Source organism: Pelodiscus sinensis, chromosome 5 (assembly GCF_052426305.1).
Source record: "Pelodiscus sinensis isolate ZL-2025 chromosome 5, ASM5242630v1, whole genome shotgun sequence".
Lineage (NCBI taxonomy): Eukaryota > Metazoa > Chordata > Testudines > Trionychidae > Pelodiscus > Pelodiscus sinensis.
The window spans coordinates 135,199,711-135,260,385 of NC_143056.1; the positions used below are offsets into that span (position 1 = coordinate 135,199,711).

The 60,675-nt window shown below is 66.6% G+C and overlaps 6 protein-coding genes across 10 annotated transcripts; 3 read left to right on the forward strand and 3 right to left on the reverse strand.

The window, feature by feature from the left end:
• The first annotated feature begins 1,680 nt into the window (after positions 1 to 1,680).
• Positions 1,681 to 6,908, forward strand: TNFRSF12A (TNF receptor superfamily member 12A). Its single transcript, XM_075917344.2, has 5 exons — positions 1,681 to 1,925; positions 4,561 to 4,662; positions 4,843 to 4,974; positions 5,220 to 5,274; positions 5,821 to 6,908. Exons 1-4 carry the CDS (start codon positions 1,853 to 1,855, stop codon positions 5,270 to 5,272), a joined length of 360 nt encoding a protein of 119 aa, XP_075773459.1. The 5' UTR covers positions 1,681 to 1,852; the 3' UTR covers positions 5,273 to 5,274; positions 5,821 to 6,908.
• Positions 6,909 to 14,362: 7,454 nt separating this feature from the next.
• On the forward strand, positions 14,363 to 27,456 carry DOC2A (double C2 domain alpha). The gene is made up of 11 exons (XM_089779076.1): positions 14,363 to 14,515; positions 15,897 to 16,137; positions 16,981 to 17,060; positions 18,302 to 18,376; positions 18,672 to 18,781; positions 23,283 to 23,409; positions 23,623 to 23,682; positions 23,922 to 24,079; positions 24,412 to 24,493; positions 24,600 to 24,696; positions 26,807 to 27,456. Exons 2-11 carry the CDS (start codon positions 15,906 to 15,908, stop codon positions 26,944 to 26,946), a joined length of 1,161 nt encoding a protein of 386 aa, XP_089635202.1. The 5' UTR covers positions 14,363 to 14,515; positions 15,897 to 15,905; the 3' UTR covers positions 26,947 to 27,456.
• On the reverse strand, positions 27,354 to 31,468 carry INO80E (INO80 complex subunit E). The gene is made up of 7 exons (XM_089779104.1): positions 31,317 to 31,468; positions 31,055 to 31,125; positions 29,281 to 29,333; positions 28,645 to 28,720; positions 28,384 to 28,501; positions 27,894 to 28,010; positions 27,354 to 27,708 (listed from the first exon to the last, which is right to left on the reverse strand). The coding sequence occupies exons 1-7, from the start codon at positions 31,395 to 31,397 to the stop codon at positions 27,490 to 27,492; spliced, it is 735 nt and encodes a 244-aa protein (XP_089635230.1). The 5' UTR covers positions 31,398 to 31,468; the 3' UTR covers positions 27,354 to 27,489.
• A 617-nt stretch (positions 31,469 to 32,085) lies between these two features.
• HIRIP3 (HIRA interacting protein 3) lies at positions 32,086 to 40,100 on the forward strand. Of its 4 annotated transcripts, none has more exons than XM_089779043.1 (7): positions 32,086 to 32,245; positions 35,473 to 35,593; positions 35,815 to 35,956; positions 36,292 to 37,160; positions 38,879 to 39,056; positions 39,157 to 39,230; positions 39,547 to 40,100. In XM_089779043.1, exons 1-7 carry the CDS (start codon positions 32,181 to 32,183, stop codon positions 39,841 to 39,843), a joined length of 1,746 nt encoding a protein of 581 aa, XP_089635169.1. In that variant the 5' UTR covers positions 32,086 to 32,180; the 3' UTR covers positions 39,844 to 40,100. The 4 variants fall into 4 exon arrangements, with proteins under 4 accessions (XP_089635169.1, XP_089635171.1, XP_089635172.1 ...); XM_089779045.1 differs by having other exon boundaries at positions 39,157 to 39,255; positions 39,547 to 39,839; XM_089779044.1 differs by having other exon boundaries at positions 32,118 to 32,332.
• A 99-nt stretch (positions 40,101 to 40,199) lies between these two features.
• LOC149524441 (dual specificity protein phosphatase 14-like) lies at positions 40,200 to 46,474 on the reverse strand. Its single transcript, XM_089779105.1, has 2 exons — positions 46,327 to 46,474; positions 40,200 to 41,426 (listed from the first exon to the last, which is right to left on the reverse strand). The coding sequence occupies exons 1-2, from the start codon at positions 46,402 to 46,404 to the stop codon at positions 40,785 to 40,787; spliced, it is 720 nt and encodes a 239-aa protein (XP_089635231.1). The 5' UTR covers positions 46,405 to 46,474; the 3' UTR covers positions 40,200 to 40,784.
• On the reverse strand, positions 41,285 to 48,098 carry PAGR1 (PAXIP1 associated glutamate rich protein 1). 2 transcript variants are annotated; one of them, XM_089779106.1, is made up of 4 exons: positions 47,707 to 48,098; positions 47,511 to 47,593; positions 47,141 to 47,318; positions 41,285 to 41,426 (listed from the first exon to the last, which is right to left on the reverse strand). In XM_089779106.1, exons 1-4 carry the CDS (start codon positions 48,081 to 48,083, stop codon positions 41,393 to 41,395), a joined length of 672 nt encoding a protein of 223 aa, XP_089635232.1. In that variant the 5' UTR covers positions 48,084 to 48,098; the 3' UTR covers positions 41,285 to 41,392. The 2 variants fall into 2 exon arrangements, with proteins under 2 accessions (XP_089635232.1, XP_089635233.1); XM_089779107.1 differs by lacking the exon at positions 41,285 to 41,426 and having other exon boundaries at positions 46,795 to 47,318.
• Between the last annotated feature and the right edge of the window lie 12,577 nt (positions 48,099 to 60,675).

The following is a 60,675-nucleotide window of genomic DNA, read 5'->3' on the forward strand; positions in this document are numbered from 1 at the left end:
CGAGAGCACTGGGCCGGCTTCCGCCTGTCCACAAACCAGCCAGCAGGCCTGTGCCCCACTTGCAGACTAGCCCAGCCATCGGCCTAAGCACGCCTGGCTCAAACCCGCGTCAGCAGAGCCATGGAGCTTGGCTTGCCCCAGGAAAGACCCTGCCCTGTTGTCTGCCAGGGGCCACAGGACTCCTCCTCGTTCCTTCCAAAGCAGTGAGGGGCACCAGCAGGGCTGGGGGCGGGTCCGGGCTGGCAGGGGCTGTGGGGCGGGTGTGAGGGACACCGGTAGGGCTGGGGGGGCAGGGTCTGTGGGGGGACAAGGCAGGGCTGGGGGGGCAGGGCTGTGGGGTGGGAGTGAGGGACGCCGGCAGGGCCTGGGGGGCAGGGGCTGCAGGGTGGGAGTGGGGGACCGGGCAGAGCTGGGGGGCAGGGCTGTGGGGTGGGAGTGGGGGACCGGGCAGGGCTGGGGGGCAGGGGCTGTGGGGTGGGAGTGGGGGACCGGGCAGAGCTGGGGGGCAGGGGCTGTGGGGTGGGAGTGGGGGACCGGGCAGGGCTGGGGGGCAGGGCTGTGGGGTGGGAGTGGGGGGCAGGGCTGGGGGGCAGGGCTGTGGGGTGGGAGTGGGGGGCAGGGCTGGGGGGCAGGGCTGTGGGGTGGGAGTGGGGGACCGGGCAGAGCTGGGGGGCAGGGCTGTGGGGTGGGAGTGGGGGACCGGGCAGGGCTGGGGGGCAGGGCTGTGGGGTGGGAGTGGGGGACCGGGCAGGGCTGGGGGGCAGGGCTGTGGGGTGGGAGTGGGGGACCGGGCAGGGCTGGGGGGCAGGGCTGTGGGGTGGGAGTGGGGGACTGGGCAGGGCTGGGGGGCAGGGCTGTGGGGTGGGAGTGGGGGACCGGGCAGGGCTGGGGGGCAGGGCTGTGGGGTGGGAGTGGGGGACCGGGCAGGGCTGGGGGGCAGGGCTGTGGGGTGGCAGTGGGGGACCGGGCAGGGCTGGGGGGCAGGGCTGTGGGGTGGGAGTGGGGGACCGGGCAGGGCTGGGGGGCAGGGCTGTGGGGTGGGAGTGGGGGACCGGGCAGGGCTGGGGGGCAGGGCTGTGGGGTGGGAGTGGGGGACCGGGCAGAGCTGGGGGGCAGGGCTGTGGGGTGGGAGTGGGGGACCGGGCAGGGCTGGGGGGCAGGGCTGTGGGGTGGGAGTGGGGGACCGGGCAGGGCTGGGGGGGCAGGGCTGTGGGGTGGGAGTGGGGGACCGGGCAGAGCTGGGGGGCAGGGCTGTGGGGTGGGAGTGAGGGCACCGGCAGGGCTGGGGGGCAGGGCTGTGGGCTGGGAGTGGGGGGGGTCCCTTGGGGCAGACTCCAGTGAGGCCTGTGATGGGAAAGGTTCAGGGGATTCAGCTGATGGGCTGGCCCAAGAAGAAGGGCCCAGAGCTGGGATCTGAGGGGGCCCAGTGGAGCCAACACAGCTGGGCAGGGGCAGGGGCAGGGGCAGGGCCCGGAAGGAGCTGCCCCCCCTCCCGCCGGGACAGCAGGGCCCTGCCTGCCAATAATACAGCTTGTTGGAGCCTTAAAACCCTCTTCCCTGCTCCACTGGATCAAAGCAGCCCCCCCCCCTTCCCGCTCCTCCCCCCCCAGCCCCCCCTTCCCGCTCCTCCCCCCCACCCCCAACCCCCTCCTTCTCCCCCCACCCGTTCCTGCCTCAATCCCCTCCCCCCGCTCTTCTCCACCCAGAGCCCCCACCAGAGCGCAGAGAACCCAGGAGTCCGGGCTCCCCGCCCCGCCCCGCCACACACCGGCCGGAGCCGCGGGGGCGTCGCTCGGGCTGCGCGAGGAAAGTTTGGAGACTTGAGTCACCGGCTCAGAGCCCGCCCGGAGCGATGGAGCCTCGGTGGAGCCTCGTCCCGCTCCTCCTGCTGCTGCTGCAGGGCGCCCGGAGCGAGCCGGCCGGAGGTGCGGGGCTCGGGCTGTGGGTCTGAACCGGGCGCGGGCAGGGGCTCTGAGCAGCTGGGTTGGGATGCGGTGGTGGGGTGCGTGTCCCGTACGGGCGCTGTGGGGCTGGCCGTGTCCTCCCCCCCGGGAGGTGCTGTGTTGGGGGGCGCTGTGGGGCTGGCCGTGTCCTCTCCCCCGGGAGGTGCTGTGTTGGGGGGCGCTGTGGGGCTGGCCGTGTCCCCCCGGGGGTGCTGTGTTGGGGGGCGCTGTGGGGCTGGCCGTGTCCTCTCCCCCGGGAGGTGCTGTGTTGGGGGGCGCTGTGGGGCTGGCCGTGTCCTCCCCCCCCGGGGGTGCTGTGTTGGGGGGCGCTGTGGGGCTGGCCCTGTCCCCCCGGGGGTGCTGTGTTGGGGGGCGCTGTGGGGCTGGCCCTGTCCCCCCGGGGGTGCTGTGGGGGGGCGCTGTGGGGCTGGCCCTGTCCCCCCGGGGGTGCTGTGGGGGGGGCGCTGTGGGGCTGGCCCTGTCCCCCCGGGGGCGCTGTGGGGCTGGCCCTGTCCCCCCCGGGAGGTGCTGTGTTGGGGGGCGCTGTGGGGCTGGCCCTGTCCCCCCGGGGGTGCTGTGTTGGGGGGCGCTGTGGGGCTGGCCCTGTCCCCCCGGGGGTGCTGTGGGGGGGGGCGCTGTGGGGCTGGCCCTGTCCCCCCGGGGGCGCTGTGGGGCTGGCCCTGTCCCCCCCGGGGGTAGATGTATCCCGCAGGGGGCCGGCTCAGACTCGCCTGTTACTTTTTAATGAACGGAACCAGGTGGCCACGCCCCCTCCTCATTGGCCGCAGCTGGCGCGTGGGGCGCCGCCTGGAGGGACCCCGTTTTCCTGCCACGTGCCGGGGGACCCTGGAAGTCCCCCCCCCCCAGCCGCGACTTGGGGGTTCAGGCCCCTCCCGCACAGAAGCGGAGGCGCAGCCCCTAGAAACCCCTTCTCGGGGGGGCGGGGGTCCCGGCGGCTCCACGTGCACGTGCGCGGGCGGGGCGGGGCTCCGGGTCCCGGTGATTTCATTCATGGGATATGCCGGCCGGCGGGGGAGGGGCGTGAGTCACTGGCCGCGTGACGTTACGTCACTGGGTCGGGTTGAGCAAGTCTGGAGTGTCCAGTGTGGTTGGGGGAGGGGCGGCTGCCCCCTCAGTCTTGAAACGCCCCAACCCCCCCCCCCCCCAAATTCCCTGCCCCAGAATAATTCTCCCGCATCTCCAGATGCCCCGGACCCATCCCCAAGAGCATAACCCCACAGCCACCCTCTCCCCACAGCGCCTGCCCCATGGCCCCCCATTCCTCCCCCCCAAAGGTGTCCTCACCGGGACCCCGGAAACGTCCCTCCCCCACCCCCAGGCAGCCCAAGCGCCAGGCTTTGGGCCCAGAAAGGGCTAAAAACCAGCAGGTGGGCTGGAAGGGGGCACCCCAGGAAAACACCGAGCATCTCCTCCCCCGCCCTGCCAGTGCCCCCCACTCTGCCCCACAGCCCCTGCTAGCCCAGCTCTGCCGGTGCCCCCCACTCCGCCCCACAGCCCCTGCTAGCCCTGCCCTGCTGGTGCCCCCCACTCCGCCCCTCAGCCCCTGCACCCCACCCTGCCGGTGCCCCCCACAGCCCCTGCCAGCTCAGCCCTGCCGGTGCCCCCCACTCCGCCCCACAGCCCCTGTGCCTAGCCCTGCCGGTGCCCCCCACTCCGCCCCACAGCCCCTGCCAGCCCAACTCTGCCGGTGCCCCTCACTCCGCCCCACAGCCCCTGCGCCCCACCCTGCCGGTGCCCCCCACAGCCCCTGCTAGCCCTGCCCTGCCAGTGCCCCTCACTCCGCCCCACAGCCCCTGCCAGCCCAACTCTACCGGTGCCCCTCACTCCGCCCCACAGCCCCTGTGCCCAGCCCTGCCGGTGCCCCCCACAGCCCCTGCCAGCCCTGCCCTGCCCTGCGGGTGCCCCTCACTCCAACCCACAGCCCCTCTGAGTTTTGGGGTTAATTTCTTCCCCCGTAGGCTGGGGTGAAATGTGACCCCTGGCTCCATCTGCCCCTGACGTGGAGCAGCTGGAAATAGGCCCCTTGTCATGGGGGGATCTGAGCCCAGTGAGGGGGGAGGGGTTGCCAAGTTACAGTCTCCCTGCTCAGGTTTGTACCGTGAAGAGTTTAACTTGCTGTTTTCTCTCTTCTCTCTTTCCCTTGCTCCCCTCCCCCTGCCTCCTCCCCCCCCCCCCCCCCGAACTTCTCCCTGCCCTTCCCGGTCTCTCCTGCTCCCTCTGAATTGGCTTTATTCCTCCTTTTCTGCTGTTCCCTTCACTCTGTCATTCTGGGGGCGGAATTGGCCCATTTTCCTTCCCTGGTCCCATTCATGCCTCTGCCCCCTTCCCGCCTGTCCCCCGGTCCCATTCATGCCTCTGCCCCCTTCCCGCCTGTCCCCCGGTCCCATTCATGCCTCTGCCCCGTTCCCATTCATGCCTCTGCCCCCTTCCCGCCTGTCCCCCATTCCCATTCATGCCTCTGCCCCCTTCCCGCCTTCCCCCGGTCCCATTCATGCCTCTGCCCCATTCCTGCCTGTCCCCATGTCCCATTCATGCCTCTGCCCCGTTCCCATTCATGCCTCTGCCCTGTTCCCGGCTTTCCTTCTCCTGCCCCCAGGACCCGCCTGCCCAGGGGGTCACTCCTGGAGCCCAGACTTGGACAAGTGCATGGACTGCACCATCTGCCTCCACCTCACCAAGAACGATTTCTGCACCACGTGTACGTGTCCCACCCTGGGCCTCCGGCCAAGGCAGCCAGGGGGTGGTGGGAGGAGACATGGGGAGCTGAGTGGAGGGGAATCTTTGGGGGGACTCAGGTCTCGGTAGCAGGTGCTGTGGGGGGGCTCAGGAAGCCATGGGTGCCAACCTGCAGCCCCGTTAACCATCTCTCTGTCCCCAGGTGGGGAGCCCCGGCCCCAGGACACCCGGCAGTGGCTGGTCGTGGGCGGCGTCTTGGGGGGCGTCGCCGTGCTCGGCCTGGTGGGGGGGGCGCTGCTGTGGGCTCGCTGCCGGAAGAAGGAGAAATTCACCAGTGAGTGACTTGTGTTCCCAAATCCCAGAGCCCCTCTCAGCCTCAAACTCATCCACCATCTCCAGCCCCCCAACCCAGCCCCACACGTGCTGAAACCCCAAACCCTCAGCCCCAAATGGAGCCCCCAATGCCCCAGCCGTGGATCCCAACCCCCCTTCTCGACTTGCCTAGTCGCCAGGTCCCTGGTTCCTGGCCAGGGCCTCCAGAGACTCCCCCATAACTGGCTCCTTGCTTCTCCTTTCCAGCCCCCATAGAAGAGACTGGAGGTCACTCGGGTGAAGAGTCACTGATACACTGATGGTAAGAGACGTCTGCGGTGCTCACAGCCCCTGCCAGCCCAGCCCTGCCCCTCCCGACCTGCAGCCCCTGTCCCCAGCCCTGCCGGTGCCCCTCCATCCCGACCCACAGCCCCTGCCAGCCCAACCCTGCCCCTCCCGACCTGCAGCCCCTGTCCCCAGCCCTGCCGGTGCCCCTCCATCCCGACCCACAGCCCCTGCCAGCCCAGCCCTGCCCCTCCCGACCTGCAGCCCCTGTCCCCAGCCCTGCCGGTGCCCCTCCATCCCGACCCACAGCCCCTGCCAGCCCAACCGTGATGGCACCCCCCCCATGCCCACTCCACAGCCCCTGACAGCCCCACCCTGCTGGCACCCCCCATGCCCACCCCACAGCCCCTACCCCCCCACACCCTGCCGGTGCCCCCCGCACCTGACCCACAGCCCCTGCCAGCCCGGTCCTGCCCCCAGCTCTGCCGGTGCCCCCCACTCCCGCCCTGCAGCCCCTGCCAGCCCAGCTGAGGCGCTCTGGCCTGTTCTCCCCATTGGTTTGTTCCTTTGCTCTCTCTGGCAGGCGGCGTGTCTGGCCTGGGTGCTCACGGGGCAGAACTGGAGCCGATCGCTCAAATCGCTGCAGCGGCCCGATCAGCTGCCTTTGCCCAACGCCCCCCGGTGCCCCGCCGCACCCCAGCCCGGGATCTTCCAACAGGGCTGTTCCATTTTGCACAGCTAGGGGGGCTGGAGCCCCCTCACCCTTCATGTTGCTAGCAATAATGGGGGCTCAGAATCCTGCCCCTAGCCACTGAGTTGGGGGCAAAGGCCTTCCCCGTTAGTGCCCCATATTGGGGCTTCCCCAGAAGCATTGACCAGCTGCAGCTCCCTGGCTTAGGGTGGGATTGCTCTGTAATCACAGGGCCCTCCCCAGCACCCCAGAGCTCAGATCTTGGGGTTCCTCGTCCTGTAATCCAGGGTATCTTGGAAATGCAGTGGATCCCTGTGATCCTGAACCTCAGATTTTGGGGCTGCTGCATAGGAATCTGGGGTCCAGCAGAGGCAGTCTAGGGTGCCTTTCAGTCTCCAGTAGAACTGCCCCCCCAGCTCTCTGCCTCCCAAAATGGGGGACAGTATTCCAGGCCCCCCACTTTGAAAATAACTAATGTAACTGTTTCACATTGGGGAGGGGATCAGCCGATGGTACCTCAAAACGTGTGTGTGTGTGTGTGTGTGTGTGGGCACTAACCCAACGGGGTCGGTATTGCTGGGGGGCTCCCGGGTCTAAGCCCCTGCTCCCCTTCACCTAATACCGTCCCCTCCCCTCGACCCCAGAAACACCAGCCTGTGCCCTGGCTGCCAGCGAGTATCTGTGTGCGGCGATGAACCGGTTAATTCCCCAAGCGGCGGGGTGGGGGCTGCCAGTCAGGACTTCTGGGTTCCCTCCGGGCTCCGGGAGGAGACTGGGGCTCTGTCCCAGGGACGGGAGTTGGCCCCTATCTTGGCTACCTGCTGCCACCAGGGCCCGGGGGGGGGGAGCGTCGCCATGTCTGTGGTGCCCAGGGGAATGCCCAGCCCCCACCCCTGTATTTATGGCAACACTAATGGAGCTTGGTGCTGGGCTCTAGGAACAAGCAGGAGCATCACAATAAAATCGTCATTTTAAAATTGTGTTGAGCGTGAAAGTGACTCGCAGAAGCCCCCCAAGTCCCCCCCTTCAACACAGGGCCCCTTCCGCCTTTGCATCCCTTCTTCCCATCCCCCTTCCTTCCCTGGCTTCTCCCCCCTCCCCCCGCATTCCTGGCCCATTGGGTCAGCCTCCCCCTCCAGTGACTCAACTGCCTTGGGAGGCCGGGACTGGAGCCAGCCAGAGGCAGGAAGCCATGGGCACTGCTGGGGGAAGCTCACAGCACCGGCACATGGGCGCCCCTGTTCCAGGGTTGGAGCCCCGCAGGAGGAGGCGCAGCTCTAGGAGGGACCCCCGCGGAGGGCACGGCGCGCTGGGGGCACTGCGAGGGCGCTCACGGCACTAGGAAGGAGGGGGCGGGCGGGGAAGCCGGGCAGAGCCGCGCGTCAAGCCGCAGGAATGCACCGGCCTGACGCAACCCACGAGAAAGCGGCGGGCGAAGGAATGAGGCAGACTGAGAAGAGCTATTTATAGAAACGGCCGGCCCGCGCTACCCACTAGACACCACTGCCCTCCCGGAGCCGGGGCAGAGCCCAGGCGAGCGGGCTCCCCGCCTGAGAGGGTCCCAGGCCCGAGCCCCTGGGGCGGGCTCCGAAGGGTTGACTCCCTGCGAGCCAGCAGCGCCCTAGCCAAGGGGAAATTCCAGAGTCCGGGACTTTGTGGAGCGGGGATGAGTCAGGGACCGGGGCGGGACCGGGCGCCTAGGTCCTCCCCCGGCCTGGGAGGGCAACGGGGTCTAGTGGTTAGAGGGGCGGGCGCCTGGGTCTGGCCCTGGGGACAGCGGGGTCTAGTGGTTAGGGCGGGAGCGGGGCGCTGGGTCCGGCCCTGGCCCTGGGGGGAGGGGGACGCTGGGTCCGGCCCTGGGGGCAGCGGGGTCTAGTGGTTAGGGCGGGCGCTGGGTCTGGCCCTGGGGACAGCGGGGTCTAGTGGTTAGGGCGGGAGCCGGGCGCTGGGTCTAGCCCTGGGGACAGCGGGGTCTAGTGGTTAGGGCGGGAGCGGGGCGCTGGGTCCGGCCCTGGCCCTGGGGGGAGGGGGGGTCTAGTGGTTAGAGCGGGAGCCGGGTGCTGGGGGCAGCGGGGTCTAGTGGTTAGGGCGGGAGCCGGGCGCTGGGGGCAGCGGGGTCTAGTGGTTAGGGCGGGAGCCGGGCGCTGGGTCTGGCCCTGGGGGCAGCGGGGTCTAGTGGTTAGGGCGGGAGCGGGGCGCTGGGTCCGGCCCTGGCCCTGGGGGGAGGGGGGTCTAGTGGTTAGAGCGGGAGCCGGGCGCTGGGGGCAGCGGGGTCTAGTGGTTAGAGGGGCGGGCGCCTGGGTCTGGCCCTGGGGACAGCGGGGTCTAGTGGTTAGGGCAGGAGCCGGGCGCCTGGGTCCGGCCCTGGCCCTGGGGGGAGGGGGACGCTGGGTCCGGCCCTGGGGGCAGCGGGGTCTAGTGGTTAGGGCGGGAGCCGGGCGCTGGGTCTGGCCCTGGGGACAGCGGGGTCTAGTGGTTAGGGCGGGAGCGGGGCGCTGGGTCCGGCCCTGGCCCTGGAGGGAGGGGGGTCTAGTGGTTAGAGCGGGAGCCGGGTGCTGGGGGCAGCGGGGTCTAGTGGTTAGAGCGGGAGCCGGGCGCTGGGGGCAGCGGGGTCTAGTGGTTAGGGCGGGAGCCGGGCGCTGGGGGCAGCGGGGTCTAGTGGTTAGGGCGGGAGCCGGGCGCTGGGGGCAGCGGGGTCTAGTGGTTAGGGCGGGAGCGGGGCGCTGGGTCCGGCCCTGGCCCTGGGGGGAGGGGGGTCTAGTGGTTAGAGCGGGAGCCGGGCGCTGGGGGCAGCGGGGTCTAGTGGTTAGGGCGGGAGCCGGGCGCTGGGGGCAGCGGGGTCTAGTGGTTAGGGCGGGAGCCGGGCGCTGGGGGCAGCGGGGTCTAGTGGTTAGGGCGGGAGCGGGGCGCTGGGTCCGGCCCTGGCCCTGGGGGGAGGGGGGTCTAGTGGTTAGAGCGGGAGCCGGGCGCTGGGGGCAGCGGGGTCTAGTGGTTAGGGCGGGAGCCGGGCGCTGGGGGCAGCGGGGTCTAGTGGTTAGGGCGGGAGCCGGGCGCTGGGGGCAGCGGGGTCTAGTGGTTAGGGCGGGAGCCGGGCGCTGGGTTCAGCCAGGGCGCTGCCCACAGGGGCTACGGCTCCGCCCCGCCTGTTCGAGTTCTCGGGTCCCTGGCGCCATCGCGTGGCCACCTCGTGTCACTGCAGCTGCCCGCAACGCCACCCCCTTCGCGCGGCGGGGACCCAGCCCCTCTGGACTCCCACCGGGCGCGGGCCCGGCTCCCCGGATCCTGGGTCCTTGCTCAGGCGCAGGCCGGGCCCCCCCGGGGGGCAGAACCTGGCAGCGGCGGGGGAGGCCACGTTCCGCATGGGGGGTGCCGGGCCAGGAGCCCCCTGCAGGAACAGGCGCTGCCCCACCCCAGAGCTGGCTGCATCCCCTGAGCCCGGCGGGCTGGCAGGACCCCCGCAGGGGCGGGGTGGGGGGAGTTTCTGCCAGAGGATGTAAAGGTCAGACCGTCTGGGCCCCACACAGAGAAACAGCCTCCCGCTCCCCCCTCCTCATTAGCGATGCCAGGCACGGCCAGAGCCAGCGTCTGTCTGCGACCCACCCAGGGCCTGCTGCTGGGGGTCCCTGTGTCCCGCATCGGCCTGTACCTGGCTCGCCCTGGGGACCAGCCTGGCCCCTTGGGCTCTGTCCCCACTTGGGGCATGGGGGGCTGGGTGCCAGGACCCCTGGGCTCCATTAGTTTGTCTTCCTGGGGGCCTCTGCCTACTGCCTGGACCCAGCACCTGGGAAAACTCCTGTGCCCCAGAGCAATAAAGGGCCAGTCGGCCCCTGCTCTAACCACTAGATCCCACTCCCCTCGCTGGAGACATAGAACCCAGGAGTCCTGCCTCCCGGCCTGCCGGTCCCTTCCCGAGACCCTCGCCAGGCGCCCTCCCCTGCTGCTCTGGCATGGTTCTGGAGCCGTTCACCCCCCCAGCTCTGTGTGACCCCCACTGCTGGAGCCGGTCCCTCGGCCTTCGCTCTGGAGCTCTTCTGGAGCCTCTCCCCCCCTCCTGGGCGCGATGCCAGCTGTGGCCAGGCCTGGGCTGGGCGCACGAGGTGACTTTCCCCCCAGCAGGGGACGGGGCTGCAACGCGACACACCACAAGCCACGTCTCTTTGTGCTGCCTGAAGGCTGGCGTGTCCCCGGCATGGCCTGTCACCCCAGACACGGCCTGGCCCTGCCTTAGCAATGCAGCCAGACACAGTGTGACTGACCGGCCAAAAGGAGCCAGGCGGGAGTGAGGGGCACTGGCAGGGCTGGGGCAGGGGCTGGGAGTGGAGGGCACTGGCAGGGCTGGGGCAGGGCCGAGCGGGCAGGGGCTGTGGGGCAGGAGTGGGGGACTCCGGCGGCGCTGGGGGGCAGGAGTGGGGGGCACCGGCGGGGATGGGGGGGCAGGGCTGGGCTGGCAGGGGCAGGAGTGGGGGGCACCGGCGGGGATGGGGGGCAGGGCTGGGCTGGCAGGGGCAGGAGTGGGGGGCTCTGGCAGGGCTGGGGGGGCAGGGCCGGGCTGGCAGGGGCAGGAGTGGGGGGCTCTGGCAGGGCTGGGGGGGCAGGGCCGGGCTGGCAGGGGCAGGAGTGGGGGACTCCGGCGGCGCTGGGGGGGCAGGGCCGGGCTGGCAGGGGCAGGAGTGGGGGGCACCGGCGGGGCTGGGGGGGCAGGGCCGGGCTGGCAGGCGCAGGAGTGGGGGACTCCGGCAGCGCTGGGGGGGCAGGGTCGGGCTGGCAGGGGCAGGAGTGGGGGGCACCGGCAGGGCTGGGGGGGCAGGGCCGGGCTGGCAGGCGCAGGAGTGGGGGACTCCGGCGGGGCTGGGGGGGCAGGGCTGGGCTGGCAGGCGCAGGAGTGGGGGACTCCGGCGGCGCTGGGGGGGCAGGGCCGGGCTGGCAGGGGCAGGAGTGGGGGGCACCGGCAGGGCTGGGGGGGCAGGGCCGGGCTGGCAGGGGCAGGAGTGGGGGGCACCGGCGGGGCTGGGGGGGCAGGGCCGGGCCGGCAGGGGCAGGAGTGGGGGGCACCGGCAGGGCTGGGGGGGCAGGGCCGGGCTGGCAGGGGCAGGAGTGGGGGGCACCGGCAGGGCTGGGGGGGCAGGGCCGGGCTGGCAGGCGCAGGAGTGGGGGACTCCGGCGGCGCTGGGGGGGCAGGGCCGGGCTGGCAGGGGCAGGAGTGGGGGGCACCGGCGGGGCTGGGGGGCAGGGCCAGGCTGGCAGGGGCAGGAGTGGGGGGCACCGGCAGGGCTGGGGGGGCAGGGCCGGGCTGGCAGGGGCAGGAGTGGAGGGCACCGGGGGGGTGGGGGGCAGGGCTGGGCTGGAAGGGGCACCGGCAGGGCTGGGGGGGCAGAGCCGGGCTGGCAGGGGCAGGAGTGGAGGGCACCGGGGGGGTGGGGGGCAGGGCTGGGCTGGAAGGGGCACCGGCAGGGCTGGGGGGGCAGAGCCGGGCTGGCAGGGGCAGGAGTGGGGGGCACCGGCGGGGCTGGGGGGCAGGAGTGGGGGGCTCTGGCAGGGCTGGGGGGGCAGGGCCGGGCTGGCAGGGGCAGGAGTGGGGGGCTCTGGCAGGGCTGGGGGGGCAGGGCCGGGCTGGCAGGGGCAGGAGTGGGGGACTCCGGCGGCGCTGGGGGGCAGGGCCGGGCTGGCAGGGGCAGGAGTGGGGGGCACCGGCGGGGCTGGGGGGCAGGGCCGGGCTGGAAGGGGCACCGGCAGGGCTGGGGGGGGCAGAGCCGGGCTGGCAGGGGCAGGAGTGGGGGGCACCGGCGGGGCTGGGGGGCAGGAGTGGGGGGCACCGGCGGGGCTGGGGGGCAGGAGTGGGGGGCACCGGCGGGGCTGGGGGGGCAGGGCCGGGCCGGCAGGGGCAGGAGTGGGGGAGATGAAGCCGCCCACACCCTCTGCATTGCCCCAAGCCCGACAGTCTCCAAACACCCCCACCAACAGGTGTTTCTAAGCAGAATCTCGCAGCTTCTGCCCAGGCGGGTGCATTGTGAAAACGCATCAGGGGGTTGGTGTGAACTAACTTCCAGGAATAGCACAGCAAAGGGAATCCAGGGGAGCCCAGGGCTGGGCTGGCAGGGGCTGTGGGGTGGGACTGACGGGCACCAGCAGGGCTGGGGGCAGGAGCGAGGGGCACCCCCAGGGGTAGGGGGATGGGGGCGGGCAGGGGTGTGGGAGGGGCACCGGAAGAGCGAGGGGTCAGGGGAGCACTGGAAGAGCGAGGGGGGATGGGGTGGGGGGGCACTGGGGGAGCGGGAGGGGGATGGGGCCGGGGGGCACGGGAGGAGCGGGGGGATGGGGCCGGGGGGGCACTGGGGAGGCGGGGGGGATGGGGCCCAGGGGGGCACTGGGGAGGCGAGGGGGGATGGGGCCGGGGGGGCACTGGGCAGGCGAGGGGGGATGGGGCCGGGGGGGCACTGGGGAGGCGGGGGGGATGGGGCCGGGGGGGCACTGGGCAGGCGAGGGGGGATGGGGCCGGGGGGGCACTGGGGAGGCGGGGGGGATGGGGCCGGGGGGGGACACTGGGGGGGATGGGGATGGGGCAGGGGGGGCACTGGGGAGGCGGGGGGGATGGGGCCCGGGGGGGCACTGGGCAGGCGGGGGGAAAGGGCCTGGAGGGCACTGGGGGGATGGGGATGGGGCCGGGGGGGGCACTGGGCAGGCGAGGGGGGATGGGGCCGGGGGGAGGCACTGGGGGGATGGGGATGGGGCCGGGGGGGGCACTGGGCAGGCGGGGGGGAAGGGGCCGGGGGGCACCCAGGCAGGCGGGGGGATGGGGCCGGGGGGCACGGGGGGATGGGGATGGGGGCGGGGGGGGGCACTGGGGGGCAGGGGATGGGGCCGGGGGGCACAGGGAGATGGGGATGGGGGCGGGGGGGCACTGGCAGGCAGGGGGGATGGGCCCAGGGAGTACGGGGAGGATGTGGATGGGGCCGGGGGGGGGCACTGGGCAGGCGGGGGGGATGGGGCCAGGGGGATGTGGATGGGGCGGGGGGGCACTGGCAGGGGGGGAGGGGCAGGGGGGATGGGGATGGGGCCGGGGGGGGCACTGGGCAGGCGGGGGGGAAGGGGCCGGGGGGGCACTGGGCGGGCGGGGGATGGGGCCGGGGGGGGCACTGGGCGGGCGGGGGGGGGTATGGGCCCGGGGAGTACGGGGGGATGTGGATGGGGCCGGGGGGGGCACTGGGCGGGCGGGGGGAAGGGGGCCGGGGGGGCACGGGCAGGCGGGGGGATGGGGCCCGGGGGGCACGGGGGGGATGTGGATGGGGCCGGGGGGGGGCACTGGGCAGGCGGGGATGGGGCGGGGGGGGGGCACTGGGCAGGCGGGGGGATGGGGCCGGGGGATGTGGATGGGGCCGGGGGGGCACTGGGCGGGCGGGGGGAGGGGCCGGGGGGCTCGGGGGGGATGGGGATGGGGCCGGGGGGGGCTGGGCAGGCGGGGGGGAAGGGGCGGGGGGGGCACTGGGCAGGCGGGGGGATGGGGCCGGGGGGGGGCGCGGGCAGGCGGGGGGAAGGGGCCGGGGGGGGCACTGGGCAGGCGGGGGGATGGGGCCGGGGGGGCACGGGGGGGATGTGGATGGGGCCGGGGGGGGGGGGCACTGGGCAGGCGGGGGGGAGGGGCCCGGGGGGGTCGGGGGGGATGGGGATGGGGCCGGGGGGGCACTGGGCGGGCGGGGGGATGGGGCCGGGGGGGGGCGCTGGGCGGGCGGGGGGGAAGGGGCCGGGGGGGCACTGGGCAGGCGGGGGGGATGGGGCCGGGGGGCACGGGGGGGATGTGGGGCCGGGGGGAGCTGGGCAGGCGGGGGAAGGGGCCGGGGGGGCCACTGGGCAGGCGGGGGGATGGGGCCGGGGGGGGGGCACTGGGCAGGCGGGGGGAAGGGGCCGGGGGGCTGGGCAGGCGGGGGGATGGGGCCGGGGGGGCACGGGGGGGATGTGGATGGGGCCGGGGGGCGCTGGGCGGGCGGGGGGAGGGGCCCGGGGGGGCACGGGGGGATGTGGATGGGGCCGGGGGGGGCACTGGGCAGGCGGGGGGAGGGGCCCGGGGGGCACGGGGGGATGGGGATGGGGCCGGGGGGGGCACTGGGCAGGCGGGGGGGAAGGGGCCGGGGGGATTTTCTCTCATTCCCGGGTCCAGCGCCGCCCCCGCGAGCTGCTGTCCTCCCTATTTAGCCGCCCCCGTGGGGTTCCTGAACCGGCTGCGCCGCCTCTTGGCCCGTCAAGAGCGTCGGGTCCCGCCCCCCTTAGCGCCCCCGCCCGGGAGCGAACCCGGGAGCCCGGGCCCCGCGGGCCGCAGCGTCTGGCGGGGGGGGGCGCTTCCCGGGCTGGAAGTGGACCAGGTCCGGGGTTGCCATGGCAACATGGGCTGGCGGGCGGGGGCGGGGGGGGCCCTGCGGAATCGGCTCTAAACTCTGTGACTTTATTTGCGCCCAGGAGGGACCCAGGCGCCCCCCGACTCCGGGCACCGGTAGCGAATTCCCGGGGCTCTCTCCCCCCGCCCCCCCCCCCCCGGCTCGGTCTGGCCCCCGCCCGGCATCCGAACAGCGACTTGTTGCCGGCGAGAAGGGAGCAGGTAACGGGAAAGCGGAGCCTGGCGGGAGGGAGGTGGGGGGAGGGAGGGTGGGGGCTGGAGCTGGGGACGGGGGAAGGTCCAGGGGCTGAGCGGACGGGGGAGCTGGGGGGAGGGGTGCTGGGAAGGGGCTATGGAGCAGGGGCTGGGGGCTGAGGAGGGAAGCAGGGGGCTGGGACAGCAGGAAGCAGGGCCAGGCCTGGGGGGAGGGGAACAAGAGGAGGGGCAGGGCGCTGGGGGGCAGGGGCTGGGGGTAAAGGAGGGCAGGGCATTGAGGGGCAGAGGATGTGGCAAAACGCTGGGGGCAGAGGAGGGGCTGGTGGACACAGGAGGAGCAGGTGGTGAGGCACTGGGGGCAGGGGGCAGAGGAGGGGCTGGGGTGGGGCGCTGGGGACAGAGGAGGGGCTGGGGGCAGAGGAGGGGCAGGGGTGGGGCGCTGGGGGCAGTGGGCTGGAGGTAGAGGAGGGGCTGGAGTGGGGCGCTGGGGGCAGGGGGCAGAGGAGGGGCTGGGGGCAGAGGAGGGGCAGGGGAGGGCGCTGGGGACAGAGGAGGGGCTGGGAGCAGAGGAGGGGCTGGGGAGGGCGCTGGGGGCAGAGGAGGGGCTGGGGAGGGCGCTGGGGGCAGAGGAGGGGCTGGGGGCAGAGGAGGGGCAGGGGTGGGGCGCTGGGGGCAGTGGGCTGGAGGTAGAGGAGGGGCTGGAGTGGGGCGCTGGGGGCAGGGGGCAGAGGAGGGGCTGGGGTGGGGCGCAGGGGTTGGGGGCAGAGGAGGGGCAGGGGAGGGTGCTGGGGACAGAGGAGGGGCTGGGGGCAGAGGAGGGGCTGGGGAGGGCGCTGGGGGCAGAGGAGGGGCAGGGGAGGGCGCTGGGGGCAGAGGAGGGGCTGGGGGTGGGGACAGAGGAGGGGCTGGGGGCAGAGGAGGGGCAGGGGAGGGCGCTGGGGGCAGAGGAGGGGCAGGGGAGGGCGCTGGGGGCAGAGGAGGGGCAGGCGCTGGGGACAGAGGAGGGCCTGGGGGCAGAGGAGGGGCTGGGGAGGGCGCTGGGGGCAGAGGAGGGGCTGGGGGTGGGGCGCTGGGGGCAGAGGAGGGGCAGGGGAGGGCGCTGGGGACAGAGGAGGGGCTGGGGGTGGGGCGCTGGGGGCAGAGGAGGGGCAGGCGCTGGGGACAGAGGAGGGGCTGGGGGCAGAGGAGGGGCTGGGGGTGGGGCGCTGGGGACAGAGGAGGGGCTGGGGGCAGAGGAGGGGCTGGGGGTGGGGCGCTGGGGGCAGAGGAGGGGCTGGGGAGGGCGCTGGGGGCAGAGGAGGGGCTGGGGAGGGCGCTGGGGGCAGAGGAGGGCGCTGGCCCCACTGCAGCCCAATTACTCACGCCCCCCCCGCCCCTCCCCTCCCAGGGTGCATGCATGTCTGGCCGGGGCAGGGGGCAGGCCAGGGCCCCAGTGCCCATCCGTGAGCACATGGCCATCGACGTGTGCCCCGGCCCCATCCGCCCCATCCGCCAGATCTCGGACTACTTCCCCCGCCACAGCCCCGGGGGGGACCCCTGCCGCCCGCCCGGCCCCCCGCAGGCCCCGCCCGGGCAGGGCCCCACTGAGCAGGCCCAGGAGACGGACAGCTGTGACTCGGATGACACCAGTAAGTGGCTGGGAAGGGGGGAGGGGATGCTCCTTTAGGGGCCCAGCAGCACCCAGAGAGCGGGAAGGGCACTGGGACCTGGGCGTCCGGGGCTGCGGGAGCCATTTCTGTGCCGGGGTAGCCCCTCCCCCTGCCTGCAGCCCTAAGGGGAGCTGGGTCACCCAGCCCCTCCCCTCATGGGGCTCAGAACCAGGCACAGATCCAGGGGCCACATCCATTGGCAGATGGATGGGCGGGCAGGCAGGCAGGGACAGACAGACAGACAGGAACAGGCAGAGGCAGACAGACAGACAGGCAGGAACGCACGCAGACAGGGACAGGTAGAGACAGGCAGACAGACAGGCAGAGGCAGGGACAGGCAGAGGCAGACAGACAGACAGACAGGAACAGGCAGAGGCAGGCAGACAGACAGACAGGGACAGGTAGAGACAGACAGGCAGAGGCAGAGGCAGGGACAGGCAGAGACAGACAGACAGACAGGGACAGACAGAGACAAGGACAGGTAGAGACAGGCAGGCAGGGGCAGGCAGGCAGATGGGGAGCCAAGGGGGGCATAGGGAGGGTGATGGGGGCTGATACCCCCGTGGCAGTCGGGGGCAGTCAGTGGGGCTGGAGCGGTTTCTTGGATGCCAGGGCCAGCGGGCAGCAGGACCCAGGGGGCACCAGGCCAGTGGGGCCGCAGGGAGGGGCACTGGCTGCCCAAGCTGACAGGCAAGTGACAGTGGGGCTGGCCCTGGGCAAGGGGGCGGACAGGGAAGCATGGGGGGGGGCTGTGGAATGGCCTCAAATCCCCCCCCCCCACCCCGCATCCCACCCAACTGACCCTGATTCGCTTTCGTGCAGCGGCTCTGGGGACCCTGGAATTCGACCTGCTCTACGACCCCGACGGCTGCACCTTGCACTGCACCGTCCTGCGGGCCAAGGTACCTGGTGCCCCCCGCCTGCAGCTCCAGGGCAGACCTGCCCAAACCCGGACCCTGCGAATCTCAGTGCGGCTCCAGCCAGCCGCCTCCTCCCTCCCCTCAATCCCAGCAAGGGGGGCTCCCCTAGACCGGCCCTGCCCCCTCCCTTAGAGCCACCCGAGGCCTCCCTCACCAGGCCCAGGGCAGGCAAAGGCGCCGCCCTGAGCAGCCCGCACCCTGCCAGCCTGGGTACCACTGCATCCGGGCTGCCATGGCAACGCAGAAGGGATGGACCAGGACTGACACACAGAATATGGATCCTGTGGAACTGGTCTGCTGGTGCCCCCTACAGCCCTGCTCCCCAGCCCTGCCCCCAGCGCCACTCCCTAGCCCTGCCCCCTACAGCCCTGCTCCCCAGCCCTGCCCCCAGCGCCACCCCCTAGCCCTGCCCCCTACAGCCCTGCCCCCCAGCACCACCCCTTAGCCCTGCGCCCCAGCCCTGCCCCCAGCGCCACCCCCTAGCCCTGCCCCCTACAGCCCTGCCCCCCAGTGCCACCCCCTAGCCCTGCGCCCCAGCCCTGCCCCCAGCGCCACCCCCTAGCCCTGCCAGTGCCCCCTACAGCCCTGCCACCCTCTAGCCCTGCCCCCCAGTGCCATCCCCTAGCCCTGCCCCCTACATCCCTGCCCCCCAGCGCCACCTCCTAGCCCTGCCCCCCAGCCCTGCCAGTGCCCCCTACAGCCCTGCCACCCCTAGCCCTGCTCCCCAGCCCTGCCCACAACGCCACTCCCTAGCCCTGCCCCCCAGCGCCACCCCCTAGCCCTGCCAGTGCCCCCTACAGCCCTGCCACCCCCTAGCCCTGCTCCCCAGCCCTGCCCACAACGCCACTCCCTAACCCTGCCCCCCAGCGCCACCCCCTAGCCCTGCCAGTGCCTCCTACAGCCCTGCCACCCCCTAGCCCTGCCCCCTACAGCTCTTCCCCCCAGCGCCGCTCCCTAGTCCTGCCCCCCAGCCCTGCCGGTGCCCCTCACTCCTGCCCCGCAGCCCCAACTCACTTTGGACTGTGGATTTGGGGATGGGGGGTGCCACAAGGGGCCAGTTGGGGGAGGAGCAGATGCTGTGGCCTGGGGTTGGGACAGAGCCACTGTGGGGCTGGGCTTGAAGGGAGGGGCCAGTGGGGAGGGAGGCCCAGGCATGGCAATGTGAGGGCAGGACGGGGATGTTCGGGGGGGGGGGCTGATGTCTCTCTCCCCCTCCCGCTCAGGGGCTGAAGCCGATGGATTTTAATGGCCTAGCTGATCCCTACGTCAAACTTCACCTACTGCCAGGGGCCTGCAAGGTAAATCACCCCCCTCCGCCCCCTGGCTCTCAGCCCCCCCGCCCTCCACAGGGCCAGACGGGGCTCGGCCTCAGGGTCTGGCCGTACTGCTTTGTATGGCCCCCGCCCCCGCCTGGCGCCCTGGGGCACACTGGCCCCGCCACTTTCGGCTGCCCCACGCTCCGGGCCGGGCCCCACGGATTCTGGCAGCTCCAGACCTGCTTAGATGGGTCTGCCCGGGCCCCTGGGGGCCGGCCGGGGCCGGCCCGGGGCCCGGACGAGCGCCTGGACCCGGCTGCTTTCTCCCGCGCCCCAGGCCAACAAGCTGAAGACGCGAACGCAGCGCAACACCCTGCACCCCGTGTGGAACGAGGCCCTGACCTACACCGGCATCACCGCGGAGGACATGGCCCGGAAAACCCTCCGGTGAGACCCCGCCCCGCCGCCCCCTGCCCACGGCAACCAACTCCCACCCCCTGCCCACGGCGACCAACAGCCACCCCGCCGCCGCCTGCCCACGGCAACCAACTCCCGCCGCCTGCCCACGGCGACCAACAGCCGCCCAGCCGCCGCCTGCCCACGGCAACCAACTCCCGCCCCCTGCCCACGGCGACCAACTCCCGCCCCGCCGCCGCCTGCCCACGGCAACCAACTCCCGCCCCCTGCCCACGGCGACCAACAGCCGCCCCGCCGCCGCCTGCCCACGGCAACCAACTCCCGCCGCCTGCCCACGGCAACCAACTCCCGCCCCACCGCCGCCTGCCCACGGCAACCAACTCCCACCCCGCCGTCGCCTGCCCACGGCAACCAACTCCCGCCCCCTGCCCACGGCAACCAACTGCCGCCCCACCGCCGCCTGCCCACGGCAACCAACTGCCGCCCCACCGCCGCCTGCCCACGGCAACCAACTCCCGCCCCGCCGCCCCCTGCCCATGGCGACCAACTCCCGCCCCGCCGCCCCCTGCCCACAGCAACCAACTGCCGCCCCATCGCCGCCTGCCCACAGCAACCAACTCCCGCCCCGCCGCCCCCTGCCCACAGCAACCAACTCCCGCCCCACCGCCGCCTGCCCACGGCAACCAACTCCCGCCCCGCCGCCCCCTGCCCACAGCAACCAACTGCCGCCCCATCGCCGCCTGCCCACAGCAACCAACTCCCGCCCCACCGCCGCCTGCCCACGGCGACCAACTCCCGCCCCACCGCCGCCTGCCCATAGCAACCTACTCCCGCCCCCTGCCCACGGCAACCAACTCCCGCCCCACCGACGCCTGCCCACGGCAACCAACTCCCGCCCCACCGACGCCTGCCCACAGCAACCAACTGCCGCCCCACCGCCGCCTACCCACGGCAACCAACTCCCGCCCCGCCGCCACCTGCCCACGGCAACCAACGCCCGCCCCCTGCCCACGGCAACCAACTGCCGCCCCACCGCCGCCTGCCCACGGCAACCAACTCCCGCCCCACCGCCCCCTGCCCACAGCAACCAACTCCCGCCCTGCCGCCCCCTGCCCACAGCAACCAACTGCCGCCCCCTGCCCACAGCAACCAACTGCCGCCCCCTGCCCACGGCGACCAACTGCCGCCCCCTGCCCACGGCGACCAACTGCCGCCCCACCGCCGCCTGCCCACGGCAACCAACTCCCGCCCCGCCGCCCTCTGCCCACAGCAACCAACTCCCGCCCCGCCGCCCCCTGCCCACAGCAACCAACTGCCGCCCCGCCGCACCCTGCCCACGGCAACCAACTCCCGCCCCGCCGCCCCCTGCCCACGGCAACCAACTCCCGCCCCGCCGCCCCCTGCCCACGGCAACCAACTCCCGCCCCGCCGCCCCCTGCCCACGGCAACCAACTGCCGCCCCGCCGCCCCCTGCCCACGGCAACCAACTGCCGCCCCGCCCCCCTGCCCACGGCAACCAACTGCCGCCCCGCCGCCCCCTGCCCACGGCAACCAACTGCCGCCCCGCCGCCCCCTGCCCACGGCAACCAACTGCCGCCCCGCCGCCGCCTGCCCACGGCAACCAACTGCCGCCCCGCCGCCGCCTGCCCCACAGCGCCCCCTGCCCCACGGCAACCAACTCCCGCCCCGCCGCCCCCTGCCCACAGCAACCAACTGCCGCCCCATCGCCGCCTGCCCACGGCAACCAACTGCCGCCCCCTGCCCACGGCAACCAACTGCCGCCCCCTGCCCACGGCAACCAACTGCCGCCCCGCCGCCCCCTGCCCACGGCAACCAACTGCCGCCCCGCCGCCGCCTGCCCACGGCAACCAACTGCCGCCCCGCCGCCCCCTGCCCACGGCAACCAACTGCCGCCCCGCCGCCGCCTGCCCACGGCAACCAACTGCCGCCCCGCCGCCGCCTGCCCACGGCAACCAACTGCCGCCCCGCCGCCCCCTGCCCACGGCAACCAACTGCCGCCCCGCCGCCGCCTGCCCACGGCAACCAACTGCCGCCCCACCGCCGCCTGCCCCACAGCGCCCCCTGCCCCACGGCAACCAACTCCCGCCCCGCCACCCCCTGCCCACGGCAACCAACTGCCGCCCCGCCGCCGCCTGCCCCACAGCGCCCCCTGCCCCACGGCAACCAACTCCCGCCCCGCCACCCCCTGCCCACGGCAACCAACTGCCGCCCCGCCACCGCCTGCCCACCGCAACCAACTGCCGCCCCGCCGCCCCCTGCCCCACGGCAACCAACTGCCGCCCCGCCGCCGCCTGCCCACGGCAACCAACTGCCGCCCCGCCGCCGCCTGCCCCACAGCGCCCCCTGCCCCACGGCAACCAACTCCCGCCCCGCCGCCGCCTGCCCACGGCAACCAACTGCCGCCCCGCCGCCGCCTGCCCCACAGCGCCCCCTGCCCCACGGCAACCAACTCCCGCCCCGCCGCCCCCTGCCCACGGCAACCAACTCCCGCCCCACCGACGCCTGCCCACGGCAACCAACTCCCGCCCCACCGACGCCTGCCCACGGCAACCAACTGCCGCCCCACCGCCGCCTACCCACGGCAACCAACTGCCGCCCCGCCGCCGCCTGCCCCACAGCGCCCCCTGCCCCACGGCAACCAACTCCCGCCCCGCCGCCCCCTGCCCACAGCAACCAACTGCCGCCCCATCGCCGCCTGCCCACAGCAACCAACTGCCGCCCCGCCGCCCCCTGCCCACGGCAACCAACTGCCGCCCCCTGCCCACGGCAACCAACTGCCGCCCCGCCGCCCCCTGCCCACGGCAACCAACTGCCGCCCCGCCGCCCCCTGCCCACGGCAACCAACTGCCGCCCCGCCGCCCCCTGCCCACGGCAACCAACTGCCGCCCCGCCGCCCCCTGCCCACGGCAACCAACTGCCGCCCCGCCGCCGCCTGCCCACGGCAACCAACTGCCGCCCCGCCGCCGCCTGCCCCACAGCGCCCCCTGCCCCACGGCAACCAACTCCCGCCCCGCCGCCCCCTGCCCACGGCAACCAACTGCCGCCCCGCCGCCCCCTGCCCACGGCAACCAACTGCCGCCCCGCCGCCGCCTGCCCCACAGCGCCCCCTGCCCACGGCAACCAACTCCCGCCCCGCCGCCCCCTGCCCACGGCAACCAACTGCCGCCCCGCCGCCCCCTGCCCACAGCAACCAACTGCCGCCCCGCCGCCGCCTGCCCACAGCAACCAACTGCCGCCCCGCCGCCCCCTGCCCACAGCAACCAACTGCCGCCCCATCGCCGCCTGCCCACAGCAACCAACTGCCGCCCCGCCGCCCCCTGCCCACAGCAACCAACTCCCGCCCCACCGCCCCCTGCCCACGGCAACCAACTGCCGCCCCGCCGCCCCCTGCCCACGGCAACCAACTGCCGCCCCGCCGCCCCCTGCCCCACAGCGCCCCCTGCCCCACGGCAACCAACTCCCGACCCACAGCCACCTGCCCCACAGCGCCCTCTGCCCCACGGTAACCAACTGCCGACCCTCAGCCGCCTGCCCCCCGGCGCCCTGCGGCCCCTGCCCCACGGCAACCAACTCCCAACCCACAGCCGCTTGTCCCATGGTGCTCCACGCCCCCCTGCCCCGCCACGCCCCCTACCCCACGACAACCAACTCCCGACGCACAGCCGCCTGCCCCACGGCGCCCCCTGCCCCACGGCAACCAACTCCCGGCCCACAGCCGCCTGCCCCACGGCGCCCCCTGCCCCACGGCAACCAACTCCTGACCCACAGCCGCCTGCCCCACGGTGCCACCTGCCCCACGGCAACCAACTCCCAACCCACAGCCACCTGCCCCACGGCGCCCTCTGCCCCATGTCAACCAACTGCCGACCCACAGCCGCCTGCCCCATGGCGCTCCCCGCCCCATGGCAACCAACTCCTGACCCACAGCCGCCTGCCCCACAGCGCCCCGCCGCGCCCCCTGCCCCACGCCAACCAGCTCCCAACCCACAGCTGCCTGTCCCACAGCGCCCCACGCCCCGCTGCCCCCTGGCAACCAACTCCCAACCCACAGCCACCTGCCCCACAGCACCCCATGCCCCGCTGTCCCACGGCAACCGACTCTTGACCCACAGCCGCTTGTCCCACAGTGCCCCACGTCCCGCCGTGCCCCCTGCCCCACGGCAATCAACTCCCGACCCACAGCTGCCTGTCCCACGGCGCCCCATACCCCGCTGCCCCCTGCCCCAGGGCAACCAACTTCCAACCCACAGGCCCCTGCCCCATGCCCTGCCGCACCCCCTGCCCCATGGCAACCCACTCTCAACCCACAGCCTCCTGCCCCATGGTGCCACATGCCCCATGGCAATCAACTCCTGACCCATAACCTCCTGCCCCACAGCGCCCCCCCCATGCCTGACCCGCTGCCCCTTCCCCTGCAGCACCCCCACTCCCAACCCACAGCCCCTGCCAACCCAGGCCTGCGCCCCCAGCTTCCTGACCCACAGCCCCCCTGACTCCCTGTTCCCCCCAGGATCTCAGTGTGTGATGAGGACAAGCTGACCCACAACGAGTTCATTGGGGAGACTCGGGTGCCGCTGCGGCGCCTCAAACCTGCCCAGAAGAAGCATTTCAACATCTGCCTGGAGCCCCAGGTCCCGGTGAGCCCCCAGGTGGCCCCCGCCAGATGTGCCCTGGCCCAGCCCCACGGCACCGCCCAGCTGTGCGTAAACGCCAGGGCTGCGATATAAACCCTGCCCAGATGTTGTGCCCAGCAGGACTTTACATGTCACCACCTCGCCAGATGTGGAGGGGTTGTGCCGGGAGCTGGCTTTGTGCCTCTTTGTAACCCGTCCCCCGTTCCTCCCCCGCAGCTGGCCTCCCCGTCCGCCATGTCAGCTGCCCTGCGTGGAATCTCCTGTTACCTCCGAGAGGTAGGACACCCTCCGCCCCCCCCGGGCGCCTGGGCCCCCTTCCTGGAGGGACACTGTGGAAGGCCCACTAAGCCACCTGGGTCCTAGTCCCCCTCCCAGCCTGCAGGAGAACCAGGGGCTGCCCCACACCCCCGGGTCCCTTCCCTTTGTCCCAATCCCTGGGAGGGATGTGGGGCGCCCTGGGAGGGGCCCCTCTGCCCAGCAGCAGGGTAAGGACATCGACGACCCCCTCCCCCCAGCTGGAGCAGGCGGAGCAGTGGGAGCTGGAGGAGCGGGGCCGGATCCTGCTGGCACTGACGTACAGCTCCGAGCGCCGGGGGCTGCTGGTGGGAATTCTGCGCTGCGCCCACCTGGCCGCCATGGATGTGAACGGCTACTCCGACCCCTACGTCAAAACGTGAGGGGGGTGCTGGCAGTGGGGAGTCAGAGGGGCTGGGCGGTGGGGTGAATAGTGGGGTACAGGACTGGAAGAAAAAGGGGGACAGAGGAGGAGTGTGGGGCAGGGCTGAAGGAGTGGGGGAGGGAGGAGGCAGAGGCAGGACTTAGGGAAGCCCGGGGGGGGGGGTCAGACGAATGGGGAGAGGGAGAAAATGAGGAGCCCAGAGGGGGGCCCACCCCCAACATCTGTGGAAGGGCAACCGCAGGACTTCTGGGTTCTCTCCGGGCAGGAAGTGGGGGGCAGGGCAGGGCGCCAGGACACCCGGGTCCACGCTGCGTCTCTGTGGGCAGGTACCTCAAACCGGACACGGAGAAGAAATCGAAGCACAAAACGAGCGTGAAGAAGAAAACGCTGAACCCCGAATATAACGAGGTGCAGGGGGCAGGGCCGGGGGAGGGGCGGGGTGTGCGCCGCAAGGCCCCTGCTGTTGGGGGAGGGGGATTGTGGGGGACCCAGTCTAAACCCCTTCTCCCCCCAGGAATTCTTCTATGAAATCGACCAATCGGAGCTGGCGCTGAAGTCGCTGGAGATCACCGTCTGGGACTACGACGTCGGGAAGTCCAATGACTTCATCGGTGAGAGAGCAGGCTCGGCCAGGGCCTCAGCCTGGCAAGGGGGTGCCGAGGGGCAGAGGGCCGGCGGGGGGAACACCGCGGGACTGGGGGACGCTGGGGGGGCAGAGGGCCGGCGGGGGAAGGGCGGCGGGGAGATGCAGGGGACAGAGGGCCGGCGGGGGAAGGGCGGCGGGGAGATGCGGGGGGCAGAGGGCCGGCGGGGGAAGGGCGGCGGGGAGATGCGGGGGGCAGAGGGCCCGGCGGGGGGACGCCAGGGGGCAGAGGGCCCGGTGGGGGGACGCCAGGGGGCCCGGCGGGGGGACGCCAGGGGGCAGAGGGCCGGCGGGGGGACGCCAGGGGGCCCGGCGGGGGGACGCCAGGGGGCAGAGGGCCGGCGGGGGGACGCCAGGGGGCCCGGCGGGGGGACGCCAGGGGGCAGAGGGCCGGCGGGGGGACGCCAGGGAGCAGAGGGCCCGGCGGGGCAGAGGGCCCGGCGGGGGGACGCCAGGGGGCAGAGGGCTGGCGGGGGGACGCCAGGGGGCAGAGGGCCGGCGGGGCAGAGGGCCCGGCGGGGGGACGCCGGGGGCAGAGGGCCCGGCGGGGCAGAGGGCCCGGCGGGGGGACGCCAGGGGGCAGAGGGCCGGCGGGGCAGTGGGGGGGGACGCCAGGGGGCAGAGGGCCGGCGGGGCAGTGGGGGGGAACGCCAGGGGGCAGAGGGCCCGGCAGGGGGACGCCAGGGGGCAGAGGGCCGACGGGGCAGAGGGCCCGGCGGGGGGACGCCAGGGGGCAGAGGGCCCGGCGGGGGGACGCCAGGGGGCAGAGGGCCCGGCGGGGGGACGCCAGGGGGCAGAGGGCCCGGCGGGGGGACGCCAGGGGGCAGAGGGCCCGGCGGGGGGACGCCAGGGGGCAGAGGGCCGGCGGGGCAGAGGGCCCGGCGGGGGGACGCCAGGGGGCAGAGGGCCCGGCGGGGGGACGCCAGGGGGCAGAGGGCCCGGCGGGGGGACGCCAGGGGGCAGAGGGCCCGGCGGGGGGACGCCAGGGGGCAGAGGGCCGGCGGGGGGACGCCAGGGGGCAGAGGGCCGGCGGGGCAGAGGGCCCGGCGGGGGGACGCCAGGGGGCAGAGGGCCCGGCGGGGGGACGCCAGGGGGCAGAGGGCCCGGCGGGGGGACGCCAGGGGGCAGAGGGCCCGGCGGGGGGACGCCAGGGGGCAGAGGGCCGGCGGGGGGACGCCAGGGGGCAGAGGGCCGGCGGGGCAGAGGGCCCGGCGGGGGGACGCCAGGGGGCAGAGGGCCGGCGGGGGGACGCCAGGGGGCAGAGGGCCCGGCGGGGGGACGCCAGGGGGCAGAGGGCCCGGCGGGGGGACGCCAGGGGGCAGAGGGCCCGGCGGGTCGGGAGAGGGCCCGGCAGGGGGACGCCAGGGGGCAGAGGGCCGACGGGGCAGAGGGCCCGGCGGGGGGACGCCAGGGGGCAGAGGGCCCGGCGGGGGGACGCCAGGGGGCAGAGGGCCGGCGGGGGGGCGCCAGGGGGCAGAGGGCCCGGCGGGGGGACGCCAGGGGGCAGAGGGCCCGGCGGGGGGACGCCAGGGGGCAGAGGGCCGGCGGGGGGGACGTCAGGGGGCCGGCGGGGCAGTGGGGGGAACGCTAGGGGCAGAGGGCCGGCGGGGGGACGCCAGGGGGCAGTGGGCCAGCGGGGGGACGTCAGGGGCCGGCGGGGCAGTGGGGGGGAACGCTAGGGGCAGAGGGCCGGCGGGGGGACGCCAGGGGGCAGAGGGCCGGCGGGGGGACGTCAGGGGGCCGGCGGGGCAGTGGGGGGGAACGCTAGGGGCAGAGGGCCGGCGGGGGGACGCCAGGGGGCAGTGGGCCAGCGGGGGGACGTCAGGGGGCCGGCGGGGCAGTGGGGGGAACGCTAGGGGCAGAGGGCCGGCGGGGGGACGCCAGGGGGCAGAGGGCCCGGCGGGGGGACGCCAGGGGGCAGAGGGCCCGGCGGGGCAGAGGGCCCGGCGGGGGGGCGCCAGGGGGCAGAGGGCCCGGCGGGGGGGCGCCAGGGGGCAGAGGGCCCGGCGGGGGGACGCCAGGGGGCAGAGGGCCGGCGGGGCAGAGGGCCCGGCTGACGCCCCTCACCCCTGCCACAGGCGGCGCGACGCTGGGCCTGGGCGCGACGGGCGAGCGCCGGCAGCACTGGCTGGGCTGCCTGCAGACCCCCGACCGGCGCTGGGAGCGCTGGCACACGCTGACCAACGAGCTCCCCGAGGGCTCCACCTTCGGCCCCTGAGGGCCCCGCCCGCCCGCACGAGGACCCTGCATGTTCACCTCCCTGCCGTGCGCGTCGGGCCGCTGGCTCTGTCCTGCAATGGCGAGCCCACCCCTCTTATTCAGAGGAGGGGCCTCCTATGCAAATCAACACCACTTAATTCTAAAAAATATGCAAAACAATATTCAAATTAGCAGGACTCTAGCCCCTCCCACAGCCCCCTTCTTTCGGGGACCTGTTTTTGCACCTTCCCCTTTGAAAGGGATTTTCGTCTGCAGTCAGAAATTCCACCTCCGCTCTTCAAGGGGCGTCCTTTTCCCGCTCCGTTCTTTCCAAGCCGGTTTGTGCCAGGGGTGGTTTGCACCAGGAGGGCCCCTCCGCCGGGCTGCCGGGGTGGGGGGCACTGAAGTCGCCACGGCACCAATTTTATACCAACCTGTTTATTGGACTGATTTGCATGTTTGGAGCCTGTTAACGCCACCGGAATGAATGTGAAATAAAGTGGGGGGCTCGTGGGCCCCCAGCACGGTGCCGGAGTTGTCTCGGGGGTGCCCCCAAGCCCCCCTACTCTGGGATATCTATGACAAGCTCGTCATCCCCATCCAGGGGGTCCTCGCCACTCCCCTCCCCTGCGTCGCTGAACATCTGCTGGGGCACGGTGCTGAGGATGGTGGGGGGCGGGAGCTTGGAGGAGAGAGAGGCCAAGGGGCCCCCCCGGGGGGAGGAGAAGGGGAGACCCCCCACCACTGAGCAGTCGGGATGGGTGGCCGGCGTCAGAGACATCTGTAAGGCAGAGGGGAGAAGGGCAGTGAGGGGTGCAGCCGTACCTCCCCACAACTCCTCATCTGGACCACCTGAACACCCCCGGACCAACTCCCCATTAACCCATGCACCCCAGCTTCGAACCTCCACGCCCCCCGTACCCCATCTCCCCCCCAGGTCCCATGCCCCTCCCAGCCAGACGGTACCTTTAGCTTGCGGGTGCCCTTGGCCCGTCGCTCAGGGCGGGCACGCTCGGGACGGGGGGCACAGGGCTCTGGGGCCAGGTACTCGGAGGGGAACGGGCTGTAGGGTGGGGAGGCCAGCTGGGGGGGCAACAGACAAGAGAGAGTGGGGGTCACCATGCGATAGACACAGCTGACTTTCCGTGGCAGCCCCCAACACCACATAGCGCCCTCCCATGCCCCTGCTCACACGAGCCTTCTAGCAGGGGGCTCGCACCACGGGGACCCCCTGGGGCAGCCGACCCACCGCCCGACAAGCGCATTGACTGTGGAGGGGCCCTGGCAGCCATGGTGGATACAGGCACCGAGTCCACCATGCCTCCCATGAACAAGGCGGGGCTCGGCCTGAAGCCACAGCAGACATATTGGGTACTGGCAAAGATCATCACCTGCCCCAACCTGGAGGCCATATTGGATCCGAGCACACACTCCCCAGGGTGAAACGGTCACTCACCGAGCTGAGGTATGGGGATGGCGCCCCTGAACCTTGCAGGGGGAAGCCCGAGGTCGCCTGGAGAGACAGACCAGAAGATGACGGGGACGAGGCTCCACCAAGCTGGGGACTCCGCTTCCTGAAGGAAGGAGACAGAGGCAGGAAGTTACCATGAAGCCACGGCTGCCATGTCACGTGCTGGCACAGCCCACCCATCGCCCATATCCAATATGGCGGCACTGCAGTCCCCAACCCCAGGGGAAGGAGAGGGCTCGTACCCACCTCTTCAGTGGCTGCGGCTCCGCCCCCTTAGGCCCCTCCCCGTCGCTGTTCTCCGAAGAGGCTGTAGCCTCTGAATCTGGCGGGGAAAATGGGAGGGCAGGGTTAATGGAGGAAGAAAAGTCCCGGTTCCCACTTCCACGAGGCCCCGCAGCCCCCCAAAGCCAGCCCACGCTCCCTCCGCCCTCATCCGCCACCTGCTGTGCGCCACTCTCTGGTCTGTCCTCCCTCCCCCCCGCACCCCCCCAACCACTCTATCCGGTCCTCCCCCACACACACCGACCCCCAACCATCTCCGGCCAGACCCCCTCTCCCCTCCAGCTCCCCGAACCCCCCATAAGCTTGTCGCTGTTTCCTCATCCCTCATGATCCACCCCTCACTGCCCCTATGGTCTGAGCCCCAGCCTGACCCGTATACAGGCCTCCCCCAAATCTCAGCCCCCCCAAGCCTCCCTATGGCCTGGGCTCCATCCCCCCACATCCTGCTAGAGCTGGTGTCCCCCACTCCCGCTCAACACTCCGATTCTCAAGTCCCCAGGACAGCCTGTGCCACCAGCGCCCCCCCGAGCACTGCGGGCCCTCGAAACCGCACCCCCAACCCCACACAGGCCGGCCCCCAAGCCAATGGCCCCACTGCACCTGAGGACTCCTCGTCCAGCGTCTCGTAGCGCAGCAGTCGGTCCAGGAGGAAGCTGTGGCAGCAAATAGCGAGTCAGAGACACCCCCTAAAGCCCCCCGTCACAGGGTGTGGGGAGTCCCCAGGCCTGCACCCCCATCCACAGCCAGGCCGGACTCTCAACCCACAGAATAAAAGGGGTATTGGCTCACAGGGACGCCGCACAGCCCGGGACCAGAGCAGGCAGCCTTATTCCTCTCGGGGGTGGGGAGGGGGTCCAGTCCCTAAGCCCCCTCTCCCCTCCTAGCCCAGCCGACTGACCCTTCCCCCAAGCCCTCATCCCCAGCTGGGGTCAGCCCGACTGCCCTTTGTCTCCCTTCCCAGAAGGAGTTGGGATCCTGTGCCTGGCCCTCCAGCGTGTGAGCCTCCCCCTCCTCCAGACAGCGCTGCGTGCCCAGGGCAGTAGGGAGCACACAGCACAACACAGCAACACCCTTCCCGTGCAACCCAACCCCCACTATGCCACACTCTCACAGCCCCTGCTCCCAGACCCCCGGCAGCCCCACCTCCTGCTTTGTCCAGCTTCCAGGCCCAAAGTGTAATCTGCTGTCACCTGGCCCTCAGGCCCTGACAGACTGAACATGCTTCCCCAGAGAGTTGTGCCCAGCCTCCCCCTTCTCGTCCAGATAGTGCTGCAGGGAAACTGAGGCATGCACACACAGTCACTCCAGAACTGCACAGGACAATAGGAATTGCACACACACAACAACGCAAACCGAGTGAATACAAATCAGAGTGCACACAGTGGACTACAAGAATGGACAAAATCCCCACTACATCACCCCCTCCCGCCCCACCCCCGGTACCTCCTGCCCCCCAACTTTCCCTGCTCCGCCCCCCAGCTAGGGATGTAATTGTGTAGTCAATTAACCAATAAGCAAAACCCAATGGGTTAATGCTATACACACTGCATGCATTTTCCTCCCTCCCTCCTTGCTAGTAATTTTTTTAGCAGGCTGGCCAGCAGCCCAGCTCAGTCTGGCTTGTGCTGGGTCCAAGACCTCTCCCTGCTGTGCCCCTGCATTTCCAGTGTATGAGGAGCCGGGTGCAGGAGCTCAGACCCCTCCACCCGGACAGGGGCTGCTGCCTCCCCGCACCGCTGCCTCTGTGTCCGAGGCAGCAGCACAAGACGACAGGCGGCCCATCCACAAGGGGGCTGGATTTAAACCGGCTCCCCTCGCCAACCAGCTCCCGCCGGGCGCCCCTGAGGCCGCAGGGGGGCCGGGCCCCTCGGGAGCAGGGCGGGAGCGCCGGGGACTGGCCCACACTCGCGTCAGCCCAAGAATCCAGGGGGCCCTTCGGCCAACCCAGACCCCCCCCCCGGCCTCCCAGCCGGTCAACCCCCCCAGCTCCCCCCCCAGCCTCCCAGCCGGTCAACCCCCCCAGCTCCCCCCCCGGCCTCCCAGCCGGTCAACCCCCCCAGCTCCCCCCCCAGCCTCCCAGCCGGTCAACCCCCCCAGCCCCCCCCGGCCTCCCAGCCGGTCAACCCCCCCCAGACCCCCCCCCCCGGCCTCCCAGCCGGTCAACCCCCCCAGACCCCCCCCCGGCCTCCCAGCCGGTCAACCCCCCCAGACCCCCCCTCCTGGCCAACCCAGCCGGTCAACCCCCTCAGACCCCCCGGCCAACCCAGACCCCCCCCCCCGGCCAACCCAGCCGGTCAACCCCCTCAGACCCCCCGGCCAACCCAGACCCCCCCCCGGCCAACCCAGCCGGTCGACCCCCCCCCCCCCCCCGTACCTCTTATCACGTGACACCCTCAGCAGCTTCCTCTGGGCCTTGCGCAGCTCCTCCTGGAAACACTCCTGCTCCTGGGGGGGAAGGGGCGTCGGGTTGAGTCGGTCCGGTCCCCAGCCCCGCCCCCTTCACCCATCGCCCCGCCCCCAGCCCCGCCCCCTTCACCCATCGCCCGCCCCCCAGCCCCGCCCCCTTCACCCATCGCCCCGCCCCCACGGCCCCCAGCCCCGCCCCGCCCCCACGGACTCCCCGCGCCCCTGCTCACGTAGATCAGCAGCTTGAGGCGCCGCTTCAGGGCCCGGTAGCGCCGCTTGTAGCCGCCCGGCTCCGCCTCGGCCCCGTTCATCCCGCCGGCTCCCGTCAGCCCCCGCGCGGTGCGCGCCGCCACACCCCCCCCCGGCAGGCCTCACGCTGCCAAACCACCGCCACACCTCCCGTCAGCCCCCGCGCGGTGCGCGCCGCCACACCTCCCGGCAGGCCTCGCGCTGCCAAACCACCGCCACACCTCCCGTCAGCCCCCGCGCCGCGCGCGCCGCCACACCTCCCGGCAGGCCTCGCGCTGCCAAACCACCGCCACACCTCCCGTCAGCCCCCGCGCGGTGTGAGCCGCCACACCTCCCGGCATGCCTCGCGCTGCCAAACCACCGCCACACCTCCCGTCAGCCCCCGCGCGGTGTGAGCCGCCACACCTCCCGGCATGCCTCGCGCTGCCAAACCACCGCCACACCTCCCGTCAGCCCCCGCGCCGCGCGCGCCGCCACACCTCCCGGCATGCCTCGCGCTGCCAAACCACCGCCACACCTCCCGTCAGCCCCCGCGCGGTGTGAGCCGCCACACCTCCCGGCATGCCTCGCGCTGCCAAACCACCGCCACACCTCCCGTCAGCCCCCGCGCGGTGCGAGCCGCCACACCTCCCGGCATGCCTCACGCTGCCAAACCACCGCCACACCTCCCGTCAGCCCCCGCGCCGTACGCGCCGCCACACCTCCCGGCATGCCTCGCGCTGCCAAACCACCGCCACACCTCCCGTCAGCCCCCGCGCGCCCAAACCCCGCCACATCTCCCGTGAGCCCCTGCGGCGCTACGGCGGCCGGGCGGGCTCCGGAGGCGGGAAAGGCGGCGCGGGGCGATGGCCGCGGAGAGCGAGATGCGAGACTTCACCCGCCGGCTCTTCCAGACCAGCCCGGACCTCAGGTGGGCGCAGCAAAGGATCATGGGAGTCCGGGCAGGGCGGGGCCCGAGCGGCCAGTGACGAGTCCGGCGGCGCCGGAACCATGCGCGGTAACTGCCCGGCCCGGGGGAGCGAAGGATCATGGGAGCTCGGGTACCGGGGGGGGGGGGGGGTGAGAGTGAAGGATCATGGGAGCTCGGGTACCGAGGGGGGGGAAGTGAAGGATCATGGGAGTTCGGGTACCAGGGGGGTGAGAGTGAAGGATCATGGGAGCTCGGGTACCGGGGGGGGGGGGTGAGAGTGAAGGATCATGGGAGTTCGGGTACCGGGGGGGGGGTGAGAGTGAAGGATCATGGGAGTTCGGGTACCGGGGGGGGGGGGGGTGAGAGTGAAGGATCATGGGAGTTCGGGTACCGGGGGGGGGGGGGTGAGAGTGAAGGATCATGGGAGCTCGGGTACCGAGGGGGGGGAAGTGAAGGATCATGGGAGTTCGGGTACCGGGGGGGGGGTGAGAGTGAAGGATCATGGGAGCTCGGGTACCGGGGGGGGGGGGTGAGAGTGAAGGATCATGGGAGTTCGGGTACCGGGGGGGGGGGGGTGAGAGTGAAGGATCATGGGAGTTCGGGTACCGGGGGGGGGGGGTGAGAGTGAAGGATCATGGGAGTTCGGGTACTGGGGGGGGGGGGGTGAGAGTGAAGGATCATGGGAGTTCGGGTACCGGGGGGGGGGGGGTGAGAGTGAAGGATCATGGGAGTTCGGGTACCGGGGGGGGGGGGGTGAGAGTGAAGGGTCAAGGGAGTTCGGGTACCGGGGGGGGGTGAGAGTGAAGGATCATGGGAGTTCGGGTACCAGGGGGGGGGGTGAGAGTGAAGGGTCATGGGAGCTCGGGTACCGAGGGGGGGGGGAGTGAAGGATCATGGGAGCTCGGGTACCGAGGGGGGGGAGTGAAGGATCATGGGAGTTCGGGTACCGGGGGGGGGGGGGGTGAGAGTGAAGGATCATGGGAGCTCGGGTACCGAGGGGGAGTGAAGGATCATGGGAGTTCGGGTACCGAGGGGGGAGTGAAGGATCATGGGAGTTCGGGTACCGGGGGGGGGGGGGTGAGAGTGAAGGGTCATGGGAGCTCGGGTACCGAGGGGGGGGAAGTGAAGGATCATGGGAGCTCGGGTACCGAGGGGGAGTGAAGGATCATGGGAGTTCGGGTACCGGGGGGGGGGTGAGAGTGAAGGATCATGGGAGCTCGGGTACCGAGGGGGGGGAAGTGAAGGATCATGGGAGCTCGGGTACCGGGGGGGGGTGAGAGTGAAGGATCATGGGAGCTCGGGTACCGAGGGGGGGGAAGTGAAGGATCATGGGAGCTCGGGTACCGGGGGGGGGGGGGGAGTGAAGGATCATGGGAGTTCGGGTACCAGGGGGGGTGAGAGTGAAGGATCATGGGAGTTCGGGTACCGGGGGGGGGGGGGTGAGAGTGAAGGATCATGGGAGCTCGGGTACCGGGGGGGGGGTGAGAGTGAAGGGTCATGGGAGTTCGGGTACCGGGGGGGGGTGAGAGTGAAGGATCATGGGAGTTCGGGTACCGGGGGGGGGTGAGAGTGAAGGATCATGGGAGCTCGGGTACCGGGGGGGGGGTGAGAGTGAAGGGTCATGGGAGTTCGGGTACCGGGGGGGGGTGAGAGTGAAGGGTCATGGGAGCTCGGGTACCGAGGGGGGGGGGAGTGAAGGATCATGGGAGTTCGGGTACCAGGGGGGTGAGAGTGAAGGGTCATGGGAGCTCGGGTACCGGGGGGGAGAGAGTGAAGGATCATGGGAGCTCGGGTACCGGGGGGGGGGGGTGAGAGTGAAGGGTCATGGGAGTTCGGGTACCGGGGGGGGGGGGGGAAGAAGGATCATGGGAGCTCGGGTACCGGGGGGGGGGGTGAGAGTGAAGGGTCATGGGAGTTCGGGTACCGGGGGGGGGGGGAGTGAAGGATCATGGGAGCTCGGGTACCGGGTGGGGGTGAGAGTGAAGGATCATGGGAGTTCGGGTACCAGGGGGGGGGGTGAGAGTGAAGGATCATGGGAGTTCGGGTACCGGGGGGGGGGTGAGAGTGAAGGGTCATGGGAGCTCGGGTACCGAGGGGGGGGGGGAGTGAAGGATCATGGGAGTTCGGGTACCGGGGGGGGGGTGAGAGTGAAGGATCATGGGAGTTCGGGTACCGGGGGGGGGGGTGAGAGTGAAGGGTCATGGGAGCTCGGGTACCGAGGGGGGGGGGGGTGAAGGATCATGGGAGTTCGGGTACCAGGGGGGGGGGTGAGAGTGAAGGGTCATGGGAGCTCGGGTACCGGGGGGGGAGGGAGTGAAGGATCATGGGAGCTTGGGTACCCGGGGGGGGGGGGTGGGGTGAGAGTGAAGGGTCATGGGAGTTCGGGTACCGGGGGGGGGGGGAAAGAAGGATCATGGGAGCTCGGGTACCGGGGGGGGGGGGGGGTGAGAGTGAAGGGTCATGGGAGTTCGGGTACCGGGGGGGGGGGGAGTGAAGGATCATGGGAGTTCGGGTACCGGGGGGGGGGGGAGAGTGAAGGATCATGGGAGTTCGGGTACCGGGGGGGGGTGAGAGTGAAGGGTCATGGGAGCTCGGGTACCGGGGGGGAGGGAGTGAAGGATCATGGGAGCTCGGGTACTTGGGGGGGTGAGAGTGAAGGATCATGGGAGTTCGGGTACCGGGGGGGGGTGAGAGTGAAGGGTCATGGGAGCTCGGGTACCGGGGGGGAGGGAGTGAAGGATCATGGGAGTTCGGGTACCGGGGGGGGGGTGAGAGTGAAGGATCATGGGAGTTCGGGTACCGGGGGGGGGGTGAGAGTGAAGGATCATGGGAGCTCGGGTACCGGGGGGGAGGGAGTGAAGGATCATGGGAGTTCGGGTACCGGGGGGGGTGAGAGTGAAGGATCATGGGAGTTCGGGTACCGGGGGGGGGTGAGAGTGAAGGATCATGGGAGCTCGGGTACGGGGGGGGGGGGGAGTGAAGGATCATGGGAGTTCGGGTACCGGGGGGGGGGGGTGAGAGTGAAGGGTCATGGGAGTTCGGGTACCGGGGGGGAGGGAGTGAAGGATCATGGGAGCTCGGGTACCGGGGGGGGTTGAGAGTGAAGGGTCATGGGAGTTTGGGTTCCGAGGGGGGCTGGCGTGCTGCAGCAAAGGATCATGGGAGCTCGGGATCCTGGGGTGGGTGCTGGAGCCGGACTGGGGTTTGCTGACCCTGCCCGTGCCCAGGGCGCTGACACTCTCCATGGTGCGGGGCGAGTACCTGGCGCACGTGGGCCGTGAGACGCTGCTGCGGGACGAGAAGTTGCTGCTCAAGCGCGTGGTGGAGGAGGAGCTGCTGGCAATGCAGGTGGGCGGGGAAGGGGAATTCAGGGGGCACCGCAGGGACACCAGGAGGCATCCGGGGGGGAGAGAAATTTGAAGAGCAGGGGCAGGGGGGACTCACGGTGGGGGAGCTCAGAGAGCAGGGTGGGCAGGGGGAACCCAGGGGTAGGGAAAGGGGGGGAGACCCAGGGGCACTCGGGGGGGGGGGGCACATTCCTGTGGAGTCTCATGTGCCTGTCCTTGCAGCTGGATGATTCCAGTGCCGAGGATGCGTCCCCGAGCCCCGAGAGTGCCCGTGACACCCCTGCAGCTGGGGCCCCAAAGCGACGCCGCAGCGGCTCCAGCCAGGACACGGCGAGAAAGAAACAGCGACTGGATCAGGAGCCGGGTTAGCAGAGGCCATGCTCCCCCCGCCAGGCGAGGGGTTCCTGTGCCCAGCCCCCACCCTGTCCCAGCTCGGGACGTAAATCCCCTTGATTTGGTTGACTGGGGGGTTGCAGTGCCACCTCCCCGTGCTGTGGACAGGGACTACTCCAGCCAGCGTCAAGTCCGCAGCAGGCTTCTCCAGTCCCCACCAGTCCACCGGCGCCGCTGACCATTCACATCCCTTGTCCCCGCGCCGGGCGAGGGCCCGTGTGCATCTGGCGCCCACCGTGTCCCAGAGGGTCCAGGTGCACCCAGGTCTCAGTGCTCGGTTAACCTTGTTTCCCATCCAATTTCCAGAGGACGGCTCTGACGGGGAGGATTCTGGGATTGATTCGAAGAAGCTGAAACCGGCTCCTGTCCAGAGGGATGCTGGGAAATCTGGGTGCACAGGATCATGGGAAGATGAGGGAGACTCTGGGGCAGAGGAGATCCCCGATCGGGGCAGCACTAGTGGCTCCGGCAGCGAGAGCGACTCCGAATGGGCAGCCGGGAGCAAGGCAAGGAAGCAGCCGCCGAGGAGGGGGCAGGAGGGCGCCACACGGCAGAGCCAGCCGGGGCGGAAGCGAGCAAGAGGGACGCAGCGAAGGGGTGACTCTGAGGAGCAGGGCAGAGTAACAGCGCAGAGGGAGGAGGAATCGGCAGGGAAGAAGGGAGCGAGGCAGGCAGGGAGAGGGAGCAAGCAGCGGAGGACAGAGGAACCGGGCAGTGAGGGGGAGCAGGCGGGGCAGGCCGAGTGGAGGAGTGGGAGCGAGGCTGAGGGGACGGGGGAGGAATCGGAGAGCGAGGCAAGCGAGGAAGAGGAGGGGAAGAGGCAAACGCAGGCAGTGGGGAAGAGCCCAGCAGAGCCAGAGCCGGGGGGTGCTAGGAAGAGGAGGCCGAAGGCCCAGAGCGAGGACTCAGGGAGTGAGGAGCCGAGGGAGAGCAGGAAGCCGGCAAGACAGAAGCGCACAAAGACAGCAGCCTCAGGCAGCGAGAGTGAGGAAGAGGAGAGGCAGCAGAGGCTGAAGGCCAAGGAGAAGGGATCCGGAAGCGAGGAGGACGGGGAGCGTAAGGGGCCACCGAGGAAGAGAGGCAGCTCTGAGACAGACTCTTCATCAGCATCGTCGTCCTCCGCACGAGATGAGAAAAGCAGCCCCGGCCGAGGCGCCCAGTGCCAGAAGGGAAAGGTGAGGAGTGGGGGGACCCAGGCGTCCAGGACAGCTCTGCCAGGGCGCCCACCAAAAGGAATTGCCACTCCAGCAGCACAGGCTAATTCGTTTTCCTCTTGGCAAAATTCTTTTCAGTGTCCTGACAGAGGAAATAGGATCTGAAATTCCACTAACTCCCATTTTTCTCTTAGTGAAGGTCAATAAAAGAAACAAAGAAACTGAACTGAAATTTGTCTACATTGTTTTTTCCAGTGGAAAATTGTTTTCAAATTTCCAAAAAAAAACCCAAGAAATTGTGAAATGAATTCTTTTTCCCATGAAAAACGTGTTTAATGAGTGGAGGGAAAGGACCGAGGGCAGAAATTGCACTAAAGACATTGTTTTTCTCCAGGCCAGAAAGCTGCTATGAGAGTCAGGAAAAGGTGAAAAGTTAGCAAGTGAAATGTTCTTACATGCGTTTCCTTTTTTATTGTTTTATTTTGGGAGGGACAATTTTCTTACTAGCTAGGGAAAGGGAAAAAGAAATTGAGAACTGAAATTTTTCCACATTTTTTCCTGTCAAATTGTTTTAAACTTTTTGGGGAGGAGGGAGAAAGAAATTTTGGACTCTAATTTTTGCTACATTCCTTTTTCTCCAGTAGAAAAACTGTTTTAAAATTCAGGAACAAGGGAACTGACACTAAGCTCAAAGCTTTATTCTTCTGGCACGTTAGTTTTAAAGAGTGAAAGAAAGGAAATAAAATGTGAAATAAATTGTACTGCATGATTTTTTGTCCCCCCAGTGGAAAAGGAAAAGAAAAATGGAGAACTGAAAGTTTCCATTTGATTCACACTCGGCCCCTTGGTGGGAGAACTGTTTTAAATGCAGGGAAAAGGAATTCTGAACAGAAATTACACTATTTTTTTCTCGTGGAAATATGGTTAACAAGTCAGGAATGAGAAAACAACTGAAATTTTATTGAATGCAATTGCTTCCAAGTGCAGTTAAAAAGGTAGAGAGAGAAAAAGAAATGAAACTGAATGTTTATTATTTTTTCCCAGTGGGAATTATTTTCTAAAACTAGAAAAATGCATATTTTTTCAGTTACATTTTGCTACATTATTTTCTAGTGGGGGGGAAAAACAGTTAAATGTGGGGGAAAGAAATTACCAAATGGTGCGCCATGATTTCTTTTCGCCTAAAAATTACTTTAAAAGAAAATAAAACGGGGAAAGGAAGTGAACTGGAATGTTACTGCAATTCTTTCTAGTGGAAATGTACTTTCCAAGCAAGAGAAAGAGGCAACAAGAAATTATAAGCTAATATTTTACTGTGTGAATTTTCCTTTCAGTGGAAACTTTCTTAGAAAAGATCAGGAACAAGAAATTGGGACGTGACATATTCCTACCTACCTTTCCTCGAGGAGGAGGGTTATAAAAAGGGAGAGGAAATCGTGAAATGGAATTTTATTGCATGATGTTTCCCCCAATGGAAATATTGTCTATTTTAAAAGAGAAGAGGGAGTCGGGGCTCGGGAAAACCACCCAAAGTTGGAATCCAACACTCATTTCTCTTCTCCAGCGGGTTTCCCCGGGACAGCGGGGGAACTGGAAAAACCCAAACCTGCGAGGTTTTGAAGGAATTTCTTCTCCCCCCAGCTGGGCCTGGGAAACGTTAGCTTGATTTTCCCAGGCCGGAGAGAGGCTGAAGTAGGCCCCGTGCCCTGGGGCTGTTGCTAACCTGTCCCCGCCCCTAGGCGCCAGGCAGGGAGGAGGCAGGCCCGGCGAGGGACCACCCTGCGGTGCAGCGGCTGAAGCGATACATCCTGGCCTGCGGGGTGCGGCGCAATTACAAGAAGCTGCTGGCAGGGTGCAGCTCCACCAAGCAGCGGGTCCGGGTGCTGCGCCGGGAGCTGGAGGCTATCGGCCTGCAGGGTGAGTGGGGACGGCAAGGGGGCCCCATGGCTGCCCTGAAGGGCTGGGGGACCCCAGAGGGAGCACCCCACTGCCCTGTCGTAACGCCCCATCCCCCCAGGGAACCCCTCTCTGGAGCGGTGCCGGGCGCTGCGGCTGCGCCGGGAGGAGGCGGCTGAGGTGGCAGCGCTGGACGTAGGAAACATCATTGCCTCTGAAGGTGGGGGGGTGGGGGGCAGGTGGGGAGAGGGCTGGAGGGGGCGGGCGGAAGAGACAGGCCACAAGCAGCAGTCCAGGGGCAGAAGTGGGCCCCCGGCTCACTCAGGCAGGGGGCCATGTGGCAGATGATGGGGGGAGTTGGGGTCTGGGCCTGAGGTAAAGGGGAGTGGATTCGGGGCAAGGGAGTGGGGGGTTGGTTCCAGAGGAGGGGGCGGGGAATGGGGGGCTCTGTTCAGGTGGGGGAGAGAAGAGGGGGACCCGGCCTGGAGCTGACTCCCCTTGCCTCCCCCAGGCCGGCCCCGGCGCCGCAACGTCTGGAGCCTGTACAGCAGCTCCCCCACCCCCGCTGGGAGCCCCCCGCCCCGGCGCCCTGTGGACTGGTCCAGCCTGCGCGGGGTCATCAGCAGCGACGAGAGCGACTGAGGCAGCAGGAAGCAGCCCCCCTCCTCCCCACATGGGGCTCCTGCCCTTCCCTCTTTGCAAGGGCCTGTTGCTGGGGGCAGGTCGGGGGTGCCCCATTGGATGGGCTGGGGTCACCATTTCCCACTTGCAGGGGCCTATGTGGGGCACCAGGGTCGATTTGGGGTGACCTTAGGGAAGAAATGGTGAGGCCGCTAGGACCCCTGCTGCCTGGCCCTTTTGGGGTGATCCCACCCATCACCCCAGAAGCAGAGCTGGGGCCAAGCAGGGGGCAGAGCCACCCCACAGCAGCCCCAGCAGGGCCCCTCACTGCAGGGTGTGGGTGGAGTCCGGCCTGGGGAGAACCCCAGGGAGCAGGTGCCCTCCAGGGGAACGTCTGTCGTGTGAGAGTTTTCTAGTATCCAATAAAGTGAGTTTTGTTCCTTACTCTGAACGTCCCCACAGCCCCCCTCTGGCCAGGGCCTCGGCCTCCCCCCCCCAGCCAGGACTCCCCCCAGCCCCCGGCCAGGCCCCAGACTGCACCAGTGGGTTGCGAAAGGTGCTTTATTACTGAGCGGGCGCCCTCCCAGGCCAGCCTGTCAATGGATCTAGCTGGCGGCTGTACAGAGCGCGCCGAGGGCAGCAGGAAGCCAGGCTCGGAGCAGCTGCCCCGATTTGGCTCCCTCCCACTTATGCTCCCCCCAAGGGAGGCTGCAGTTTACATCTCATCGCACAGAGGGTATCTGTGGTAGGCCCTACAAAAATGGCTGCCTCGCAGTGTCACACAGCTCCTCCTTTCCCCCTCAGCCACCCCACGCCCAAGTCTCTGAGGGGGGAAATGTCCCTGTGGAGGGTGGGACCTGCCCCCTGCGGGACAGCAGCACCAGCATCCCTCCTCCGGGGCAGTAACCGGTGCTCCAGTGCTGATCCGGGGCACACCCTGCCCCGGCAGCGGGATCTGCCCCAGCGCAAGGGCTGCTGCTGGGGCAGTTCTGGGACATGCCCCATCTCGCCTCGAAAGCTGCCCAGGCCGGGGCGGTTCAAGCTGTCCTGGGCTGAAATCTACCCCATGTGGGGGCAGGTGTGCAGGCTCCAGCAGCCCGCCGGGGGCCCAGATTGGTCCCGCCTCGCCTATCTGTAGCTCCAGAGGGGCACCAGGCCCCGGGTCTCCTTCTCGTAGACGTCGGGCACCAGGCCGATGGGCGAGGGCACCATGCGCACCGTGTTCTTGCCAAAGAGCTTGCGCTCGTAGTCGATGAGCTGACGCCAGAAGCCCATGTTGGGCCGCACCACAGGGCGCCGGCTGCGCACCCACTGGTGGGCGTCCAGCAGGCTGAGGCGATGGTACTTCATGAGGTAGGCGATGCAGAGCGAGGCGGAGCGGCTCACGCCGGCCACACAGTGCACCAGCGTGCGCCCGTTGCGCTTGCCCGTCTGGTGGATGCGGTCGGCCACGGCGTCAAAGTAGAGGGCCAGGGGTGCGTGGGGCAGGTCGGGCACCGGCACCTTGACGTACTCGATGTCGGGCCAGTTGGCGTTGGGGATCTCCGTGGTGGCGTTGACCACGCAGGTCACGGCCCGGGCGTACACCAGGTGCCGGTTGGCGGCCGCGTTGCCGCTGCACAGGTCCAGGCAGGGCGAGATCTGGGCGATGCCCCCCAGTGCCGAGGTGCCAGCGGTGGGGGCCGGCTTGGCCGCAGGGGATGGGCTGCGCCGGAACATGCCGGGGGTCCGGAAGTTCATGGTGGAGGCTTCAGCATACATGGGGGGCGGCTGGGGGCAGAGAGGGGCGTTAGGGGGGCCCTGTGTCCTTGACCCTCAGCCTGTGCCCGAGGGCACGGCTCCCAGCCTGTCGGTGCGGCCCTGTTACATCTCCCTCCCACAGCTTGGGGGGAGGCTACGAACATTCTCGAGTCTGCCCCCCTCCCCATCCAGCGGTGGGGGGGGAACAGCCAGCAGCAGATGGTCCCTCCCCCCACGCTTGGGTCCCCCCTTTCCCTAGGCAAGAACTGCCCAAGCTCCTGGCTCAGTCTCAGTCCCCCCCCCCCATGCTGGGGGGGAGCAGGACAGGCAAATGGAGCAAGATCTGCCTCCCCCCAAGGATCTTACCTGGCTCCGCACAGGCACGGAGCCCCCAAGGGCTGGGGGGGGGCAGCCGCCAGGCAGCCTCCATCCCGCTGCAGGACCCAGGCGTCCAGGGCTGGGACCGAGGGGCGGGCGGGGGCTGCGGGGATGATGCGCAGCAAAAAGGGACGGAGAAAATGGAGCAGGGAGGAAGGATGGACCAGCCCCTTAAAGGGCCAGGGCGCCACTGCCCTTCCCAGTCTGACCCACAGCTCCTGCCCCCCAGCCCTGCCGGTGCCCCTCACTCCCAACTCAGAGCCCCTGCCGGTGCCCCTCCCACCCCAGCCTTCCCCCCCCCAGCCCTGCCAGTGCCCCTCACTCCCAACTCAGAGCCCCTGCCAGTGCCCCTCCCACCCCAGCCTTCCCCCCCCAGCCCTGCCGGTGCCCCTCACTCCCAACTCAGAGCCCCTGCCAGTGCCCCTCCCACCCCAGCCTTCCCCCCCCCAGCCCTGCCGGTGCCCCTCACTCCCAACTCAGAGCCCCTGCCAGTGCCCCTCCCACCCCAGCCTTCCCCCCCAGCCCTGCCAGTGCCCCTCACTCCCAACTCAGAGCCCCTGCCGGTGCCCCTCCCACCCCAGCCTTCCCCCCCCAGCCCTGCCAGTGCCCCTCACTCCCAACTCAGAGCCCCTGCCGGTGCCCCTCCCACCCCAGCCTTCCCCCCCCAGCCCTGCCAGTGCCCCTCACTCCCAACTCAGCGCCCCTGCCAGTGCCCCTCCCCACCTGCAGCCCCCCCCCCAGCCCTGCCAGTGCCCCTCACTCCCAACTCAGAGCCCCTGCCAGTGCCCCTCCCCACCTGCAGCCTTCCCCCCCCAGCCCTGCCAGTGCCCCTCACTCCCAACTCAGAGCCCCTGCCAGTGCCCCTCCCCACCTGCAGCCTTCCCCCCCCCCCCAGCCCTGCCAGTGCCCCTCACTCCCAACTCAGAGCCCCTGCCAGTGCCCCTCCCCCCCCAGCCTTCCCCCCCCAGCCCTGCCGGTGCCCCTCACTCCCAACTCAGAGCCCCTGCCAGTGCCCCTCCCCACCTGCAGCCTTCCCCCCCCAGCCCTGCCAGTGCCCCTCACTCCCAACTCAGCGCCCCTGCCAGTGCCCCTCCCCACCTGCAGCCTTCCCCCCCCCAGCCCTGCCAGTGCCCCTCACTCCCAACTCAGAGCCCCTGCCAGTGCCCCTCCCCACCTGCAGCCTTCCCCCCCCCCCAGCCCTGCCAGTGCCCCTCACTCCCAACTCAGAGCCCCTGCCGGTGCCCCTCCCCACCTGCAGCCTTCCCCCCCCCCCAGCCCTGCCAGTGCCCCTCACTCCCAACTCAGAGCCCCTGCCGGTGCCCCTCCCCACCTGCAGCCTTCCCCCCCCCCCAGCCCTGCCGGTGCCCCTCACTCCCAACTCAGAGCCCCTGCCAGTGCCCCTCCCCACCTGCAGCCTTCCCCCCCCCAGCCCTGCCAGTGCCCCTCACTCCCAACTCAGAGCCCCTGCCATTGCCCCTCCCCCTCCAGCCTTCCCTCCCCCCCCAGCCCTGCCAGTGCCCCTCACTCCCAACTCAGAGCCCCTGCCGGTGCCCCTCCCCACCTGCAGCCTTCCCCCCCCAGCCCTGCCAGTGCCCCTCACTCCCAACTCAGAGCCCCTGCCAGTGCCCCTCCCCACCTGCAGCCTTCCCCCCCCCAGCCCTGCCAGTGCCCCTCACTCCCAACTCAGAGCCCCTGCCATTGCCCCTCCCCCTCCAGCCTTCCCTCCCCCCCCAGCCCTGCCAGTGCCCCTCACTCCCAACTCAGAGCCCCTGCCGGTGCCCCTCCCCACCTGCAGCCTTCCCCCCCCCAGCCCTGCCAGTACCCCTCACTCCCAACTCAGAGCCCCTGCTGGTGCCCTGCAGACCCCCAGGTGCAGAGGGAGCGTTTGCATTATGATCCCAGTCGACACGGCCCCAGGGCCCCCTTGCTTCCCTCTGTGGGGCAGAGACTTTCCAAGCAGCCCCCCACTTGTTAGGGAACACAGCGATCCCCAAGCAGCTTCTTTGCCCCGTGCCTCTAAAATCCCCTGCCCCAGAATCCAACTGCTCCTACTTCTACAGCCCCACCCCAATGTGCAGCCCCCTTTGCCCTCAACTCCACTGCCCTCCCTGTCGCAGCCCCAATCCCCCTCTGCCACGCGATGCCCCTTCCCCCAGTTCCTTTGCCACTTGGACCCCTCAATGCAGCCCTCCCCATCTCTGTGACCATTACCCCACTAGCCCCTCACCCCACATCCCTGCCCCATAAACCTAGTTCCCTCGCCTGCCACTGAGCTCACCCCAGGGATCCCTGTCCCTCTGCAGACCAAGCCTCTCCTTTGGGAGAACTGGGGAGCCCCTGCCCCCCCACTCCTTCAGGCTCTGGGCTGCCCCCTTACCTGGTGCTTCCCTGCTTCCACTCAGCTGGTGTCTCTGGGGGGCTCCCCCTGACTTCAGCAGTGACCCCACAGCAGGGGAAGGGTCCCCAGTTCTTGGGAAAGGAAAAGGAGGTGCAGCAAACTAGGCCCCTTTTCCCAGCACGCTGCCTCCTTCCCGGGGCTGTTGTGCCTCGCTCTGTGCCTAGCAATAGGGCCTTCCCTCCGTGCCAGGGCCCTATATATGCTGGGCCCCCCCCCCCGGCCCGGCCTGCGTTGGAGGTAACAATGGGTTGCCATGGTGACGGGATGCGGGGGTGCGGGGGGATCATGCGTCAGCTGCTGACACAGAAAGGAGACGAGGGGGGGCAGCTTCCGGGTTCCCCGATGCCTGCAGAGAGCCCATCCCCGCCAAGGGGTGCCGGCCCCACCTGGGCCCAGGAGCAGGAATGGGGCAGAGCACCTGCCCAAGAGGCCCAGCCACACTCAGCCCAGATGGCAGCTGCTTAAAATCTCTCGCCACCCCCTCATCAACCACCCATCTCGCACCCCCAGGGAGTCACGAAGCTGCCATTCCCCCCACACAGCCGCCGGGGGCCACATGAGTCACCAGCTCTGGGAGAGCCTGGCACCAGGGGGAGAGAATAGTGCTGGGTCAGGAGTGGGGGGGCACCGGCAGGGCTGGGCTGGCAGAGGCTGCGGAGCGGGAGTGAGGGGCACTGGCAGGGCAGGGGGGCACGGCTGGGTTGCTAGGGGCTGCAGGGCAGGAGTGGGGGGCCCCGGGAGGGCAGGGGGCCACAGCTGGGCTGGCAGGGGCAGTGGGACGGGAGTGAGGGGCACCGGCAGGGCTGGGGAATAGGGCTGGGCTGGCAGGGCGGGAGTGGGGGGCACCGGCAGGGCTGGGCTGGGCCGGCATGAGACCTGGCGTCCAGAGGGCGAGCAATGGCTCGTGCTAAAGGCAGTAGGTGAGGGTAGGATCTACTCGGTTTTGTCTGGAAAAACTGAAAAAAACAGCGAATGGTCCTGCAGCAGCTTACAGACGAACAAAACATGTCGATGGGATCATGAGCTTTCGTGGGTACAACCCACGTCACGTGTGGGGCCTGGGGGTAAGCATCTCCTCAGGACCCCAATCTACCCTCTGGCTTGGGCATGTCTTGAGGACAGGCTGCCCAGGGGGCAGGAGAGACTTGTCTGTGGGGTGGGACCCCGGGGGCCTCAACCCCCACAATCCATGCTGCTGCAAAAGCCCAGAGAGCACCGACCCAGGCAGGGCCGGCTCGAGCCATTCCTGTGCCCCAGGCAATGGGTGCGCGACGCATGCGTGGCTCCGCCCCCGGGGTGCACAGCACATGCGTGGCCCCGCCCCCCCGGCACGCTGCGCACCTTACAGCTGCAATCGGGCACCCCGGGCAGCTGCCCGGCTAGCTCCCCCCTTTATCCGGCCCTGGACCCAGAACTGGGGCCTAAAGGGGTCATCACCAGCGTTCCCTGTAAGCTGAGCGCTTGGGCAGCCTGTGTTTGTCCTGCTGGTGCCCAGCCACACATGCCTCAGTGCACAGAACAACATTTATTCCGCACAGGGATGGAAAAATGCATTTAAAAATGTAAGCGTGCAACCGCTAAACAGCCTAGCGGTTACACATGCTGCGGGCTCTCCAGGGGCGGGGCGGGGAAGGGCTGCTGGTCCTGCTCCCAGGGAGCCACCGTGTAATCTGCAAGGGGGGCCGGGCCCACCACAGACGCGCTGCTCCGGTTGACTGGAAGGGGAAGGCACCCCTGTAAGGGCGAGGCTCATCAGAGAACCACTTACACCCCCAATTCCACTCATGGATGGAAAAGAGCAGACGGAACATCGCTCATACACCCTCCTACTCTACGCCCCCTCCCACCAACTGCTCCCTCGCCCCCAGCTGCCTCCCCGCTCGCCCAGCTGCCAAGGCTGGAAGTGGGGTGGAGAGGCAGGTCCAGGGTCCTGCTCCAGTTCCCTGCCCCTCCACATCTCACACACTCACGCACTGGAGTGCCTTAGGGCAGGAGGCCTCAGGCGAGGGGGAGATGCTTTCCTGGGGGAGACCCACCCCTCAACTGCCAGCATCCCACCCGGATTGGACAATGCGTCAGAAAGCCCTGCCTTTGGACAGGGGCCCCTTCCTGCGAGGCCATGGCCAGCGGGGAAGGACAAATAACAACTCACACCTTCTCCTGGGGAGACCAGCCTGTGGCCAGAGGGGGCCCCCCCTCCGGCGATAGTAAAAGCCCCGCCTCCTGCTGCATGGCACAGCCTGTGAGCAATGAAGTCCCATCTCCTGCCACGACAGCAACACAGGAAGTCTCGCCTTCAGCCCTGACAAAACAGCAAACCCTAGCCTCTCTGGCGGAACACGCCCTTGTATTGTGGGTGTCACGTCTGTAACACTCCTGAGCAACGGGGATCCTGGCCCAGCCCTCCGAAAGGCCTGATCAAGACACACACATGCCCTGTGCCAGAGGTCCCAGCCAGGCCTCAGGAGACCCCTGCTGCCCCGCCTGGAGGATCTACCAAGGTGATGGTTATGTACGGCCTACAAGAGGCCCCCCCTCTTTGCAGCCAGAGTAGCTGGCATTGGGGGCCTGCTTAGGGGGGTTGAGGCCCCAGCTCAGCATGAACCAGGCAGAAGAAAGCAATGCCAGACGGCGAGAAACATTTATTGCAGCAGAGACATTGGAAAGCCCCTCCCCCAGTCAGGCACTTCCCACCTCAGCAGCACCTGGTGGGGGCAGAGCCACGTGGGTGGGATGGAGGTGGCTGTGCTGAGACCCTGAAGGCCACGTGCTCCTCTCGCCTGCCCTGAGGCCGGATTGGAGCCAGCAGTCCCCCAGTGGCTGGCCCATCTCTCTGTTCCCTGCCCTGCCCCAAGGTTCCTGCTGGCTGAGCTGGCCTCCCGGCAGTGAGTTCCCAGCGCCAGCCCAGAGGACAGTGGGAAGGGAAGAGGTCCCGTGGTCTGCCAGCCCCGCCCCAGGCAGTCAGTACTTGCGCTGGCGCAGGAAGAGCCCCGGCGGGCGCTGGGGGGATGGTGCCTCCTCCCCATCCAGCCGGAACAGGTCGCGGCCGGTGCGCAGGATCTGCTCCTCCAGCTTCTTGTGTCGTTTCATGTCCGACAGCACCTTGTCCAGCCGGGCCTCGCGCTTCTGGCTACGCGACGAGCCGCCTAGCAAGGGAGGGGACCATCAGGAGCCCAGCTCTGGGAGGGGAGTGGGGGCTGGTGAGTTAGAACAGGGCGGAGCCAGGACTCCTGGGTTCTCTCCCGGCTTGGGGAGGGGAGAGGAGGGGAGGGGAGTGGGGGCTGGTGGAGGCCAATGGGGGCCAGAAGCTAGGACTCCTATCCCAGCTCTGTTCCTACCTGGTGTTCTCCTGCGATCAATCAGGGAGCTCTTGGGAGTCACAGGCTCATCATCAAAGTCAAATTCAGTTGGGATATGGGGTCTAGAGCAGAGAGAGCCAAAGGGATTAAAGACCCAATACAGGGGAATGAGCAGTGCCAGATGCACAGCTCCCGCCCTGCCCCACAGCCCCTGCCAGCCCAGCCCTGCACTCACTTCTCCTCCTCCTCCTCTTCAGACTCAGGCTGCCCATCAGACCTCTCCTCCTCCTCGCTATCAGGCTCTGGGGTGGGAGCCCTCCGGGGCAGGATTTCGGCCTGGAGTGGCAGGATGCCCTCGGCAGCGATCTGCTCATAGAGGCGCCTGATTTCCTCGGGTGCGGGCATCCAGGCCTCAGGGGCTTCCAGCTCCTCATCACTACAGGGGACACACCACTCAGCCTCCTTCTCCTCCTCCTGCCCCCGCTCCTCTGCCTGTTCCGGCACTGGCTCGTCCTCCCCTGCCGCAGCCGACACCAGTTCTGGGGTGTCCTCCACGGCCAGGGACTGCATCCCGGAGGTCACCTCGCCCTCCTCCACTGCCTCGGCCTCCATGGCCTCAGCACAAGGCTGCAAGGGGAGAGTCCGTGGTTACAGGGCGGCTCCCGGGACTTGCTGGGCCCAGGGCAGTGGACACCCTGGAGGGACAGCCCCGGCCAGTCACACCACACAGCGGGCGGGTCAGGCCACGACCCAGGCACCTCGGCCCAGGCCTGCCGGAGGGCGGACACGGACATACTGACCCCCCCCCGGAAAGGGAAACGGGGGGCAAGGTTGTTGGGCAAACCCAGGACGAGGGAGCGGGCGGCGCTAGGGCCCAGCGGAAGCGGCTCCCTCGCTCTTTTTGCCAGCAGCCCCTTTGGGCGGGGGCGGGGGGCTGCTGCGTGGGGCCCTACTGGCCCAGCCAACGGCCCCGCCCTGCTAGGCCCAAGCCAGGGAGGAGTCACAGGCACGGCCCAGCCACTGGTTGCCAGGCGACCAAGGCCCTGCCGCCATTTTGTGACGCCTCCCCTCAGGGTGTTAGCGCCGCGCGCGCTTTACCTCGCGCATGCGCCTCAGAGCCCGTCCGCCTCCTTGCGCATGCGACTCAGTCCAGTGGCCCGCGCGCGGCTCAGCAGCGGCGTCCTTCTAGTTCCTCAGTGCGCATGCGCCGCGCCGCGCCGCCCCACTGTCGATCGTTGCGCGGGCCCGCCCGCCGTTTGCGCACGCGCTGTTCATACGCACGGCTCCAATGTGCACGCACCACTCTGTCCGTACGCATGCGCCCCTGCGAGGCGCGTTAAGCCCCCGTCGGAGGGCGCGCGGCCGGGGCTGTGCCGTACTCCCAGGCGGCAGGCCCCGCCCACCCGCTGTGCGCGCGCCCTCCCATCCGGCGCCTCTGATTGGTCAGTGTGACGAAGGGGGCGGAGCTAGCGCCACCTACAAAAGGAAGGGCGCGTGGCCCAGCCAGGTAGGAGCAGGAGCCAAAGCCCACGCCCCAGGGCTCCCCCAGCTGCCAACAGCCACCTGTTAAGGTGGCTTGACCCACCAATTTGAAGGGTCAGGCTGCTGGTGAGCACCCCCTGCCCCTGCGCCCGAGACTAGCAGGACCCTACAGGCAGCGCTGCCAGCATGTGGGGCACAGCCCACGGCTCGGAGGCGCTTGAGCCAGCCAGGGTGTGGTTCTTGTGTTAAGTCTGTAGATGCCTAGAGCTTGAAAAGCAGCATGAAATCATTAATTGTGGTAGACCTGCTCAGTCCTTCATAATTTTAAACAACGATAAATTGCTTAGTGTAGCTGAAGAACGAGAGAACCACGGGGAGGATGTGTCCCTCATTGGCGGTTAGCCAGGCTGGGCAGGGATTCAACCCCATGGCCTGGGTGTCTCTTGCCCCGACTGCCAGAAGCTGGGAGTGGATGACAGGGAATGGATCATTCCCTAAATTGCCCTGTTCTGTTCATTCTCTCTGCTGGAAGCCAGGATACTGGGCTAGAAGGACCCAGTACTGATTTTCTTTAGAAGTTTTAAACTACTTAGCAACTCTCTTGCCAAGAACTAGTTATGTAGCAGCAAGGGCACATGCTGTAACCCTTTCACAGTCTTCAAAATACACACGCACTTCTCTGCTAATTGGCTACCCAGCTTCTGGAAGTGGTCACCTGACTCCTTTGGTGCTACTCGGCACTAGCTCCTTGGTCAGCCATCAGTGCGGTTCCTGTCCGAATCAGGCGAGGACACTGCATGCGCAGACAAAGTGAAGGACTGTAGCCTTTTCCCTGAGGCAACCCGAACTGCTGGAAGATGGAAGAGACAGTTAAAGAGTTTGCTGTCCCAAGTGTCGCTGGGAGGATTCCCATGTGATCTGCCCAGAATCTCAGCTCTTCTTCCTTCCAGGTGTCTGCATGTTCAGGAGCAACGCACTGAAGGAAACTGATTGTTCAATGCCATTTCTTTCTAAGCCACCTTGGGTCCTTTCTCGGAGTGGCTGGCATGGACCAGTGAGGTGATGACTCATATTCCCACCAATGATTTGAAACATCCAACCGAAATGAAGGTCATTCCTGTCCACTATCCAATCAGAAGATGATGCATCACTTTTGAGCTCATGCAACTGGGGCTGGAATTTTCCCCTCTCTCAGTGCAAAACATCTTACCACACCAGCTGATGGAAGAGAAGAAAGGCCAGAGTTGTACAAGCATCTTAGGATGGACATTGAACCCTGGCTGGCTTGCTCCAGGCATCACCTGTGTGCCGCTTTTTGCTTCGCACACAATGCTTGCTGGAGTTGCATAGTCTCTCCAAGAACTGCTCTTCCCCAGCCGGCCAGAACAGATGTGTAAATCTTGCATTTCTGGTCTGCTCATCGGACCAGCAGTGCCAAGTCCTTTGTGCTCACACTAAGCTGTGTGATCAGTCACATTTCTGATTGTTCAACTCTGTGATCAAGTGTCATAACGCACGGTGTGCCTTCATTTCCTTTTATTTGCTGCTGCTTTCAATACAACTCGATTTCATTAACTTGATACGCAAGCGGATATTTTCAGGGGGCCTTCACTTACTTCTTCACCATGCTAAAACAGTTGCCATCATGGGGCCCCCTGGTTTTCCCGGTCTGGCTGGTGCGGGAGCTAAGCCCTGCCCAAAGTCATATCGCTCACAGACGTCTTCCTTTTTATAGACACACCCATTCCTCAACCTAGTTTATTTTGCTACTACTGTCTGTAGTAATGCAACCACAGTTAGTATCCATATTTCATTTCATTCATTCATAGGCAGGGCATTAGCTAAGGAGACCTTGGGATCAGTCAGCTTGACTGGGCTTATTAAATCATTAGTTAACTAGCAGATTTCCCCAGTGTCGCGTGGGTCCAAAACTCAATACATTTTTCCCATGTAAATCATGGCTCTGGGGAGGAGGGGTTCAGGATTCAGGATGCCCCAGGGAGAGAGGACAACCACAGCCCTCTCTCATTGCAGCAGCTTGGGCCAGGTGAGAAGAGCCACAGCTGGGAGATATACACACAAACAAACTCTCTCAAATATCTAGTAGACAGCTGTTCCTTTCTCCACCCCTGCTGGCCCAATGAGGTTATAGCTGTTCCGGTCCCCATCTCGGGCCCCTTGCTTCCCCTGTGATCATTCTGCAGTATAACTGGCCCTTCTACCAGACCCCTCCCTTTCCATGTTATGCAAAACAATTTAATTCCAAGCACGTCCCATTGTTCTGTCACAACCAGACCCTGCCCTTGCTTTCAGTTAGGAGAAGAGGAAGCTGCCTGCCAGATTTGATGCCCCAGCTCTTAGGCTGCGTCTAGAATGGCAAGTTTTTCCACAAAATCAGCTGCTTTTGCGGAAAAACTTGCCAGCTGTCTACACTGGCCACTTGATTTTGCACAAAAGCACTGACGTTCTACTGTCCGAAATCAGTGCTTCTTGCGCAAATGCTTTGACGTTCCCTTTTGGGCAAAAGCTCTTTTCTGGAAATGCTTTTGCGCAAAAGGGCTAGTGTAGACAGCTAAAAACTGTTTTGCGCAAAAAAGCCCCGATGGCGAAAATGGCAATCGGGGCTTTCTTGCGCAAAACCGCATCTAGATTGGCAAGGACGCTTTTCCACAAAAAGTGCTTTTGCGGAAAAGCATCCTGCCAATCTAGACGCTCTTTTCCGCAAATGCTTTTAACGGAAAAACTTTTCCGTTAAAAGCATTGCGGAGAATCATGCCAGTCTAGACGCAGCTTATGTGTTTAGGTGGAGTTCTTGAGTAAATGGACTCACAGACAGACGCACATTTCTAAAATATATAGTAAGGTGATTAGACAGCACAACAAAGAATAACTATCAACGCTGCAGCCGATGAGACGTTCTTGCCTAATTCTGCCATTGGCTAAGGTTTTGATACATTTACAAAGGCTCTGTCTATAGTTTGTCTCAGTACTTCAGTTTTTTTCTCAGGCAATCTGTGTATTTGCAGCCCATGTTCTAATACTCCAGTAGAGTCCCAGTTATGCAACTCAGCTGGCTTGTGTGTCTCTTGGGCTGGTAGACCCAAGCATCTGATCCTTATTGTTAAAAATAATAGTGCCCACTAAGCAGGGCTTTTCTTTTATGCTAATTCTCAACCAGCTCCTTTTCCCGCTTAACACGACTGTGTTGCATTATGGATCTGCTTCCTCACAATCAAGCCAATAGGCCTTAGAAAAGCACTTGAAAAGTCTGGCCTTGAAGAAAGCTTGGAAGGAATTGATTTTTATCGCGAAATGTCAGTAAATAGCCAAACACACACCAGCAACAGCGTATTTCCGTCGATAATCAAGCTTCAGAGACAGGCAAAGTAAGAAAAAAGCCCTCCTGTTGTTGAGTTAAGGCTGGTTACTCGGTGCATATGACGCTGAGAATTTATCAGAGTCCTAGCTTAACATGCATAAAACATGGTGTAATGAGTAGACCTAAAGAAGGAGTTTGAATCTCAGCATCTACTGCCATTTAATGCTTACTGTCTGACCATCCACCCAGGAGGTCCCACAGCCATGACAACTGAAATCGATACAAATGGCCAAGAGCCATTATTCCATACAGCTGTGGATGGTTTAAATCAATACAAATGCAAAAACCTGAGGCTACGTCTACACTGGCAGCTTCTTGCACAAGAACTCTTTTGCAGAAGAGTTCTTGTGCAAAAACTCTTCCAGAAGAGAGTGTCTTCACTGGCATGTGCCTTTGCGCAAGAGCATCCTTGCCAGTGTAGACGCTGTCTTGTGCAAGAAAGTTCTGATGGCCATTTTAACCATCGGGCTTTCTTGCGCAAGAAATTCATGTTGCCTGTCTACACTGGCCTCTTGCGCAAGAACAATTGCACAAGAGGGCTTATTCCTGAGCGGGAGCATCATAGTTCTTGCGCAAGAAGCCCTGATTTCACACATTAGAACATCAGTGTTCTTGCACAAGAACTTGCAGCCAGTGTAGACAGGCAGCAAGTTTTGGCGCAAAAGCGGGTGCTTTTGCGCAAGATCGCACCAATGTAGAGACAGCCTTATTTTCTATCTAAGGTAAAATATCAGAGTGACAGTCCTAGCTCAGTTCATGTTTCCCTTTATTTTTCTCATCCCGGTGCCAATCCCTAGGACATGGGTGTCTTTCGGATGTAATGTTAAAGTCCGAGGTGCGATATATGTGGGGGGAAATGTGGCCCAGCCACACAGCAGAGAGCAACAGGCCTTTGGAGCAGAGGTGTCACCTGCAAGGCAATCCCACAAGGAAGTGTTGGGACAGTAGCACCCTGACCAGGCATGCGATGGTGAAGGCTCATGCTGTGTTCACAGATATTGTTCATAAAAATCACGGACAATACATAAAAGTCCATGGACGCCCACGACCTGTCTGTGAGCTTTACTCCAAATAGCCCTGACAAAAGTGGGGGGAGGGGGGGAAGCTTTGGGCTCCCATCACTGCTAGGGGGCTGTGCGGGACTCCCCTCTGCCAGCTCCCCACTACCTGCCGCGGCTGGTACCCCTTGCCAGAAGAAGAAGCCATGCGTGGGGTCCTACCCTCTGACGGTACGTAGTTGCGGTAGCTCCAAACGCTCCGGGAAGAGATGGTGTCTTGCACGTCACCCATCAGAAGGATCCCTGCCAGGCAATGGGACGTGGCCACGTTGGCCTCGCGCGTGGGCAAAGATGCCCTAGAAGATCCCGACGGGGAGCCCGAGACCGTGCATAAGTTAGTGAAATAACAGCTTAGGTCTTGGTGCAGTCCCCAGGGAAACTGAGGCACGCACAAGGTTAATGCAGGGCAGTGGGACTCACACAGAATCCCACTGTGTCAGGCCCTGGTGGAGAGTGAGTGTGATTTGAATGACGTGCCCCACAGCTGGGATCCTGACCCACATCTGACCCGTGCCATAAGGGCATCAGCTGCCGAGTCTGACAGGAGCCAACAACTTTTCATGCCCTGCTGAGCTGTGGCTGGGGCAGGGCACACAGGACACAGCTGCAGCACAAACCACGACTTGATCTGTTCATTCCGCGTGGCCATTCATTAGCAATTGTTAGTTAATTAGTAACGAATGACTAATTACTAATTAGGTTTTGCCCGTGGTCAGTTCAACAGCTTGGCGGTGTCGTGCATGTTATACACGTACAGTGGGGGTAGCTGCTAGCCCTCCAGGCCTGGACTTACGAAGTCTGAGCCGGTTTCCACCGTGTTGGAAACGATTCGGGTTTGATCCTGAGCGGTGGGGGCTGGCTGGACGACCCTTCTAAGCCTGAGAGTCAATGCTGCCCCTGCCCAATGCTAAAGTCAGTGAATGCGGGGCGGGGGGGGAATATATTTTTCAAATGACCTCTCTCCCAAATAGAGTCCAGCTTCAGCTCATCCGAACACGTAACCTCTTGGTCCCCCACAGGGGAGCGTGGACGGCCCTGCCTTGACACGGTGCAAATCTCTAACAAGCAAACCCAGGCCCGTCTCAAGTGTGGTGCACGTAGCACGCAGGCCAGGTTGGAGGGGAACTTTGAGAGGCAGGAATGTTTTGCACAATCGTGCAGATACAGCATGGCACACCGAGACCACGGCAAGCCACCGGTACGAGCGCTTCTATTTCTGATAAGCAAGCACGAGATGCAGCCATAAAACTGTTAATCACACATATAGTTTTTGCAACTTCCTGAGTAGCAGGATGTACCCCCAAAATGGGCATAGTAGGTGCCTCACACAATATGTCATTGATTTCATTGTGGAGGCCGCTGCGCGTGGGGAAGAAAAGAGGCCACGACCTCCCGTCTGACAATGGTAAGTTGCTAACGGTGGAGCCGTGAGTTCTAGGAACAAGTACGTGTCTGCTTATAGCCGTACAGTGAACTGTCTTGTGTACCGTCCTGGGGTAGGTGTTATCAAATTGCCTGTGCTACCTCGCCCATGGATTGGAATGGATTTCTGTAACTCTGCATTGCTTTCCTTTACTATTCCGGGTGTAAGAAAGTTAGAGGTCTAGTTTATTGTTGGTGTCTACTGGCTCCTTTCGTAGCCACTATCCCGAACCCGCGACATCCACCCACCCTTGGGCACCTTGTGGTTGAACGGCCCCGCAGTACAATTGAACCTGCGAATCCCAACACCCGTGTTCCGAACTGCTGGGGCAGAACTGGCAGCGCACAACCAGGCGGCGGCACAGAGCAAAAGAGAGAGGCAGCACGTACGCAGCAGTCCTGCGTTGCATGGAAACGACTGGAAACCTAAGGGAAAGCAGCATTTTCCTTCTGCGCAGGGACGTTTCGAGCCACCGTGCAGCTGTTGGAAAGAACCAGGGCCTTTTGTTCCAAGTTCCCAACAGCCTCCACGCCCGAGGCGTTTGTAACGCGGAGGATCTGCGGTCATTTTTCGCCCGGCCTGGGAGCATTGGGCACCTCGCTGAGAAGACGCAATTGGAGCAATTAACAAAGACGTGCGCAGTAATGAGACATTTGCTTGGATGCAATCACCAAGGTCTGCCCTACAACAAGGAGAGCAACTCAAAGGCGCAGGCATACGTCTGAACGCCCCGTGCCTAATAGCAGACAGGCGAAGTAACCCTGCACCTGCCTCAGCCGCCCTGTTTGCTGTAGGAGGCAGGCCTAGGCGCAGCCAACCAGTCCGCTATGTGTAACACTTCCCTTTTCTGCTTGCCCTGCTTGGGGTCCCTGGCCCGGCCGGGGAGCCGCCTCTCGTGGGTCGCGCCATGCTGAGTTGGGGGGCTGATCCTGTGCTCAGTAACCCAAAGGGGTAGGAGAGAAGGCCTACGTTGCGCTTTCCCGCAGCACGGGACAGATGCACTGCGGGGGGGTTCCCGTTTGGTTTTCGCTCTGATTCCCCCCAGCTGCGCCTGGCTTCCATGCTTTTTGCAGCTTCTGCAAGGAAAGGCCTTTTCTACTCCTTCAGCAGGGCCCCTTGCTAGTGTAACCCACACACCTAGGCTATGTCTTCACTGGCGGGTTCTTGCACCAGAAATATGCAAATGAGGCTAAGCGTGGAATATCGCCGAGCCTCATTTGCATACCTAATGAGCTGCCATTTTTGCGGAAGAGGCTCTTGCGCCAGAAGGAGCTGTCTGCACTGCCCCTTCTTGCGCAATGCCGCTACGCTGATTATTCTCAGTGCAGACAGCTCCTTCTGGCGCAAGAGCCTCTTCTGCAAAAATGGCAGCTCATTAGGTATGCAAATGAGGCTCGGCGATATTCCACGCTTAGCCTCATTTGCATATGTCTGGTGCAAGAACCCGCCAGTGTAGACATAGCCCTGGAGTGGTTCACTGTGCCAAGCCGTGGCGCCGAGACCACCGCAACAGATAAGAACAAGGGCGCGCTACAGCCGAGGCTGAGGGCCAGCTGGCTTTGCAGCTCAAGCCATAGCGCCTGCTACACTAAGCTCCAGAGGTCCCAGGTGTCACGTTACTGGATTTTGAGGGGAGCAGCCAGAACTGCTGCGCCCATGGGGGGGTATTTGCCCCCAAAGGGAATACAAAGGGGGCCATGTGAGGTGTCAAACAAAAGCTTTTCTTCTACTGGTTCTGTATCTGCTATTCACGCGATTGTATAATGTCTGTGTGTGGAGTTAGAAATATATATTCTGCGTCAATACAGGAAAAGTACCATATAAGAATTGCACCCATACATGCTTTGGGGCTGGGTTACAACATTAGCTGGGTTGAAAACACTTGCCATGTCATAGTCACACCACACACCCACACGGTTATACATCGACCCCTCAGGCGGATACAGTCCCTTTTGTTCTTCTATCTTCTCAGACTGAAGTTTAAATCTGGCGGCTTTTTCCTCAGCTTGTCTGATTTCTCTGTTCAACTTTGCCATTTTCCATGCATGTTCTCGATCCAGCCTCTGCTCTCTGTCAGCAGTTTCCTTGGCTAGCCTCTGCTCTCTTTGCTCTGCTCGCAGACGGAACTCCTCCAGTTCTCGTTTATATCTAAGTTGCATTCTCCTCACTGGATCCTGCACTCTCATTTCTTCTGCAGCATTTCTGGCCATTAACAAGGATGCCAGCTCTGGATTGGAAGCTTCTTCGCTAAAGGCAATGCCTCTTTTCAGGCACAAGGCCTCCAGAGCCTCTCTGTCCAGATTTTCATACTGTATCTGACTCATTGCAGCTGCTCCTTAACCCACCGAACTCTCTACGCCAAAAATCAAGTTTAGACAGCGCGGGGTCCTGATCCAAAGCTCAATTGACCAAGATCTGTGGGTCCTGCCGACCACACCACTGTGACGGGCTGGGCCAGGTCTGGGCACCGCTGAGGGTGTCCGCTCAGGGCGAATTACTCAAACTCAGGGATCCTTACAGCCCGACTGGGGCCCTTCCCAAATAGGCCACAAACCAGTCCCACAGAGCGCTTCAGCTGCCACCTGGCCAGCCTGAAGCCTCACAAGCAAAACCCCTCTGACACCCCAGTGCTCTCCGTGCCCCCAAACAGCCCTGGGCCTAACACACAGGCGAGGGGTTTTAAAACCCAATCTCACCTACCCCAAACGGGTCCTTCCGGTCCCAAAAAACCAGCCACAGGTCCCAGGTCAATTTACACTCTGGATCTTACCCACAAGAACACGCTGAGCCGATCCTTTACAATCTAAAATCGAAGGCTGCGCCTACACTGGCAGGATTTTCCGCAAATGCTTTTAACGGAAAAGTTTTCCGTTAAAAGCATTTGCGGAAAAGAGCGTCTAGATTGGCACGGATGCTTTTCTGCAAAAGCACTTTCTGCGGAAAAGCGTCCGTGCCAATCTAGACGCACTTTTCCGCAAAAAAGCCCCAATCGCCATTTTCGCGATCGGGGCTTTTTTGCGCAAAAAAAATCTGAGCTGTCTACACTGACCCTTTGCGCAAAAGGGATTTTTGCCCAAACGGGAGCAGCACAGTATTTCCGCAAGAAGCCCTGATTTCAGACAGTAGGAGGTCAGTGCTCTTGCGGAAATTCAAGCGGCCAGTGTAGACAGCTGGCACGTTTTTCCGCAAAAGCAGCTGATTTTGTAGAAAAACTTGCCAGTGTAGACACAGCCAAAAGGTTTATTACTAAAAGAAAGAAAAGCAGGAGAGTGAGGTTGTTAAAGTATCCTACATTACATGAATTGAATCTCCCAGTTCTCGGTGCAGGCTCTAGCAGAGATGTTACAGCTGCTGGCTTAAAAGTCCTTGGTGCACATCCTATGCCAGGATGGGTCCACAGTTCTTCCCGGCTCGTTGATCCCTGCACGGCTGCATCTGGGATGAAGAGCTGAGCTGAGCACCCCGATGGAGTCGGCCACGTGGCCTGTTTATATCACCCCCTGGCTCTTCCAAGCTGGAGACAGTCACATGATCTCTGACCAGGCACCTAGATTCCTTCCCAGGTGGGTCTCTGGTACTTAAGAGACCTATTGTCCCTGGTGCCTTGCTAATTAGCACGTCCATAGGCTGAGCCCATCGCTCAACCACATCCAGAGAAACTCCCAGTCCCCACACAGAGTCCATGTTTATAGCTCCACACACAGATCTCATACAATCACATGAATAGAATATGCAGACTCAGGAGAAGAGAAGCTTTCGTTTGACACCTCACATGGCCCCCTTTGTACCCACTTTTGGGGCAACCCCCCCCCATGGGCGCAGCTGTGACCTGGCTGTTTCCCTTAAATTCCAGTAACATGACACCAGGTTCAAATCCGCCTGAGTCACTGGGCTTGTTCTTAGCGGGTTGCAGCAGAACCAGACATAACACACGGGGAGCGCTGTGCTACCATGTTCCCCTGGCCGTGAGACTGAGCGCAAGGCGCGAGCAAGGCTACGCCAGTGCTATTGTTCCCTTCCTAGGAACCCTTTTTTCCCCTCCCGATTTTTGTGTTTTACTGTCACTGAAAAGCCTTCAGTCACTTTCCACCGAACAGCACAAGCAGCCACATTGCTCTTTGCAATCGCAGGGCTGCTGAGGCACAAATAAACGCCACGTGTTTATAACGGGGCCTTGCTGAACTTTGCAAACAAGCCCCGGGTCTCGCAGGAAGGGCTCAGGGCACGGGGCCGTGTGTGTGTGTACAGGGGGGCAAAATCCCCCCCCAGATTCACACCAGGGCTGCTTGCCCTCCCCCCCTCTCAGGGCGCGTGTGCAAAGTGCACAGCTCATCTGCCCCTGCACTGCCCACCAGAGAGGAATGCAACACACCGGGCACTTTCTCCTCGCTCGCTGACAAAGGGGACCAGTCAGCAATGTCCCAATATAAATCGGGGGAGGGCGGCTCCAGCCCCCCCACCCTCCCTAAGGGGGTGGGCGGCTCAGGGCTGAGCAGTCCCAGATGTGGGTCAGGTGCCCCTAACCCGCCCCTTTCGCCTTCCTGGGGATTCTGTCTTGTTGCTGTGGGGTTTTCTGAGCCTCAGTCCCATTCCAAGCGCTGCCCATGGACCGAGCCGCTGCCAGACAGGGGGTCCTAGCTCCTCCCGTGGAGAAGGGGCCCTGGGACAGACGGACGGACTCTCTCAAATACACAGGAGATGCTGCCAAATGTTAAAGTGAACTTCTCTAGTTTCAGCAGGTTGCCACCTTTGTGTCCCATGCGCATGCCTGGACCTGCACCAACCATAATCAGCCCCCCACCTGCCTCCCCCAGCACTGGTATGGGGTGCGCCTCTGCAGTATCCTGTGGCAGGGAGTTCCACAGATCCACACCTTGTACATACTGTAAACCAGCAGCCTGCCTATAGAACTTCCCCTTCACAGAGGACCCCAAATTGGTCTCTGTGGATGCCCACCAGAGCACGAAGCATGCTAAGGGGCAGCTGTGCCCCCTAACTGCCCCCTCGGTGGCCTGTGATGAGTCACACTAACACCTACAGCACTTCCTTGTGGCTGGTGGTGGGACAGCAGCGCCACCTCACCTGAGGCTCCTCTCCAACAGCCTCCCTGGTGCTCCAGGGGGTCTCTCCATTTAAGTCCACCCTTCTGGGGCCATGCAACCGTGCAAAGTGCAGGGCCCTGGTACTGGGGCTCCAGCCCCAGCTCTGGGCCCCCAGCAGCCCTCCAGCCATGGTGGCTCAGTGTCCATGTCCCTGTAGAACAGGGGTTCAACCCACCAGCCTGGGGTCCCCTCAACAGGGCCTGGATCTCTGGGGGGGGGGGGAGTGCAGGGCCTGGCATAACGGGGCCCTGATCTCGGGGGGGGGGGGCTAGGGGGGGGGGGGGGGGGCTGTGCAGGGCCTGGCGTAACGGAGCCCTGATCTTGGGGGGAAGGGGGGGCTGTGCAGGGCCTGGCGTAACGGAGCCCTGATCTCTGGGGGGAGGGGGGGGCTGTGCAGGGCCAGGCGTAACGGGGCCCTGATCTTGGGGGGAGGGGGGGGCGCTGTTCCACTGCAGGGATTGGACCCGGGGATTTGGCTGACCGGAGTGGGACACAGTGAGGAGTGCTCGTTACGTTGCAGGTGATTCCTACTGTCCTGTGCTGCTCTGTAGTAATCCTGCGTGTGCCTCAGTTTCCCTAGGCCCTGCACCAGTGGGACGTGGGGGTGTGACTCACTGAGGGAGGCTATCGCAGCGCAGCCCATTCACAGTAGCTCAGTGTGACCAGCTGACCCCTTTTGCCTGGGAAAGGGTCAAAGAAGGGAGAGGGGCTCCTGCAGGCTGGGACCGGTTGCTGAGGCTATGGGGGAGTCTTGCTGGCT

What these genes read in the sequence shown, in the direction of transcription:
- TNFRSF12A (XM_075917344.2), top strand. Translation starts at nt 1,853, where the DNA reads ATGGAGCCTCGGTGGAGCCTCGTCCCGCTCCTCCTGCTGCTGCTGCAG. An exon ending in GAACGATTTCTGCACCACGT is followed by an intron (nt 4,663 to 4,842) that starts GTACGTGTCCCA and finishes CTCTGTCCCCAG; the next exon opens with GTGGGGAGCCCCGGCCCCAG. An exon ending in GAAGAAGGAGAAATTCACCA is followed by an intron (nt 4,975 to 5,219) that starts GTGAGTGACTTG and finishes TCTCCTTTCCAG; the next exon opens with CCCCCATAGAAGAGACTGGA.
- DOC2A (XM_089779076.1), top strand. Translation starts at nt 15,906, where the DNA reads ATGTCTGGCCGGGGCAGGGGGCAGGCCAGGGCCCCAGTGCCCATCCGT. An exon ending in GCACCGTCCTGCGGGCCAAG is followed by an intron (nt 17,061 to 18,301) that starts GTACCTGGTGCC and finishes CCTCCCGCTCAG; the next exon opens with GGGCTGAAGCCGATGGATTT. An exon ending in GCCTGGAGCCCCAGGTCCCG is followed by an intron (nt 23,410 to 23,622) that starts GTGAGCCCCCAG and finishes CCTCCCCCGCAG; the next exon opens with CTGGCCTCCCCGTCCGCCAT.
- INO80E (XM_089779104.1), bottom strand. Translation starts at nt 31,397, where the DNA reads ATGAACGGGGCCGAGGCGGAGCCGGGCGGCTACAAGCGGCGCTACCGG. An exon ending in GAGCCGCAGCCACTGAAGAG is followed by an intron (nt 28,502 to 28,644) that starts GTGGGTACGAGC and finishes TCCTTCCTTCAG; the next exon opens with GAAGCGGAGTCCCCAGCTTG. An exon ending in CATCCCCATACCTCAGCTCG is followed by an intron (nt 28,011 to 28,383) that starts GTGAGTGACCGT and finishes TTGCCCCCCCAG; the next exon opens with CTGGCCTCCCCACCCTACAG.
- HIRIP3 (XM_089779043.1), top strand. Translation starts at nt 32,181, where the DNA reads ATGGCCGCGGAGAGCGAGATGCGAGACTTCACCCGCCGGCTCTTCCAG. An exon ending in CAGACCAGCCCGGACCTCAG is followed by an intron (nt 32,246 to 35,472) that starts GTGGGCGCAGCA and finishes GCCCGTGCCCAG; the next exon opens with GGCGCTGACACTCTCCATGG. An exon ending in CTGAGGTGGCAGCGCTGGAC is followed by an intron (nt 39,231 to 39,546) that starts GTAGGAAACATC and finishes TGCCTCCCCCAG; the next exon opens with GCCGGCCCCGGCGCCGCAAC.
- LOC149524441 (XM_089779105.1), bottom strand. Translation starts at nt 46,404, where the DNA reads ATGCAGCAGGAGGCGGGGCTTTTACTATCGCCGGAGGGGGGGCCCCCT. An exon ending in GCTGGTCTCCCCAGGAGAAG is followed by an intron (nt 41,427 to 46,326) that starts GTGTGAGTTGTT and finishes CTCTGCCCCCAG; the next exon opens with CCGCCCCCCATGTATGCTGA.
- PAGR1 (XM_089779106.1), bottom strand. Translation starts at nt 48,083, where the DNA reads ATGGAGGCCGAGGCAGTGGAGGAGGGCGAGGTGACCTCCGGGATGCAG. An exon ending in TGATCGCAGGAGAACACCAG is followed by an intron (nt 47,319 to 47,510) that starts GTAGGAACAGAG and finishes CTCCCTTGCTAG; the next exon opens with GCGGCTCGTCGCGTAGCCAG. An exon ending in CTCTTCCTGCGCCAGCGCAA is followed by an intron (nt 41,427 to 47,140) that starts GTACTGACTGCC and finishes CTCTGCCCCCAG; the next exon opens with CCGCCCCCCATGTATGCTGA.